Below are 62,118 nucleotides of genomic sequence, written 5' to 3' on the forward strand. Positions count from 1 at the left end.
AAGATACTATGTGACTTGTCTTTTTTTTGGATTGTATGTTGTTTAGTTCATTAGGGCATCAAGTTCGTCAATGACCGTGTTTTGGCAATTCATATGGTACATCAAAAGCAAAAACTTCAATTATATTTCTTATTTGATGTGCTTGCACTTGGATCATTTGGAAGGAAATGAATAGTAAAATTTTCAATAACAAATAATGCTTGACTATTAAGCTTTTAGATAATGTTAAGTTCCTTTCTTTCTGGTGGTTAAAGACAAAATTCACAAACCTTGCTTCTGACTATCATAGGTGGTGGCTTAGCCCTCTACACTGTATGGACATTGACTGATTTCTGTTATTTTTTCTATTCTAACTTTGTTGGATGACTTTGTATCTTTTGTTCTCTTCTCTGGCATGCCTTGTTAGGGGTGTAAGTGGTTCGGATGAAACCGAAAATCCAAACCGAAAAAGTATCTGACCTTGTTTGGTTCGGTTCTCGGTTTTTAATTTTGAGATCTAATGAACCAATGAACCAATCACACACTTATGATTAAGCTCAAAATTAAAGTCCAACATAAAATACTCCTTAATTCATATTCACTTTCTCCCATCATCATCTCATCTCATTACTCACGGTCTATTTCGTTTCTACTAAAAAAGAACACTAGCCGCAGGTCACACCTAACCTATCGTTCCACTTCGCCTCAAGGATCTTCCATATCTTATTAGTTTTTTCATGTTAGTTATACAATGTAGTTTGTAAAACAGAGAACATGGAAAACAAAATTCTATCAAATATTTGAGTACGTTGTATGCATGAAATACAAAATTATGAAAATATAGATTTCTTTTAATTTGTATTTTTAAATAAACCGATCAACTGAACTGATCCAAACCGACTAGTTTGGTTCGGTTTCTTTTTTAAAAAACAGCCGAACCAAACCAAACTGATGAAGATTTCTTTGGTTCGGACATTTTTTTTGACCAAAAACCGATCCAAACTGAACTGTTACACCCCTATGCCTTGTGCTAGGTTGAGCGTAGTTTGGTTATAATATATTTCATTTTGACTTCGTAAAAAAACAATATTTTTATTGATAAATTGGAAATGTTATAAAACTACTTAAGTTGTGGAGAAAAAAAATTAAAGACATGGTAAGAGACCAAATTAATATTTTACTATATCTTTAATTTATTTATTTTTACAAATACATGACTTTAATTTTTTGGTCACAACATAGTAGTATTTTTCAAACTTTTCGAATTTAATAATAAAAAATTATTATTTTATAGTAATAAATAAAATTGGCCTAAAAAAATATTTGGTCTCTTACAAAATCAGCGCTGGATATTATTTATTACATTGTCTTTAATGTTTTGTTAACCACCTAGTAGTAAAAATAATAATAAAAAACTTATTTTACAAATGATATATAAAATTGGTCTCTTTGTATACAACAATAAAATTGTCTCTAACAAAATTAGAGACTTCTTTATTTTATTTTATCTAATTTTCAGTCAATAATTCAACTCTTTCTGGTAATCAATATCAAAAACTTATTCATCCATATGATATTAAGCTCTATACAAACGATATAGAACTAAAAATATAATTTTGCTACTTAGTAATCGATAATATCGTCTTTGGGCAAGGCTTAGCTCAAGTGACAAATATAGTTATTGCTAAACTAGATAATTGAACTAATGACGTCATAGTTGTGCATGTGAGTTTGAGACGGTGATTGTCATCTATAAACAAAACAATACATATTTTCTTTCTCTTTCTGTTGTATATTCGTCTTCACTCATGATGTTGTTTTTTGGATACTCCAACATACTATCCGGTTTAAGATCTATTGTTTTTAGGGATTTTATAGTTTCTTTGTTATACTTCTTTGCTTGTGTTTTGATATTTCTTATTTGTTTCAAGTTTGTAATAGTAAGTGTTTGTTGAAATGCTTAAGAATGACTCGCTTAATTTGTACTATATTTTAAGTAAGAGACTTATGGAAGTTATCCACGATATCATAATCCTTTTAGCCTCATGAAAAATTTGTTAACATGTTGTTTGATTGGCCATCTAAAGAACTATCTATAGTTGATTTAAATGTACCTAAAAATAGCAGTCACTCATCCAATATTTATCGGTTGCACTTGTAACACCTTTCCTAAATTAACAACCTTTTCACTTTTCTCTAGTAATCAACGTGTATGAGTTTAGTGCTATTATTTCTCATTTGCTTTGATGTTGTTTATACATTTAAATTTTGAAGTTAAGTTTATTAGAAGATAAATGAATATGGTTGCTCATATCATGGGTTTATCTTGGTAGCTTTGAGAGTGCTTTTCCTTGTATTCATTCCATTTTTTATTTTTATTTTTGGTCAAATCATTTTAAGTTATTTAATGATATGAATTAAGTTTGTTTTTGTCAAAGAAAATTGCATTTTGTCCTCGTGAGCTTAACTCAGTTGGTTTGGGTAATGCATAATATATGCAAGGTCTGAGGTTCAAACCCCGGCCACCACTAAGAAAAAATTTGCATTTTGAATTTTCTATTAAAATAATTAATTGTGACATAAGTCAACGACAAAATAAATAAAATTTATCTCTAACAAAATCATGGATTATTTTATCTGATTTCAATCTAAAATTCAACTTATTCTTTCCCTAAAAAATAATCAACTCATTCTAAAATTTTAAAATATATAGCATATACAGCTAAAAACCAAATTTAAAATTTATTACTTTTTTTTAATAGACAAAATTTGTTACTTAAATCTAATAAAATAAAGGATTTGACTCGGCTGATAGACTTATTAAATCATGATCAAATACATGTACATAATACATTTATGATAAATGATAAATTATAAAATTACATAAATTAAAAGTAATGACAGTAATATATTAATATATACCAATTTTATAGAATTACTTCAAAAGATTTCATTTACAAATATAACAATTTTTTTTTTCTTTAAATTGGGATACATTTTTTTTGGGAGATCTTAAAAGGGATATCAAGCACATAATTAATACATGAAATATATATTGTTATACCTAATTTATTTTATAAAAATATTTATTTTTATTAATTATGCAAAGAAAAAAACATGTAAAAAGAAAGTAATGATTAGTTTATTCTTTTTGAATTCAAAAGATTGACCCAACCACCATTTAAAAGAAAATATATATTGACCCCCTGATAATATATATATTTTTTAAAAAAACTAATAATATTTAAAGAAAATATATTTGGGCCAAATGCATTTCTTCCACCCTAAATTATTGGTTGGTTTCTCATAGGTTGCATCACTTGGAGGTATCCTATTCAAGTTACCATTGGACACTAAATTTAAACACTTATCTCAATTGATATTCAAAATTAATTTAGTCATCCGTGTTGTGATGAATTCTAACCCTTTCATTACATCAACCATGTTAGTTGTTGGATTAAGTACTGTTCTGGATCAGCAGAAAGCCTAATGGAATTGAAGAATATGTGTATGAACATTAGCTGGCTTGATTGAAGCGAATCATAACCAAGAATAAATATCGTACCAAATTTGTCCAAAAAAACCACAATGCAAGAAAATGTGATCAATATTCTCTTCAAACCCACAACCTCCTAAACAAAGAGATATATTCGGTTGCAAAACCCTTCTTCTGATTAAGTTGTATGTTGTTGGAAGTCGATTACGCAATAAACGGCAAGCGAAAATGTTGACTTTTAGAGGAACCTCCTTATGCCAAATAATTGAAATATGATAATTGTTGAAAGTTTGATCTCTTGATGTTAGGAAGTTGTAAACACTAGCAACATTGTATTTTAAAGAGACATGAAGTTGCCAAGTCCACTTGTCATTCACATTATCCTGCAAAACAATTGTTAGTAAAAGCGCACAACATTCACTCCTCAATTCTTTCTCCTAAGCCAATAACCTACGACATCATTTCCACACCTCTCCGCCCTCCCCCCAGCCCAGAGAAAACATGTCCGTCACAGTTGCCAATTTGTTATTTGAAAGATAAAAAGATGATTAAATCTATCTTTCAAAGTCCCTCCTCCTAACCAAGGATCCCACCAAAATAAAGTTCCTACACCATCCCCCACCTCACGCCCTAAGTAAACCAACCTACAACCCCTTCTCCAGTGTCCCTCTGAATACTAAGCAAATTATTCCACCACACCGACACTGATTTCCCTCCATTGCCTATAGTTCCTCCTTCCTCGCCATACCTCGCAGCTAAGACATTATACCACAAACAATCTTTTTCCTCCCTTAATCTCCAACACCATTTTCCAAGTAATGTCAGGTTGAATTCCCTAATCCTCCTGACCCCAGACTTCCCTCCTTCTTTTTGAGACAAATAGTGTTCCAGTTTATCCAAGATATTTTTCTAAAAGAAATAGATTTAAAAAAAAAAATCCAAAACACGCACTATTAAAAAAATATTTGAAAATCCAATCTGTCAAGACTTATATGATTGCCAATATTATTAAAGTCCAATTCCTTGATAGTAATAATATGAGTTAGTGACCCACATGTATATTGATAAACCAAAGATGAGGTAGAGCCATCCTTTTCAGTCTTCTCTCAAACTTTATCTTTTATCTTTTCCCAATACACAAACTCTTGTCTTGTGACCATGTCTATCACAAAAAAGAATAGGAAAGTATAATTTTAGTTGTACTTCTCTTCTCAATTTGGGATGGAATGATTAAAAATGTTCACACATCTTCCTCTTTTTACCCTTTTTCTTCTTTCCTATTCAAGTGCCTTTTGATTCTTTTTTCTTTTACTTTTCTTATTTTCTGCAAGTCTTACCACTATCTTTATGCTTTTTAGAATAAAATCCATTCTCGTGGAATAGAGTAAAAGACACTCTCGAATCACTTTAAATCTGGTTTGTGGGGTGAATCACTTGTTTTTTCCTCTATCACTTTTATGGTTTTTGTTAATTTTGATTCTACCACTTTATCTCTATTAGGGGAGAAAAACACACATGCATGCATGCCTGTTTTCATCATATTATTACCCCCTCGTGCAATCAATATTTCTTAGTGTTTCCCTACTTATTTAATTCTCTTATATTAGAAAACACTCATTTTGAATATCTTACTTTTTTCCAAAATGACAACATAGTTTACACTAGTAGAAAAAATCAATAAAACTAAGGCGAAAGCTGGCGTGGGAGAGCGGATAAATTTATAAAGAGAAGGTCTCATGTAAGTTTATAAAGCGTGACACCTCTACCTTACAAGTCAATTATATACGAATAAATTAGCAAAATATAAATAGTATCAAAGTCTATCGATTCAGCTCATGACCATCACTTATATCTATAGACAATCAATCACAATAGTATTGATAATAAGAAGTATATTGGAAGAAGAAAAAAAACTTAATTCCTACCCTAGAATAAAAATAAAGGCTTAAAGGAGTCTGCGTTTCTAAAAAAATTTAACCTAATTTTTCGATAACATCCATATTCCAATTGAACTCCTAATTATTATGAGTTTATTTATGTCGAAAGGAAATTACTAATAAATGTTCTTAAAATATTGTTTAAACAATTAAAAGCAGTTATTTTTACATAAAAAATTTATAATTATAACTTTTACATATATTTGACTTGAATTTTCAAGATAAAATTATTTTTTTTCTTTCATTAAACAATGTTTTAAGGTATTTGTTGACATAATTTTAGTCGAAAACACGATGATTAACTTTCTTGTTTTTAACCCAATCTAGTTTGCTTTATATAGTAACTTTAGAAATTTGTAGAAGTAGTACTAGTAGGATGATGAGGATGGTTCCAAATTCCAATTATAGGTGGTAGGAAAGTGGGTGGAGTAGTGTCCAATTGAAATAGAATGCTACAAGAGAACACAAGGTGGGGTAAATAAATACTATAAAATGAAATGGCAGTACTGTACTATTGACTAAATGTAATGTAAGATGTTGTTGGGCATTTAACGTCAGCATGTGGGAAGTAGAGAGAGTGAGACATATCTGATCTGATCAGTAGTCCCACTATGTACAGAAATTGATGGCCTATAATTGTAGCTTTTCCTTAGCTTAAGAACCACGTTCGCTCCAAAACAATGTCACACCCAATTCTGCGACATTACATGAATCAATGAATATCAATATCAATATCATCATCATAAACAGACAACAAACGATATTGCAAAAAAGTACTCATTCATTCATTGAGTATCCAGAAACAAAGATCATAATAATGGCTAGTCACTATCTCACTCTCTTGTGAAATAGCCTTATTAGCCTAGTAGTTAAAAGAGTAAGTGTCTTTGATAAGATCCAAAAAAGAGTTTTTAACTTTTAGCTTATAGCTTATTAGCCCGTTTGATAAAAAAAGTTCTGTTTGATAACACTTTTTCATCATAAGCTTATAGCTTATTTCACGAACTTATAAGCTATTTTTCAAAAACTATTCCAAGTAGCGTTTGAGCTTATAACTTATAGCTTCTCACTTTTTCTTCCAATTTTACCCTTATTATTTTATTTAAATTCCATTTTTATCCATTACAATTTTTATAATAAGCTACGTAATAAATACTACTATCCCTTTATTCCAATTTTTATATATATATATATATATATCAGCTGGCCTTTTTTTTTTTCTTGTTTTGAGAAAATATATACCTTCGTTTTTTTTTTACGAAACAAAATACTATTCCCTTTGGTCCTTTATACAAGAAACAAAAGACATAAAACATCAAGACTAAGGAAATACATTGAAAATAGTTATCTTCAGTTAATACACCTCTACATTTAAAAAAAATTCATGAATACCCCTAAATTAATTACTCTTTATTCCACCAACTTACTTACTTTTAATATTCTCTCTCATAATAAATAAGGGCATAAATGAAATTTAGCTTCAAACATACTTGAAACTTTGTCAATATTTCTTATAAAAAGGACCAAAAAAATTCTCACTTTTGTTTCTAATAAAAAGGACCGGAGGGAGTATTGCTCTAATAGTGTTACTTTTTTTTTTTTGGAGGTAAGTGTTATTTTCTTTATTCTCTGTTATTAGTATTACTCTATTAGTGTTACCTTTTTTTTTGAGGTAAATGTTATTTTCTTTATAAAGTGGAAACACTTAAATGAAAATAAATATAAGATAAAATTTTAGTGAATAAAATTTAATTTAATTTATAATACATAGGATATATTAAATTAATAAATTTAAAGTATTTTTTTAAAGAAAAATTAGTTTACAAAATTACAAATACTTAAATATTAATTGATATAATTTTTATTATGAATTAAGAATATCTTTTATGTCATTTTACATTTATCAGCTAGTTGAACCGCTATTTTTATCAAATACTTCAATTAGCTTATCAACTAAAAGTTATCCGCTATTTTTACCAAACAGAGCCTAAATGGTCACTTTGGTCATGACTCTACACCTCGGTGTCACAAAGGTCCTGACGCATGATTAAATATAAAGTAGTAGTCATTGGATGTGCACTTCCGTTATCAGTTTAGCCCCTGACGTTAAAAACTTATGTTAACTGATGAGGTGTCACATGATGTTAAAAACTTATGTTAACTTCTATAACAGCTCATGCACGTCACCTCATCAGTTAACAGAAGTTTTTTAACGCCAGAGACTAATCTAATAACGCAACATCACATTTATTTAGGGACTACTTTGAATTTAATCATGAGTTTATGACAGCAAGGTGCAAAATCAGAGACGAAAATGACTATTTACTCTAGTTAAAATATCACACTTTTTAAATGTGATTCTAATTACATAATTCTCTTGATATGCTGCAAATCATGAACTGAACTTTGTATAATCATAAGTATTGAATTCTTCACATGTCGCGTATCGCAAACCTGTATTTTTACCACATACCAACGTGAATTGAGAATTACTCTATGACAATGAGTGTGAATAAATGGGGTATGTGTTCTTAAGACACAAATTAACAAAACCCTAGATGTACTTAGGGATTTAATTTGATTTTGAAATGGCAACGCAACATCTTAAGAAATTTGATTTAGGGACACAAATTATCTCTTAAGAAGTGGATGAGTGTTTGGATTGAGGTGGTCCTACTATTGCACAATGAGACCTATTCATCTTTAAGTATTAATTTCTTGTTGAAAAAATAAATCTTGGAGTAATAATAACACTTGGCATATATAGAGTGTGGAAATGGAAAGGCTAGAACAATGAACAAGTGGTTATGGAGAAGAGTGTGGATAAATGGGAAGAGTCAGAAGAGAACGTGAAATGGCAACATCTGAGGACCACGATGCATTGGAAGTTGAAATAGTGAATAAGAAAGGAAGAAAACAAACAAATGGGAAGGAATTAAGATTAGCAGAAAATGTACGTTAGAGTAGTAGTATATTTATATGTCAGTCTCAAGGTTATGAAAGTTAAGTTAGGGTAATCCCAAATATACGTATCATATACTCCTATCTATGTCTATCATAAAGCTATCAATATGGACAAATTTTGTTGAAGGTATTTGTATTTATATGTGCAATTTAATTTTGTATACCATACAAATTATTGACTGAATGCATTAAAAGTATTCGTGCAGTTACCAACTCAAATGTTCACATGAGATCCTCCCCTAAATTTATTTTATCACTTTTGATGGAATTCTAATGAAATTATTTTTTGAAGCTGAAAATTTACTCCTACCTTGGAGTTTGGGTTGTATTTAGCCTTAAAAGTAGAAAGGGCCACGACAGCATACCATGGCAGTGAGTGGGGTTTTTCATCTCATAAACACTCTCAAGTCTCATCTCATCCATCCTACTACCTATTACCAAATCCAAATCTCCAACACTGCAACTTTGTCCCCATTGTCCCCACCATCCATCTTTGTGTTTGTGCTGCTTCTCTCCTTTCCTTGTCCATCACATCACTATCCCACTCAATTAAACATATGTTGTACCACATATTATTAACATTTATAAGAAAGTGGTACTATGGTGTGATGTAATTTTTTTTTTAATAAAGTGGTGATGTAATTTTTAAAAATACGATTATTTTATTTTATTTTTTACTATAAATTATTAGTTATTTTTTAAATGAAAGCTAGAGAAACAAATTAAATATTCAAGTAGTCCTAAATTGATTAAATACCCAATTTGTTTAAAAGAAATTTGTCAAAATATTAGTATATTATGGTACCACATATTATTAACATTAAAATTCATAAATTGTTAAAACCTAAAAAAAATAAAAATTCATAAGTTGTCTTATAAGAACGTGGTACTATGGTGTGATGTAATTTTTTTGAATAGTGTGGTATTATCAACCTCCTCGCCTATATAAGTGCGACTCAGTGTCATGCTCACGGTACAACTCATTCACCATTTTTCACATAAATTCACCTCATTTTAATACTGACTTGAACATTGGAGGGTCAACGTGCATGCAGACATCATTCTCCTCCATCGTATAAGATTGTCTTGCTCCACGTCAAAACATTGCGCACCACCACTACAATAACTATTTCTATCGGAGAATCACCACTACATTTCTCTTATCTTCACTGAACAGATCAACTTTAATATATTATGTTTATATCTATGAATACATAATTGAATGGGCGACAATGGAAGTTCACATGCACCAAATCCATAAAATTTAAATGGAAAAAGAGGGAGAAGAAAACAAAGTCATTGAATGGATTGACCTTAAGGAGCAATCAACATTTTCGCTTTCAACAATGATGAAAGTCAAAGATAATGGAAATGGGACAAGTTTGGGTCACATCTTGCTTTCACTACGTTGGTTCCATTATCTTTCTCTATTTAATTGAGACCCACTACGTTTACTATTTACACCGACACGGCTTCAACATCAACTTTAGTAGAAACATTTTTTTTTTTATATGAAAACTTTAGCAACATTTTGCTAGAAGAAGTTTTAACCACACTATACCACTATTTTATTCGTTTTGAAATATCACTAAACAAAATTGTTCAAATTCTCTAGATAATAGATGGAGATATTGGAGTTTGTGACCGTGTCAACAACGTTCACGAGTGGAGCTATTTGATAACCGTGTTGAAGTTGGAACCAAGGAAATTGAATCACAGTCCAACTATCCTCATAAATTCTTTAAAGCTGCATTGTCGTGAAGTTAGGACCCGATCTACCTTGAAGGACATAACACAAAATATAAGGCTGCATTGTCAATATAAATATTCAACCAAATTCATATATGTTCAAACATAAATTCGACACAGTCGAAATAGTAACACTTTGAATACATTCAACCAAATTCATACACTTTAAAACTCAAACTTATTCAACATTCAACCAAGTTTATGACATAAACACTAATATACATACATACGGAACGTGTTGAAAATAACCAAATTTATGCATAATTTGTGACATAAATGTTGCGGTAATAAAATACTAATGTACAACAAAGTTATTAAAATCGGGTGGAAACATCAAAATACATAAAAAAGAAATAACTATAGAACCGTCCGTCTGTATAATCTGAATACGTCCTCCTCTTCCTCCCACGCCTCACTCAACACTAGATAATCAGATCCATTTCTTCAGCAATCTTATTTACAATACCATATAGATCATCGTAAGTGGTACCAATTTCCATCTCATCCAATGCCAAGAGCCTAATCCTCCTCCATAACTGCAAAGTATCCAGAGTTTCATTGACATTCTCCTACTCTATCATGACCTTCATATTTATCGGCCTAGGCAGGAGCCAATAGCATGGGATGAGAGATCTTGTAGAACCATGAAACCCAAAACAGCTTGTCGCATGTCTTCAGGTACAACATGCAACAAGTAATCTTGTAATGTCTAATATATTTGAAAGGCATTTAGCTCTGGTGCGACTGAGGGGGTGCCTTAGAGTGCTTTGAATATGTCCATATTACTTCATCACAAGCTCTAGCAAGTGGTGATAGTTCATCTTGCGGTCACACTCAATCCATCTAAAGAACTAACTTATATCATCAAACGGACACGTCTGATGATGAAGGTCATATTGGTTGAAGCTAACATCATCTACCTCTACACGATCCAAGAAGGTCATGTAGTTATTCGGTGACTTATGACCCATGGCAAGACTGAATCGGGTTGCGTGTGGCCTGTCTTCAGTATATTTGGGGTCGAATACAAAGAGAATTTCTTAAAAGAATAAAGTATAGTTAGATTAATAAAATGATCGTCTATACGTATATAAGTAAATTTTATTGCATCATTGTATATATTAAATAAATATGTTTTAGCAATTTATTACAGGCACGGATGCAAGTAGAGGGTTTTGGGGTCAGCTGACCCCACTCTTTGTCAATTTTTTTAACCAATAATACCATATTTTTATATGTTTGACCCCACTATAATATTCTTCTTTAAGAAAACCCCACTTTAATTTTTTAGGTTGCTCACACATAACTCAATTTATACACTTGAGACAAACAATATAAACTATTATATTATATTTGTTAAAAATAGTAGTACTACATTTACTTTATACATTGAAAGAAAAGATCAAGATATTGTAAATGCTATGTCATTAGTTAAAGTTTCAAAGAATAGATTGCAAAAGATGAGAGAAGATGGCTGACATAATTTACTATGTGAAGTGTCATTGTTTTGTGAGAAGCAAAATATTGACATTGTAAATATGGATGATGCATTCATGTTACAAGGAAAACCAAGGCGTAAACTTCAAAAGGTTTCAAACTTGTATCACTTTCAAGTTGAGCATGTGATTGATAGACAACTTCAAGAGCTTAATAATCGATTCATCGAGGTGAGTAGTGAATTGCTTATTGTGTAGCAAGCTTAAATCCAAGAGATTCATTTTTTGCATTTGACAAGGAGAAGTTGGTTAATTTGGCTCGATTTTATCCATCAGAATTTTCTTCTTTGGAGCTTACGGGAATAGGCAATCAACTTGAAAATTATATCATGGATGTTCGTTCATGTGAACAGTTTTCTAATTTAGATGGGATTAGTGATCTTTCAAGAAAGATGGTGGAAACTAGAAGACATATTGCTTATCTAATGGTGTATTTACTTTTGAAGTTAGCATTACTTTTACCTGTGGCTACTGCAACTGTTGAAAGGAGTTTCTCTGCTATGAAATTTGTGAAGAATCAATTGCGCAACCGTATGGGAGATGAGTTTTTGAATGGTTGTTTGGTAACATACATTGAGAGTGATATATTTTATAGTGTTGAAAATGAAAAAATCTTGCAACGCTTTCAAAATATGACGTCACGAAGAGGGAAATTGTAATTCTTCGTGTCTTTAGTTTTTTGATATAGTCATATACTTTTTGTAATTTTCACTATTTTGCTTAATGGTAATGACTTCATCATTTTAATGGTTATGGTTTTATATATTTTTGTTTAAATATATAATGATAAACGATCTTGACCCCACTTTCTAAAATTTCTGGATCCGTCCCTGATTTATTATAAAAAAAACAATATTAATGATAGATTTACAAAGATATTTGAATAATATTAATTGTAAGATTTTAAAATATTTAACGAGTATATTAAAAACTGCAAATGTCATCAATATATGTAGTTAGTTAATTAGTTATTGGTTAATGAAAATCGAAAAAAGTAGTATTTCAGTTTAATATCAAGGAATTTATTTTTCACAACAGATTAAACCAAAGACTTTCCCTAAGGAATATGTGCGTACATTTTTTTTTTTTGTAGACCTTACAGGCTTCTACTAAGACATCATTAGAAGATGAAAAAAATAATCTGGAATTTCTTTCAATTGGCTAACATTGTATTATTTCCAAATCACAAACAAACTAGTTTCTCTTTTCAATGTTGCTTTTTCTTCTTTTACTTTCTCTAAAGAGAGTCATCATGAACAAGTTGTTCACCTTAATACAATATCCATGAACCTTAGGTCAAAGATATCAAATTGTAGAACATAAAATAAGTCACATGACACGGTGTTACCACACCTCAGTGAGAAACCCTTTCTACAAGTGATTGTACGAGGTTTTTGATGAACTAACTATTTGCATGTTTGGATTAACAATGTGTTTGACAAAATCACAATGACACCGTGATTTTGTTGAAGCTCCAAAGTGCAGTTTTTGCGAAAGTCACGGAGACATCATGTTGCTGCCACACTCACCGTGATTTTGTTTGAAGCTCAAAAGTGTAGCTTTTGCAAAAATCATGGTAACACATCGTGATTCCGCCAAACTCACCCACAATCCGAACACGCGGTATAAGATGTAGCACAATTTTATTGCATGTAATCTTCATAATAGTTGTCACTTATCACAGACACAAATCTCTCTAGCCATGGAAGTTGATGAAGATCCTTCAAAGGGTCCACAAATGATTCTGTACATTGAGGAGGAGGAGATTGATAGGGATTATGGTCACTGAGACTAAAACCTCCATCAAGGAACCGTTGTATAAGCGCAAGTTGCGACCGTTCTTGATCTGAGTACGCATCCATGATCATAGAAGTCTCCCATGACCATTGTTCTGATTCTTGAAGGGAGTTTGTCAAGCTGTCTTCATCCCAGAATGCACATTGACATGTTTGTTGGCCGTCCCTGTACTCAGCACCACAAGAATAGCAGAACTCATGACCGCACCTGAAAATTTAGACACATGAAATCAAAACTATTGTGACCCATGAAGCAATGACATGGACATGGACATTAAACAGGACATTGACACGACGACACCAATAATAATTTGGGAAAATGAAATATTTGAATACAACCACGACATGTGTTAGACATTAGACATGCCACTTCATAGTGCTACATAGAAGTGTCTGCTTATGTTATACTAAAGAAATTCAACATAGACTTCTAAACTTCTCAACAATCTATCATATCATTATCAAATATACAACATACTTTAAACCTTAGAACAAAGTTATCAACATGCAAATGGCAAGGCTATTTTTTGAATCGTGATCTTGTATCTTATCGTTATCAGTTAATATGGTATCAAAGGGATATAGCTCTAAAAAGGCAATGTAAATAAGTACCAATAAAATGAAGGAAAATATTAGTAGCTCTAACCCAAAGTTAACCATATAAATCTAAATAAAATATGGCACTGGAGTATCTCCTTCCAGTAATACCAATTGATATGTTAGTATGCCGGTTTGATCCACCGTTGAGCATAAAATACATTGTTTTCTAGGGTGTCTACAACGTTTCCATTAAATGAACAAAAAGGTTCAATCCTACATTCAAGGGTTGAGCCTAATTTAAGCGATTTCATTCCATCTTGGATTTGGAAAATGTCCCTTATTCTATTTTCAATTTTTTTTGGTGGTGGCCGGGGTTTGAACCCCGGACCTTGCATATATTATGCATCGTCCCTACCAACTGAGCTAAGCTCACGAGGACTTAATCTATTTTCATTAAATTAACATAAAGGGTCACTTACTCTTATTAAATAACACTAATGAAAATTTACTAGTATACTTGAGCAATTTCAGATAACTGAAAGTATTAATTTGATAGAGAGGAATTAAGTGCATAACAGGCACAAATACGAAGTGTTCTGTGCTTCGCTCCTGTTCATTCTTCGCTGCCAATGAATGCCAGTACTGATCATATTCATTAAACAGTTTCAAACATTATTCTTAAAATGTAAGCTGGTCCTAACTACTCTAAAAAAAAAAGTTGGTCCTAACTCAACCATAGAAAACTAGCTTGTAAGGTAAGAATTGCCCAAGCTTTATAAGCAATACATAGGTCATATCTCTGGTCGACGTGGGAATCTCAACAATCCCCTCACAATCCAGATTAGACATCTCAAGTGTGGATAATGCAGGTGGAATAACATGGATCCCAGTAATTATATTATCTTTTTTACCAGCCCAAGCTAATACAAAATACTTTCAGCTTTGATGCATAGAGTTCACCTTAAACCGGCACATAATCTATCCTACACCAATAAAACTTATTAAAATCAATGTAACCTAAATGGCTGATCATCTCAGGATGACCACTTCTGCAAGTTAGTTGGCAGACTCAGCTTTGCTCTTCTCAAGCCTTAAAATTATTTAGCTTTCCGATCACAAAACTATTTTCAAATCTTACATCCTCTTCTCTCACATCTATCCAATAAAATATCCATGTAATGCCTTTTATATCTCCAACCATAAACAATTTAATAATAGTGAAAGCAATTGAAACAAGCTCTCTTTATCTATCTCTTTCCATACAGCACATTTAGTTTACTCACCTTTGCAACCAAATTAATAAGAACAAGAACAAGAAATGAAAATAGAAAATGTTCACAAGCCCCTAGTTTTTTGCTTTAGTTGTTTCATAAAACTATTCTGCTTTCAGTATTATCAAAACGAAAGAAAATTTGATCATTCTAATAATGCCCTTGTTCAGAAAACATATACTATTATAGAACTCACTACCCAGTCCCAACTAATTACCCAGTAATCTGAATCAATTTGAACCTATACTATTATAGAACTCACTACCCAGTCCCAACTAATTACCCAGTAATCTGAATCAATTTGAACCTGCAGCATTAGGCCATAGATTACATTGAGTGCACTGGGTCGTAGATTTCATTGAGTATAGTAATCTGAAACTGATATTGAGGTCTGAACATTACATATATAACCGAGAAATGATATTTGTATAACCATTTTTGGGACAGCCTTTTTTTCCTCTTCTTTGGAGACAAACAATAGAAAGAGTAAGAACACAATGTTGTCGCAAACCACGTTGATTGTACAAATATCATTTCTCATTTGTATTAAGGTTACTATTGAGAGTCCCGCATTGATTGAGATATGATATGAATATATGTTTATAAGTGGGAGACATGCATCGCCTTACAAACCACTTTTGTGGGATTGAGTTAGGCCCAAGGGCCAAGTACAACCAAAATTCTAAGTTGGTATTAGAGCTCCAAAATTCTCCGTAGCACCACCCACTATCAGACCACTCAAGTCACGCTCTAGGTCCAATCATGGACATGAGAGGGGTGTGGTGGGTGCTTATAAGTAAGAGGCATCTCTCACCTTATAAGCCGGTTTCGTAGGGTTGCGTTTGGCCCAACCCAATTTCTAAGCAACATAAAAATGTCAAGTGGTGTAATTCTCAAACAGAAATTGAAGCAAACCCAAATCCTAAATTAACAAGGCTTATGAGATGAGGCCCAAAAGGAAGGATACGCCTAATCAAAGTATGAAGTGTGATGCACCTGGTCATATTTAGGGGAGAGATGGGGAAGTAGCCAACTGCCTATGTGGCAAGAGTAGTTGTGATGCATGTTCGGGGAAGGTGAGTATATGTATATGGTTAGCAAAATGCATATAAAATGAACCAGCATTTTCTTTTCATTTTCAAATAAAGAGAAGTTGTGTCTTACCGGCATGTCATGTGGTAACAACCTTGAGTAAGCTCAATCATTATACGACACTGCTGACAACGCTTCCACCTTTTATTCTGAGCAAGACGATGCAAGGTAATGTCAGAAGCATCTCTCTCCTCTTCCGGCAAACTCTGAAATTCTTCACAGCTCATGGAAGAATGCCAAGGAACACCACAGCCCACGCAGATAAACCTCTGACAAACAGGACACTCGATACAAGAATTGTCCGACTGACTAGATGAACCGTCCATTGCTGATAAACACTCGCAAGGATCAAGGAGAACAGAACAATTTGGAAATGGACAATAAAATCTTTCTGACTGGGCAATATTTGCTTCTGAAAGGGCTTTCTCGAGAGATTCAAAGGAGATGAATGGAAGAAAAGATTTGCACTCGGGTGTAGAGATACAATATCTGCATCCTGGTTGAGGACATCTTATAGGGACTTGACAACATTGTAGTTTACCGTCAGCATAGGACCTCAAGCAATGTGAACAGAATGTGTGTGAACATTTCAAGGTAATCATCATTGGCACTGGCTTGTCGTCGCAACAAATAGAACAGTTCTCGAGCAATTTTTCGTCATTTACTGGAAAAGTGACGAGCCCCATAGCTACTGTGGCCAACTGCATTGGCTGCTCAAGATCAATGCTTGGTATAAGCTTCAGATCAAAAGTTTCAAAATTATTGGCATGTTCCAAAATCCTTTCTCTCAGTGCCATCAAAAGCGGCATGTCCAAATTTTTCTCAGCCGTTATCTGTCAAAAAAATCCACATTCAAACAAACATAGTTAAAGACAAGGGCATGCTAAAAACACACAGTTAAGAGTTAATAGAGGTTATGTCAAAGCATGGCTTCTAGAACACAAACCTCTTAAAACAATATCATATGCAAACTAAAGAAACTAAACAAGGGGTCCAAAGAGAGGAAAATTCAGATCAAGGAAATCAGAAGTAAATGATATACATTCAAGATACAAATTACAATAAGAAAATATAAAATTTGAAATGAAAATACCATTGCACATTTAAGCACGCCCAAGAATTGACCAAGACTTTAGAGTATGCAACAGAAAATATTATAATGCTTACCTCAGAGTTCATCCACAAAAGTAAAACATGACACTGAGAAGCATACCTAAACAACTGGCGGCAAAAATAACAAGGCAACGCTTTAAACAGACATACACGGTTGTTTGGATTGACTTATTTGAGTTTGTTTATTGCATGTTTGGTAGAGCATATGAAAACAACTTATTACATGGTCATACGCTCCTTTCAGCCTATTTCTATAAGCTTACCATGATAGTTTATTAAAACAACTATCTTATACGAAAACTATTTGACTTTATTTTATCAGTTGCTCTAGAAATAACATTTACATAAGCGCTTATTAGCTTTTGTTATAAGGGCTTAATTAAGGTGTATATCAAAACAGAGTAATGCTAAAAAGTAAATAAATAAAGTACAAGTGATTTTCAATTTAACAATTATAGGGTTTGTCAGAATATTCATCAATATACATAAATTGTAATTGTCACAACAAATAAATCTTAAGTTCAATTACTGAATCACTCACTAACCTTAAATAACAACTCAGAATCTGTGAAAGCATAAACCCTACGGATCTTGTTCTGCAAAGCTTCTAACAACCCATCCATGAGTGCCAAGTAATCAACCATAGGCTCCTCAGCATAAAAATCAAGCCTTTTCTGCACCCTTATAGGAGGAAGATTTGATGATCTTTCCATAAACACTCCAATTCCAGAAAACCCTGAAGTTGAATTTTCAACACCAGTAATTGATAATCCCTTAAAGAACATTCTTACTGAAAATTCATCAAGTTCTTCCTTCAACCCTTCCACCACTTTCTCCTCAGTTTCTTTCCACTCTTCTTGTTCTTCTTCTCTTTCTTCATCATCTCTTTCTTCTGCATCTTCACAGCAACTGCAAAACTCATCTTCTTCTTCCTCCTCCTCATCATTAACAAATGGTTTATAATCTAAAAAAGGTTGATCCTCCATTTCCAAAAATAAAAAAATACCAGAGATTTTCAATTACAACAAAATCTCAAATTTCAGCATGGCCCATCAACAAATTGACCTAAAAAATCAATTTTTTTAGCAACAAGAACAATTCCCAATAAAAAAATTACAAAAATGATGACCCTTTTGGACCCAATTGATGAATCAAAGTAGAAAAATAGAAGTGAATAATTTGAAGAATGGGATTCACAAGAGGGTGTGTGTGATGATACTATAAGACCCAACAATCAAAATCGAATTTTTGGGACAAATCAATATGGACCCTCATTCATAGGTCATTCATTGACTTTGAGAGAGAGAGTGTGTGTGTATGAAGGTACCATTACCATACTCCTTATCTGTAAAGTGGTTGGAATTTGGTACTATTATTCTATTGTTGCTATTATTATCTAGCCTGTGATTCTTATACTATACTCTATTTTTATTTTATGGGAAACGTTAAACATCACTCTTAGGACATTGGTTAAAGGAGCAATAATATAAATATTGTGTGAGGAAGTGGTAAAAAGTGATGAATTCAATTTTTTAAAAGTTTAAAAATTGTAATCTTCAATGTAAAACTACTATTTTTGATTTTCTTAACCATTGCTATGAGAATACTGGTTAACAAGATCCTTATTTTATTAATATAGTATAAGAATAAGATTATGCAAATAATTTAGAATTTTATATATAAATTGATTGTTTTTATATAAATAAAAAAAATTAGTAGATAAAAATTAAACTGTTCAGTGATCACATGGCATCACCTAATTGTTGGTTGGTACAAAATAAGATGTTTGATTCCTCACCTTAGATTGACCTCATTATAATATATATCATTAAAGAAATAATAGGAGATTATTTTGTCCATGTAAGAGGAATAGTTTGTCCATGTAAGAGGAAAGATGTTAATTGAGTGATATTACAAGTTCAAGGTACATAGAGGTAAGAGGAAAGAGATCAACAAAATTTTACAATATGTAAGTGTGATTGGTTGTGGAAAAAAAAAATTAAGAAGAGATAAATATGTAAGGGATATTATGAGAAATGTGAGAAAATAAATGAAAAGTGATGTATTGTTTAGTATAAAGAAGATAGAGATTAGAGTTTGGAACCCATGTTTAAACATGTAACAATGTTAAAAAATTAGTTTAATTGCACTTTTACCTCTCTATCTTTTTAAAAGTTGTGCTTTTGATTTTTAACTAATTAAAATACAAAACAACCCCTATGTATTAGATATTTGGCAATTTTGGCCCCCAAAGCCACTTTTGACTTAGTCTTCGCTGACGTGGCACCTCACTTAAGGGATGTGGGTGCCACGTCAGCGAAGACTAAGTCAAAAGTGGCCTTGGGGGCCAAAACTGCCAAAGATCCAATACATAGGGGCTGTTTTGTATTTTAATTAGTTAGGGGGTCAAAACCGCAACTTTTGAAAAGATAGGGGGCCAAAAGTGCAATTAAGCCTAAAAAATTTAGGGAGTTTTACGTTTATTTGAATTCAACAAGTTAATTATCGAGTCAAATTCCAAACTTTATTCAAGTTGGCTTGGTTCATTGCCAACCCTAGAAGCAACCAAATATTTGGGGTATACATTTGGCTTCTCCCACACGTATCTATCATATGCTAATAAAAAAAAACACCTCATTCATTTACGACTCTGAAAGTGACCTTATTATTTTTACCGATTACATACCGCCACAGTTGCAAATTGTCACTCTTCTCTTCAAGCATCTCATTCATTTGAATGACTTTCTTTCAATTTATCTCCACTCATAATAATCATCATCATGGAGATATGAGATTCATCATTTGATTAGTTCTTTTATTTCCAACTATCAGTTGCTTGATGTTCTTATATCAAGAAATATATCTAATCTAGGAGCACCCATTGCTCGAAAGTGGTAAAGCATTTATTTATGCAACTTTTCTCTTAAAATTGTATTCTTGAACATTTTGACTTGTATTATTTGGTGCTTTCATCCTTGTTCGTCGTGCCTTCCAAACCTGAAATAGTGCATGAATGTATATTCGATGAATGTATGAGTCAAATAAAGGAATTGTTAGCCTATGAAATGACTAAAATTTAAAACCAGAAATCAATGTTGATCTTTCTAGAAGTTCAAACCAATTCTCACTTTGCCTAAAACTTGAAAAAATCCAATCATTACCATTTGATTGGATCCTACGTTCTTGATTGAATTTTCCAAATTAACCAATACTTCATATTAGCACAAATTTCACCAGGACAACGACTCACTTACACCTTTTTTTTCTTCTTACAAGGACCTGCACTTGGTATAACTGGATGCGTGCTAATAATCAACTATCCACTTGGGATGCATTCACCCATTTATTGGAGATGCGTTTCAAGTCTTCATCTTATGAGAATCATCAAGCAACACTCTTCAAATTGTGCCAAAAAGAAAAATATTGAAGTAAAATAAAATCTATCACAAACATATATTGTTTAAAGAACATACCCAAATACTTAATACATGCATAAAAAGTAGGTGACATTTACCATGGGAAGGTTTAATCATTTTTCACCATGGGAAAAGTTATTCTTGATCATTGATATATTAATAAAAATATTGAGTGGTTGAGATGGGTTACTTGCAACCTATTGTTAACTTTTTGGTTTTAAAAATTGAATAAAAATTGCGACCCCACATTATATAGGTTTAATTTTATTTTATTTAATGGGCTATAAACACAATATATGAACAATTGGCCTATTGTTATTGAACTAGTGTGATACCCGTGCGTACGCACGGGTTAATGTATCTATTATTGAACAATGTAATTTAAATAAAACAAAATAAATAATGACATCAAAATTTAAGTTGATATAATCGTTAAAACAACAAAGTAGATAAACATACAACATGCAATAGATATTAAACAAATGACAAACAACTTATGATTACAAATTACATTACGCCAAAGAAATGATATCGACAAAAAGATTCAAAGACTACTAAACAGTATTAAAAATTAGTATAACACCCGTACTCAATTTCTTCTTTGTGACAATACTATCAACCATATTAATGATCCATGAATTTTTTTCCCAAAGGATTTTATGAACAAAATTCATGTTAACACATTTATCATGGATTAATTAGTTTTTAATCATACAAATCACAAGTTTTTAAGCTTAGTCGATATAAAATTTTAACGGTAATTTTAATCCTTCACAAAATTAGAGCTTTTATTAATGCAAAATAATTGATGCTCAAGTGCAGCCGTAAAATGTTGAAAAATCGGGTAGAACATCTCATATTTAGCCTCTTGTAAAAAAAAAAAACTCATATTTAAACTTTTTTTTAAAAAGAAGTACAATGAAAAAAAAACTAACTCAATAAAATGTTCTTGAACTTTTTTTTATGTGAGACACCCCTATAAATTCTATAGGCTCTTCAAATAGGTTTTAATGTGGGACACCCCCTATAAAAATTTTGAGTTGAATTTTATATTCAACTTTAATTCTAGACCATACATTTTATAAAAAAATTAATAAACAATGACATGGAATTTTCTTATAAGCTTATTTTTTACTGGTATATAAGGGTTTTTGATTTTTAATATTGATAAAAAATTGTAAAAATAAAAATAAAAACCCTTGCTTTAAAAAATAAAAGTCAGTAGATAATATTGATGTAGAATTTATACACGTTACTGTAACGCCCTATTTTATTATTTATTTATTTTATTGAGTTTAGATGTCTTTTTATAATTTAGTAGATTTATTTTGATGAGTGATATTTTGTTATGTTATATGTAGGTATTTATTAATAAAATATATATGTTATTTGATGTATAAATATATATGTTATTTGGTGTAGAAATATATATTATAGAAATATATTTGTTATAGAGATATATTTGTTATTTGTTATAGAAATATTTTATATTATATATATATTAGAATAGAATATTGAGACTTTGAGGGTAGGTTTGAAAATAAGAGAAAATAAGTAGGTTAATGATTTATATAAAAGAGAGAGTTAGAATTAGAAAATAAGGATTACGTGAAACCTGTGAGCCTATTTGCTCTATACGTTGGGGGCTTGAAGCCCTGTGAGTATATTTATGCTCTATATGTTGGGGGCTTGATGCCTGGTTGGTACCACATGCATGATTAAGTTGTTGTAGTTGGATTGTCGAGATGATGTCGTCGTTGTTGCATTGTCGAGTGAATGTCGTTGTTGTCGCATTGTCGTTGTTGTTAAGTTGTCATTTATCAATGAGTTGTTAATGAAGAACTATGTGAAGTATTAATATTATTAATTGTTGTTGAATATGATGTTGTTCATTATTGATGAATTATTGTATGAATGTATATGATGTGATGAATATGATGTTATATGATGTTGTTTATGATTGATGAATATGATGTTATCTGATGTTTTCATTATTGATGAATTATCGTATTAATGTATATGGTTGATGAATATGATGTTATATGAAGTTGAATTCTTATATGAATGTACATGTTGATAACTATGATGTGATATGTTGTTATTAATGATTAAATGTATTACTATATGAATATATATGTTGATAAAAATGATATTATGATGCAAAGTCGTTGCTGTTGTCGTTGTCGAAATAATTAATGAGTTGTTATTGAGAAATTATGTGCACCGTTGTTAATGATGATTTGAAGTTAATTGATGATGTATAGTTGGAATTATGTGAAGCATTAACATTGTTTAATTGATTGTTGTTTATGTTGATAAGTTCTCTTACTTAAATGACTGTTTATTAAATATGCTAATGATGAACAGATGTTGTTATGTGTTGTTAAATTCTATTGATGAATTATATGCTTATTATTATTAAATGTGAAATCTCACCCTTTCTGTTTGAATGTTGCCTCTACGTGGGTAACGTGCAGATAATCAGAAATAGCTGTTGAAGTGAGTTGACTCTCTCACGCGCCGTCTTAGGGTCTCTCTGATACGTAACGGGATGGGGATATTGTGTTGTTTTCCATATGTTACGTATTATTATAATTTATGTTGGTGAACCATTTGAAATGTAATTCTTAATAAGTTGTTTATGTTGAGGCCGTTGTGCCATTACGTTGTTTAATGAATGTTTTCCGCTGCCATGAAATTTGAATTGTTGACATGAGATAATTTGAATAAATAGTAATTCTACTCTATTTATCTTTTAAAGTAGCGTGACATCCTGTTTTAGTTGTTTACTCTGATGTTTATGCAAATTTTTTTAAAATTGAGAAAACGAGGTGTTACAGTTACAATTGTCAATCACTAATTTATTTATTTTTGTTACAAAAATTTTAGGGTGAGGGGATGGTGCCCCAGTCCAAGGCAGGGAATACCTTCGGGTTCAAAGAGCACTTACAAAGATAATTACATTTACCTCCCTCTAAAGGCACTAGCGGGGCTCGGACCCGGGTTCTCTCGAATTCAAGACCTGTCTTTTTACCACTAAACCAAGCCTTTGGAGTTAATTACTAATTAATTAAGTAAATTGATTTTCTTATGTATCTTAAAAATTATAATAATAAGAGAATTTTTTTGTCAAATAGCCTAGCGGTTAGATAAATTCACCTTAAAGGTGAATAAGAGAATTTATAATAAAATAATTTGACGCATGATTCGTGTTTTGACGTTTAATACGTACAGACCACAGTCTGTTGCTAGTTTTTTTATAAAACATTTAATCCTAAAAATCATTAAAAAAACCAAATAAAACTAAACGAAAAAAAATCAAAAATAAAAACAAAAAAATATTAAAAATGGTTGTTCCCAAAGCCTATGTAAAAACTAAAACATTAAAAAAAAATGGCCTGTCGCCAAAATTATTTAAGAACACCGTGATTGCTATGAACATATTTCATTTTAAGTAATATTACCTTTGTTTATTTAAGTAATATTGATATTGCTTGCTATAAAGTTTTTAACATATTCTCTACCTTATGCCAGCTCTACGTGAGAGTCATGTATAGAGTCAAGGGGAGTTGGTTTAACGATTTGGTTAAAACGTACCAATATCGTTAATAGAATAAAATTAAAGAAAAACTCATTTAACTTGATGCAATGGTGTTAAGTTGAAATATTGAAGTGTTTTTTTTTCTTCAAAATCTGAGATTCGGTTTATCCTATATCAATTAGGATGAATTAGTTTAGCTTCTCTTAAAAAAAAAATTAAAGGATCAATGTGATGTTTTATTAAGCTAAAGAACAACTTCTTTGACAATAAAACATTCATTGCATTTCATTGAGAATCAGAGTTGTATACAGATTGGATTGAAATAAAGGTTAATATGTCTTTACCCTTTGTAATTTGGGTGAGTTCTGGTTTACCTTCTGTAAAAAAAATATGTTTAGATTCCAACCTTGAAAAATGAAGATTCTCTAAAAAACACCCATGACCCAGCTGACCGTGCATTTTCGCTGATGTGGCACGCTGCGTCACCTTTTTCGGATGACGTGGCACGCTGACTGTATAATTATTTTTATATGGTACACGTGACATTTATGATTCTTAAAAATGAGAAATAATGAAAAAATTAATAAAAAATTCAAAAAATGAAAAAATTAATATATTTCTAGATTTTTTTCAACACCGGAAAAATGAAAAAAAAGGAACTTAAAATATAATAAGAAAATATATTTCAAATTTTTTTTAAAAAAAGTTCAGATTTTTCTTTCAAAATTAAAAAGTTTGATTTTTTATACAAAAAATAAAAATATTGAAGAATAAAATTAAAGACTTTTTATTCAACAGTATAGCATGACTTATACACCGGTGTCAATATCCATTGTATCATGTTATTTGCCTAGATTATATTTTCGAATAAAATAAAATTCTGGAAATTAATTTTCAAAATAAAAAATAGATAACTTTATATTTTTGATTTTTTTATAATTTTAATTTAATTCGGATTTTTTTTATAAATTTTTCGAAAATTAATATATACATTATTTTTTTTCCAGATTTTTTTTAATTTAAAAAAAAATCCAATTTTTTTTTTCTATTTTTTTAATTTTTGAAAAAAAAAACTGATTTTTTTTCCCTTCAGATTATTAAAATTTTTGAAAATTAATTCAGATTTTTTATCTTTTTTTTAAAAAAATCAAATTAATTTTTTAATTAATTACACACATGTCAGGTTAAAAAAAATAAAAACTAAATTAACTACACAGTGGCGTGCCACGTCAGCAAATGGAGTGTGTCAGATGGGATTAGGGATGTTTTTTTTTTGGAGAATTTTCATTTTTTAAGGTTGAAATCTAAACAATTTTTTTTACAGGGGGTAAATCGAAATTCGCCAAATTATAGGGATGGTAAAGACATATTAACCCTTGAAATAAATATAATTTGGAAACTAACATAAGACTATGAACGTTTTTCATTTTAAAAAACTAACAAAACTTAAATTTGTAAAAAAATCTTACTGCAAAATCAAAGAAAACTCAATTACATTCCTAATTTTTCCATCGCTTCCATCTAAATCCTTAAAAATAAGTTAAATGGCTGAAAAAGGTAATTAAGTCATAAGTTAATAATATAAAAAGTAACATGGCATGGTTCATTAATTAAATTGATACTTTGCATATTTTTCTATAAAAAGTCGTTAAATGGGGTGAATTAAAGTAGTATCCAATTAGTAATTTAGTATAGGTGAAGATACCTCTCCCTCATATATAGTCACTCGCGCAAAGGACGCACTAAATGAATGGAGTTGTATGCAACGAGCAAAGGCATCAATCCACAACAAAAATTCAGAGCACGCTTGGATCAAACCACCGGTTGGCATGATCAAATGTAATGTAGATGCAGCTGCTTTCGACAATAACTCTGTTATGGGGTATGGTATGTGTTTCCGTGACTCTATGGGTGTATTATTACTTGGCAAATCAGACTTCTACTACTCATCAGCCACTGTTTTAGAGGCTGAGTCTTTAGGCCTTCTAGATGCTATCAAAGTGGCTATCTCACATGGAATGCGTGACATACTGACATCATGTTTGAGACCGATTCAAAAATCTTATCTGATGCTATTGCCGCCGCCACTATTCCCATCAACGAGTTCGGTGATCTTGTAACTCATTGTAGAAGGTTACTTCTTAGTAGACCCGACTTTGTAGTGTCGTATGTTAGGAGGCAAGCAAATAGAGTTGCTCATAATATTGCTAGAGCATCACTATCTCACCCTAGCCCTCATATCTTTCATCATGTAACACCTACTTTGTATCCGTTAATTTTTAATGAAATGAACTAACTTTGCCTTTGCTCAAAAAAAAAAAAAAAAAAAGATACCATGGTGGATCAAATTTGGTCTTAGCTTTTGTCTGTATTATCTTACCCGACAAGCATTCCTTATGCAGCATCAAATCTCACTATCCCTTTGGAGATTTACTATTTCTTTATTTAGTTAATAAGAGTCCCGGTCACAAGTTAATAAGAGTAGGACACCAAAATTAACCAAATACTAACAAATAAGTTCTTAAAATTGAAAGTTTTATTAACTAAATAAAGAAATAGTAAATATTCATTAAATTGAAAGTTTTTATTCATTAAAAAAAGCTTAAATATGAAAATAGTCTCTGCAAACATCTGACATTTTGGTTTTAGTCCCTGTAAAAATATTTTTTTGGTTTTAATCCCTGCAAATATAAAAAATTTGGTTTTGGTCCTTGGTACTTTGTTTTAGTCCTTGTAAAATTGATTCATATTGGATTTGGTCCTTGTAATATGTAGAATATTTGATTTTAGTTCATCAAAATGAGGACTAAAATGAATATTATAGAGACCAATTTCAATATGAAATGATTTTACAAGGATTAAAACAAAATACCAATGACCAAAACCAAATATTCTATATTTACTGGGACTAAAACCAATTTTTTTTTATAAGGACTAAAATCAAAACGCCAAATATTTGTAGGAATCATTTCCATATTTAAGCCTAACAAAAATATCCGGTTATCTCTAAATCAACAATTTTGAGGAATCTAAATTGTGAAATAGAGATCAATAAATATTCTAAATAAATTGTGGTTAATATGTTTGAAATGAACATGTCATGAACAATATCTCAAATATGGATTTAATTGATTCATGGTCGAGTTTTTTTTTTTTTTTTTTTACCCTAAAGTATCTTCATCCTGAAACCAAGGACATTTGATATAGAGAGATTACTTAAACAATTGATCTCTTCCAACAAAAAGATGTTCTATACATATCAATTACAGATCTAACTTATAATTACATGCTTAAGAAACTTAGTTATCTCTCAACTATATCACACTATGTTAGATTTTTTGACAAGACACTATATGATCGTGTCTTATTGGATACAAACATCATCGAGTTTGATTGGATTTAAGGTTATGTTTGGATCTAAAAATTGACTCCAAACAAATGTTAGAGTTAAGTTTCATGTTGTTAAATGAACTTGGATCTCGTTCTAAAAACTAGTTAAATGAATAAAAATGTCAAAACACATCTATACACTCAATCGTCTAAGAATGAATCTAAACAATATAAGACTCCAAACAAACTACAAATAACTTCAATAAAACTCACAAAAAATTCATCTTAACTCGTCCTTTGTCCACCCTACACCTTGTACAACCCTTATTGGCTCCATTTTATGTTGAGTAGTGATATTTGAACAACCATTTTTGACAACTATCATGACAACTTCCTTTTCCTCTCTTTCTATTGGTCAAAAACAATGGAAAGAGAAAAAGGAAGAGAGAGAATAAAAACATAATGTGAGTATGAAAGAGAGAATTGTCAAAAGATTGTCATAAAATGGTTGTACAAATATCATTTCTCTTTTACGATTCCATTCCATTACACCCCACATTTAATTATAATAACATTATTTTCACACCCTCTTTCTCAAAAATAATAATATCATTATTGATTTAATTCTGAGTTTCATTCCATATGGTTGTTTTGACACTCATCACCCCCACTCTGTTCTGTTCTTCCTCTGCGCTTTTCTCAACCGCTGTTATTCAATTTCAATCACTCATTCATAATTCTCCAGACAAAGGTAAAAATATCAACATGCATGCATAACCTGTTATTACACATTCCTCATTTCAATCTTTTTTTCTTTCTTGTTATTATTATCCTCATATAATCTGCATTTTTTTCTTTCTTGTATTACTTTTTCACAATTCTACATTCTCATATAATAACGAGGTTTGTTTTCAAGATTCATTCACATGCGTGACATTGTTTTGGCTTGTTCTGAATTGGTCTTTCTTTTGGTTTCAAAAATATCTGCATCTGCATGCAACATTTTTTCATTTTTCTTAATCTTTGTTTTACTTTTAATGAAATTGCAATGGCATGAAGTTAACAACATTGAATGTATCGCTACAAATTTGAATAAAAATCCAATCTTTTTCACATTACAAGTCCCTATACTATTCTGGGTCAAGCTGATTCTGTTTTTTTTTTTTTTTTTTTTTTGTGTTGCTGATTAGTACTTTTGGATTACTCTTTCAGATTGTGAAAAGGGCTTCAAAATTTGATTTTGATGTTGTTGATTTTTGTAAGTGATTTATGCTATTGTGTGAGTTCTTAAATTAAAACAAACTTGAAGCTTTTGCATGGAGTGATGGAGGTGTTGTTGAAGTTATTTGGTGGAACTCTGAATATAACTACAAAATGCATGGTTTTGCTTGTTACTGTTTTGATCCTTAGAGTACTTCTTTTCCCTGGCTTTGGTGGAAATGAATGGAGAAATTTCGTCTTTAACGACAACCTAACTTCTCCATCAATGAGTTCTTATGAATTTGAAATTAGGCAATTTAAGTTTTTGGTAGTTCCTCAGCTTGTTTGGGGATTAAACAATCAGAAAATCGCGTTCGCAAGGTCTTGTCTTACTGCTAGAATGTTGAATAGAACCCTTTTGATGCCTAGCTTTAGTGCCTCCCTATTCTACAAAGAAATCGATCAATTGCAACCGATTTTGTTTGAGAAAGTATTCCAATTTGAAAAGTTTAATGCACTTTGTAGTGGTTTTGTTCAGTTAGGCCGGTATAACAATGTCTTGAATAGAACCCGAGTGCTTGAAATGACGAAAGGGAGTGGAAGGAAGTGGACATTGGAGAGAGATTTATCACAATTGAAGGAGTATAGTAAAGGCTCTTATGATGATTACGAGGTAATTGAAATTATAGGGAAAAACCCTTTCTTATGGCATGATCATTGGCCTTTGAAAAACTATGGAAAGGTTTTTGAGTGCTTGCTTTTGATCGATGAAATTCGTAACGAAGCGGAAAGGGTTGTGTCAAGGATTAGGGAAGTTGGAAACACTCAACCAATAGAACTGCAAAAAGGTATCACCATTGGTTGTCTTTAAACAACTGGTTTTTTCTCCAGTTTTGGAGTTTTCAACGTTATATTCTTGTACTTGATCGTGTTCCTTAATTTCTCTAGTTGTTTTTTCCCAACAGATAGGTCTTCCTCTCAGCCTCTTCCATATGTTGCTGTTCATATGAGGATAGAAATTGATTGGATGATTCATTGCAAAAAGTTAGAGCAGAGATTGAACACAAATCAGATATGCAGTAGCAAGAAAGAGATAGTGGAAAGAGTTAGAAACAGTATAATTGGTTTGAAAAAAACACCGATTGCCGTTTATCTTGCAGTAGCCGATAAACTCCTTAACAATTCTTCCATAATGGAAGACTGGGGAGAAGGGTTTCTTCCTTTCGAGAAAAAGAAACTCGGCGTTGAAGGAATTTATAGCAAGTATCCATATCTAATTCAGTCTGCAATTGACTATGAAGTTTGTTTACAAGCCGATATCTTTGTTGGAAACAGTTTCTCCACATTTTCAAGTCTTATAGTTCTTGAAAGAACACAGAAGATGATCGGAATGAGTGTCGCGAGCATGTGCGAAGCTGATGTAAGATGGCCTTCTTATGCATACAATATACAAGGTGAATCAAATGGTGCAATGAGATGGATTACAAATATGTCTGAATCAAGTCTTCAAACAATAAGCTATGGCACCAATCATATCTATGATTGCAAGGGTCATATTTAATTTTCTGCTTCTGACATAAAATTTTGAGTAGTTTAGTTTAACGGCCTGATTATTTTGTCTACACATTTTTCACTTCCAGAGTTTGATTAGCACACTTCATAGATGGTAAAGTAAAGCATATCTACAATCAATGAATATATTTTACATTTTTTGCATTTAAGTCAATTTTAATTTTATTCATTTTTAGTCCTTAAATATGTAAAGACAGTGTGATTGTGGTCTCGTTGACAGTGTCAGGAATGCTGCAGTGTAAATTCCAAATTTAGAAATGACTTTCTGGTCTTTTGAATTTGCATACTCCAGAATGCATCCATCCTTAGTTTTAGGTTTCAAGCAAGTAGAATCATGTACCTATGAATAAATAAATAAATTAATCTAATAGGTGAAATTGAACTGCTTTGAGTTGTAGCCCTAACATGGATTAGGAAGGGGGAGCACGTGGACCTATGATCTGGGTGGGGAATTAAAATAGTGTTAGAGTAAAGTGTAGGGAAAATTATGTTGAATTCTAGCTCTAAGAGGAGACTTAGAGTTAGACACCACGTAAAATTGTTTAAGAGGATGCCTAACTAACTTTTCGGTCGGTTCAAAATGTTTGTTTAATGACAATTCAAGCAAGTCATTTGTTCAATTTTTTATTTGGAAATGTGAGTAAAAGAGCAAGTCGTTGTATTTTCTCATTATACATGTGAATGGAAATGTGATTACGGGTGAGTACTTGCAGAAGAGCATGCATCCAAACTATTTTTATAAAGATAAAATTGCTTATTAAAGCTTAGAATGTGCAAGAATGCCACTTTGTGCAGGTCACAGATGTAACATTTATTTGTTTTGTTTAATGTGTAAAAGGTAAGGGCGCGGGCGGACGTGTCAAAAAGCGGAAGTTCCAAGAAAGATTTGATAACAGATTCCGAATGTTTGGGGTTACAATATCATTAAGTAATAATCAATGTGCACATAGCTTACATGTTATCAATCACAATCTTTACATGAAGTATAATTTTTGTCCAATTTTCTCACTTCCTCCTTTCTGAGATGGTGGTATTTGTGTCTCTAAAAGGCTTCTATGCAAGTTTGAAGATTTACTGTAGATGTCGAAAACTATGATACCAGTGTAACAATGAAACATGATGCTAATTGCTAACACGGCATACCTCAAGGTGCAGGAGGTCCGGGAAGAGAAAGGGAGTGCCTAAAATACGACCTCATTTGGAGATCAAAATATTACTTGAAGATCTAGGCTTTGAGACCAGGTTGATTGGAGCCCGTCAATTTTCGTTGGAATAAAATTCCTCTAAAATGGAAAGGTAAGCTAGAAAACAGACTCATACGCCGTTAGATTCACACACAAACTACTTCACTGTTTTCAGTAGAAAAAACAGAAGGCATATATATGTGAAGACAGGAGTAAGTCATAAGATTTTCCCCCAATTCTGTATGAGTGGATAATAGGCCAACTAGATGAAGAACATAATGTTTTCCAGGTCAGCATGCAGCCTGTAAAATCCCTGTTCAAACGAAGCTGTCGGTGGAATCGATGATGAATCTTTAGAAGACAAATATGTTCTTGACTTCTTAGGTTGCATCCCAGTCTTTGCTTCGTGGTATAATCGTCCTCTATAAGCAGCAAGGTCAGCATAATACACAGGAGGGACTAGAGACACAGGTTTAGTGCACCTTGCAAAGGTGAAGCACATCTCATAAATAAGTTTCTGCAATTCATCAGATGTAAACTTGTGCTCATCCCATAAAACATGATAGTGGGTGGGCTTGCTTGTACCTAGGCTTCCATAGTAACTACAAAGGTAAAAGTCAAACTCAAAGGGGTGAGTAACTTTTGTGTCAACAACCGTTCCCGGTAAAATATTGCCGCTAGAAGACCCATCCCTCCAACTGTCTGGAAAAAATCGAGTTTGATGTCGTTTTTGTGCAACAATAAGAGTGATCGTTGGGAAATAATTTAATCTTTGGAATGCTCTCTTCAAATCAAGTAGCTCTTCATTAAGAACCATGTCAAACTGGAACTCGCTCACCCCATCACGAAAAACAACAATTTTTTCAGGCCTGACTCCATTCTTCTGCCAATAGCAACTAACAAGCTCAACACAAATCTCCCCAAAGTTCAATATTTTCTCACTACGATTGAATTGTGGGCAAACACGTGCCGCATAACGATTTGCAGCAGGCCAGTTAATGGTTGCAACCACAGCAACAATTGATGGACTCTTGTTGTCTCGCGAACCAGGGTGATTGACATCAGCCCCTATAAACATAACATGTTCTTCACCCTCAAAGTAAGGGAGCCTGTTATTGAGCTCTACATTACTGCCTCCGAGCTTGGCATTGATTTTGAGAGCAAGATAAGTATAGAATTTGTCATCCCCTTGATTAGCACTATAAGACAAACAACATTGTGTCACTATACCAACTTTGGTCTCAGAAATCCACTTGAGGTATTTGTAACCTGGACTTTTATTAGCCATCACGCAGAGAAGAAATTGTAAGCGACCTTGGTTATATTTACAAATGTTGTTGATTTTTTCAAGTAATTCAGATAGCAAGTCATGACTCGTAAGTATCTTCATTGAAGATTCTTCATACCAAATGGGCTCCTGCATATAGATACCCAACTTTTTGTATTTACCTATAAGCTTTTCAACGAATTCCTTTCGTCTTAATTTTCTATTATACGGTCCAATACTGGTGAAATCAAGAATGCCCCAACGCTCAACTGGTTTGCCTTCCACCATTGATCTTCCAGAAAGGTTCCAGTGACATTTATCTAGATCCACTGTTATTTTGACATTCTTGCCATTTGGATCACCCAACTTCAATTCCGGAGGGCCAATTACACGTCCGAGAATAGTTGTCATGGTCGTGCTGACTCTCATTCCAAAGTTCTGAATAAGATCACCACTGCCAATGAAGAGATTGTAAGTGAGACGTGTCTCCAACAAATAAGAAAACCAAGATAAAGGACAAATAATATACACAAATATATTCAGACATAAATCCAGTTCTTATTTCTATACAAATATTTCAACCAATAACGTCCAGTATCATGTAAAGAAAGCTGAAGAACTGTTAAGTTGCACTTATAGACTAAGCTGCTATAGCAATTGCTACTTCGAGGATTCATCATGTTTAATTATTCATGACTTGAAAATCAACTGTCAGCACTACATTATTCCAATGCAGAAATCATATTTCATTAGGAGTCCGTATATTTTCATAATTTCATTAGGAATCTTGCAGTGTGATTCTTATTATCTAGCTAGGTATCTAGTTGTAAATTTAGCAATTGTGCTAGGAACTCCATCAAATATTATATTCCCTTCTCATCTTCCCAAGAAAGTTGACTCTCTTGGTTTTCATAGACTTAATAGGTTCAGAGATTGCTGTAAGAGTAAATTGTAGTTCTTTCCTACTAGCAAGTAAGTTTGTTTGCCCTATCATTGAATTCCTTCTGAACGATCTCTTGTTTAGATTATCTAAAGAATTTACCAACTACCTCTTTGCAGTAGGACACCTAGTATGAAGTTTGTGGGGTCATTTGCAACCTTCTTCACACATGGGTCAAAATTGAAGGGTGTATATAACATGCAATTCATCCTTTAGATAAGTACCTAATGATACATATCCATCATTGCCATTTCATGCATCTTGTAACCAATAATCAAGGAAAGTAATAAAAGTACCAAAAGTATTAAAATTTAGAAATAATACAATTGAACCAACATTCGCCTTACCCGCAAGGTCCATCACTAGATTGCACCATCTTCTGTATAGCACCCTGCCGCTCACTTGGGTGAGCTAGAGCCATTGCCGTCAATGTCTTTGCAGAAATACCATCTAAACGCTCCTTGGGATACCTTTGGCCTTCAGCTAAAACACAAAATTCCATCGGTACATAGTTCTTCTTGTTGCCTTTCCCTAAATCTAAACAAGGAATATCTTTGTATACAATGTCCTTGTCATATTTGTCATTAAAAAAGCTAAGAAGACCGACTTCCTTTTCAAGTTTCCAGCCCTTAGTATGGTCAATGGGGAAAGTGACATACCTTGTAACTGTAGGTGTTAATCCTGCAATGATATATTTTTGTTGGGATTTACGGTGTGTCACACTAACTTTCAATCCAATAAGCACTTCCTCAACGTATTTCCTGAATTTTTCAAATTCACCCAAGTTAAAGTTATCAATACGCTCATGCAAGAAATCCACGACTGACATTTGCTTTCGGAAAGGCACCACTGAGTAGTCTACACATAAGGACAGACCCTGAGATGTTGGTTTTAAACTATGATGAAACCCCCCGACTGCGATTATTCCAGGGCGAAGTTCCTTCATTACCAAAGGAGGATTTGTGGGATAGAAGTATCTTCCCACAGAAATTGTGCGCCTAACGGGGTTCTCTTTTATTACCACGTCCATCCCTTGCAAAATATCCCGAGGCAGAGAGAATGAATGCCCACAAAGATAGTCCATTAACTTGTGAAGTCGGAGTTTATTAAGAAGTGTTATAGTAACACTATATGTAGTGATTTTTTCGTCCTCTCCTTCAGAGATCTCCACGGTAATGGTCTCTTCCGGTAACTGCACTGCACTAAAGATATTGTTTGCACCGTCATGTGCAGTCATGTCCAAAGGAAACTTCTCAGGATCATCAGAAAACAATTTCTCTTTAATCATGGAAAGATCATTTTTAGATAACTTCTTAGGCTGGCCAACTTTTGAGGAAAACTTTGGTTTGACAGCAACATTATAATGAAATATTATACTCCTTGGATCGAACTTAACAGGGAAATGATTGACACGGAGTGTGCTTGTATGAACCGCTAATGTGCCACCACTGTCAGGTCTCCGAATTGGTGAAGTTTTATCCTCTTTTTCAAGTGCCGGAGATGATGAAGCTAAATTGTCTGATATCTGCAGTCTTTCCAGTTTTGGAACTGAATAATCTGCTAGGAAAAATGGAAAATGAACAGCTAAAGAAAATTGGCATAATAAGTAAACAAGACTTCTCAAAAATATATATATATCCATCAATGGACAGATGCTTACATAGAAGGTCAACATATGTCAGAATTTCAACAAAGTGAATGACTTAAAAGTTACAAATCCTAGTTTCTTAACAATAAGCCAATGATTAAAAACTAAATAAAAATTGAGACTATTTCCTTCTTGTTTTCATTCACTATTAATAAACTATTGTTTTCGTTAAGAATTACAAAAACTACAAGTTTTCATTTTGTTTCCAACTTTCAAGAGTTTATTGCAATAAAAAAAACAAAGTGAAAACAACAATTTATCAACTAGCATTTCTCAATAGAAGAAGTTTATCCTAGTTCCTAGTCTTATTATAACACAAATAGTTAGTAGTCTTTGGTGTTCAAACAGATTTGAGCAAAATAGATTATTATGACATGCTCTCTTTATTTTCAACACAACCAAAATCTATGGAGCAACAACACTGATGCATATGATTATATTCAATCGCTTCCATTTATCAAATCATTACCGGTGTTGACGTATTAGTGTCAGTGTCGTGTCCACAGTCTGTGTATGCTTCGTTGTTTCATAGACAAAATATACCTTTTAACCAGTATTAGTAACTTGTATTGCAGCACATGTTTTAATTTAAAATAAGGATGTAATAACACATTTAGAGCAAAGCAAAGCTTTCTTATGAATAATTAGGCTCTGTTTGGATAAACAGCTTAAGTAAGCACTTATAGCAAAATCACTTATTTCTATGACAATAGATAAAATAAAGTCACATTGTTTTCATATACTCCCCCCGTCCCTAATTATAAGACCCTTTTGTTAAAATCACAATTTTATCCTTAAGAGAGAGAGAGTTAGTTTATGTTTTCCATATGCTACTTATTGCTGATTGAAGAAAAAAATGTATAATAAATAAGAGCATGTATGTAAAGAAATAATTAATGTAGTTGGAAATAACAAAGGGGTCTTATAAAAAGGGACAAAAAAAAATTCTCAAAAGGTCTTATAATTAGGGACGGAGGGAGTAATCAATAATCATGTTATAGGCGAGAGAATATTGAATATACCTGACGATGGAGCATTTCGCTGCAATTCTTCAACATTTCTATCTCGATGAACACCACCGGAACTTGATCCCACCGTTTTCTTCACACCATAATTTCGATTCCATGGATATGCGGTAGCAGTAGCACTAGTATCAGACCTTGATCGTCTCCATTCCGGTTCCCAAACACTACTTGCATTCACCTTTGAGCTTCTCCATTCCAGTTCCTTTTTCTGCTCCTCTATTTTCTTTTCACCTTCATCGCCGGTACCGGAAGGAGAAGGAGAAGCGGTTGGTTTCCCTCGCCGCCATTCTGGTTGGAGTGTAAGGGTTTGCTCTCTTCCTGTTGAGGCAGTTCGGCGTCGCCATTCTGGTTGCAGACTCACCTCGTCGGACGGTTGCTGAGTTCCTCTTCCGCCGTAACCCTCGCCGGCGGCTTCCATTGGGGGCAATCACTTGATCAGGGTTTGGATCAAAAGCTCTAATAATTTTGAAAAAAAAAATACTACAGTAAAATTTGAAAAAATTGAATTCATTCAATATTTTATTTTACGAAATAAGTATACTTTCGATAAAAAATGGAAATTTTTATTTTACTTTTTTACCAAAATTTATAATAGTTTAAACTTTGAATGATTTTGAGGAAAAAATATCTAATGTAAAATTGTATTGATGTGGTGTCATTTAATTTTGGTTCGATTTTAGAAATACTAAATCGTTCTTATTTGATTAATTATGATAATTTGGATTGGATTAATTCACTCAAGTAGTTTTATTGATATGTAAATATTTATTTATATTGTGTCAAATAATATCAATATAACTCAAGAGTACTTTGTTTCAAAAAAATAAAAAAACTCAAGAGTACTTCTTCAAAAAAAAAAAAAAAACTCAAGAACATTTGTATAAAATGGTACGAGATCTCTCGATTTAACTAAATATTTTAAATTAAATCATCTTAACATGCAACGGTATTAAATCTTTTGAAGAGAAGTACATGATACACAACTAAAAAAATCAACATATATAACATACTAAAAATTCGTATTATTCAATAATTTTTTGACAAATAATATTATACAATAATGTTATTGCCAAAAATATATTATTTTAATAAAAAGTCGATCACATTTAGAACATAGGAAATAGAAAAGAAAAAAAAATATTTATGTATTACCGTTATGTAATTTTGTTTTTGACAAAACAATTTCTATAACATTTCATTGATCAATATATGTTGTATATAATTTGCGATCAACCTCATTTGTTTGCCTCGTAATAAATATAACACTATAGTTACATAAAAAGAAGAAAATACAGTTTTATAATTATGCAACATAACATGAAATTCCTTCAAAATCAAGAGGAACTACATTACGCTCATGGGGGCTCAATTGAGTGCCGACAAAAAGTCAAGAACACCTCGATCTATACACCATTTAGTTCTAGCAAGTATGAATGGATGACTCTCATTTCGAATACAATAATATAGCTTTCAATTAGGGAAATATCTGACTTTTAATTAATAGACAAACAGTAAGACTCTCTTATCTAATAGTTCCTTATGTTGAATCACCATTAACACATTATTGCATATTTCACTTTCTCATCTCCTCTCCTCTCCCGCGTAAGGAACAAAAATTTTGGAATTTGAAAAACCCATATACAGTAGAGATAATGAGCCTTCTAATCTTGACCCCCGATTTTAAATCCAAAGACTATTATTTTCACTTGATATCATTTACGAAAAGTTATACATTGCGCATATATATATATATAGATTACCAAAATGCGTATTTAGATTTTTATTTACATATTTAAGTGAGTTGATATGCATGGTTTGAAATCTACGTAATAATTTTGGGATGCACATATAAGAACCAAAGCGACATGTAAGGTGCAAAGCAAAAAGAAAACAAGAAGAGTTATAATTTTAGACATATGCGTTCTCATTCTTCCACTCAATCCCCGAAACTCACTCTCTTTCCCGTGAGTTCTTTCTTTGACATTCCTCTTTGCAGAAAGAAAGAAAATATTTTACAAACTTCTTATTCAATCAAAATTTAACGTGTGTGTGACATGAAGCAACCCAAAGAACATTACTATTACATTTTTCTTCTCGTTTTGGGTTTCTCTCATGAAAGATCATAGAAAACATAGCAGAGCCATTTCATGGAGCACATTCTTTTGGTTCACTATTGTGGTTGTCTTATCTTCCATTATCTTTACCTCCCTAATTATTTCATCCATCCACCCCTTCTACCTCCCTCGATTTCACATCCCAATTGCAGCTTTGAAATGGCCAACTCCAGTGCCACCCCAAATCACAATTCGGGAAACAGTTTTGCTTCCTGATCATGTTTTAATTTTCTTAAACTACCCTTTATCTTTTCGCTATCACACCAAACGTGACCTTCAATGTGTTTACTCTTCAGATCATGACTCAAAACCTCGTCTCACTCAAGAACCGGTTCAACTTTACTCGATTAGGCTTCACGAACAAATTGTACGTTGTCCAATCCCTCCACGTGGTGAGAATATATCACTTATGATAAAATCCAACGGTCCCATTCAAATAAAAAAGTCGTCAATCCATAATTGGGAACCACTAGTCTACGAAGCTCTCTTCGATCGCGACAACACCACCATCGTATTTGTGAAAGGCCTTAATCTACGACCAGAGAAATTAGGTGAACCCTCTAGATTCCAATGTGTATATGGTTGGGATTTCACGAAGCCGAATTTCTTATTTAAATCTGATGTTCTATCAGTTGCTCAAGAGATAATAAGATGCAAAACACCTATCAGCATATTAACACAAGTCCAATCCCAAAGCCAAGCTTATGTTAAAGTCTCTATTCAAGTTGAAGGCAAGAAAATATTTCCCTCCATAGCAAGGCCTGAGCTTATTTCATCACAGAAACCAGCAAGGCGAAGAAAACCGCACGAGCTGTGCATTTGCACGATGCTCAGAAACCAAGCACGGTTCATCAAAGAATGGGTCATGTACCATGCAAAAATTGGAGTTGAACGTTGGTTTATTTACGATAATAACAGTGACGATGATATAGAAAATGTGATTGGATTCTTACAAACTGCGGGTTACAACGTGACATGGCATCTATGGGCATGGGTAAAAACTCAAGAGGCAGGGTTTGCTCATTGTGCTCTACGGGCCCAGTCCTCGTGCGAGTGGGTTGGGTTTATTGACGTGGATGAGTTCTTCAACGTAAAGATACAAGGAGGCTTGAAACATGTTATTTGGCACTATTCAAAGTCGAGAGACAATAATGTGGCTGAAATAAGAACATCGTGTTATAGTTTTGGGCCTTCAGGCCTAAAGGAAGTGCCACGTGAAGGAGTCATGATGGGGTACACGTGTCGTTTGGCAGAACGCGAGAGACATAAGAGTATTGTGAGACCTGATGCACTTAATCAAACACTCATTAATGTGGTACACCACTTTCATTTAAGAAGACCTTTTATGTTCACTGATGTAGAAAAAGATGTAATGGTCATTAACCATTATAAATATCAAGTATGGAAAGTATTCAAACAAAAGTTTTATAGGAGGGTTGCAACTTATGTCGCAGATTGGAAAAAAGATCAAAATGTCGAGTCTAAGGATAGGGTACCCGGTTTGGGAACCAAACCAGTCGAACCCGCTGATTGGTCAAACCGATTTTGTGAGGTAAGGGATATGGGGTTGCGAAATTGGGTTTTCAACAATTTTATGGATAGACGCACCCATCTTTTTCCATGGCAACCAGAGTTTCAACGTCACATAATTAAAAGGAGACGAAGGCGAAAAGAAAATGTCATTTTATGATGTGATAACTTTAAATTATACAATATTTACATTCTTTTTTCATTGTTTTTCTTACAATACACCGTATTTTGAGGTTTCTCATCCTACATGGATGTAACTTTGTAGATGACCTAGATGATTTGTATATAGTGTAATTACATTATCAACTAGTAGGTTTAGTGTTATTATTTAAACTTAAAAAGCAACATGTATTCAATTAAAATAGTGTGATTCTCTATTTTTTGTTGTTGTTATACATGTTACAAAGTATTAAATTTTTGAAAGCAACAATATTAGAACATATATAATTTATTAAGTACAGAAATTTCTTTCTTTCTGAACCATACTGATATATCTTTAAAACAAATGCATATAATCACTTAGAAGGAAACTGTTTATTCTCAAATACCTATCTGCACCAAGGGTATCAAAAGGTATTAAACTGGTAACTGATTGGCACAAAAGAAGATACTCATGGAGGAATCTAGATTCAAAAATTTTATTACTTTTACTCTCAACTAGTTTACAAAGTCTTAAGACTTTTGTAAAGTTCTGATGAGACAATTTGTTCAAGAACAAAGAGAGTGCATACTTAGGTACTTGAGTTACACTACATAGTTTGAGATATGGTAAAAGTCAAATGCATGGCCGTCCCTAAGAATTTGGAGGCTCAGCTCTGGGAATGAAAAGAGGCCAGTGATAAAATTAAAACGTTTTTTTTTTAAAGAGCAATGTTCTATTTATATTTTTTAAAAGATAAATATAAGGTGCGGTATATATGTGGTACACCCAAAGGTGAAAATGACTACCGTATACATGAGGAACCCCCACCTAACACCAAATGCAAGAGGACCTAATTCTAATAGGCCTAAAAGGCTAAAACAAGGGGACAGAAAATGGCTGAGGGTATTAAAAACAATTGGAGGACAGTAGTACCAGTGGGTATTAAAAAAAAAATTGAGGCCCATGATTGAGGGAAGCCCAGCTCTGTTGAGCTGTTTGCATCCCCTCAGGGCCGGCCCTGGTCAAATGAAATTAAAAATTTACTTGGCTATGATGATAGTTATTAGTTTCAAAATCTTGATATGAAGAGCACTACTACTACTAATGCATTTTCCTTAAGCTTTTGTATGTTACCTTAGATGTCAATGAAATAAGAAAATCTAGTTAAATCCACTACAAAATCGTAATATGTAGCAACATCTATAGCAATAAAGTTATTTGGCTGAAGAAAATTATGTTTTGTTTGTAAATACACGGTTGGGAAGCCATTAAATTTTATAATAATTTATAAATGAAAATGCAAACGTATTTCAAGCTATACAAGAAGTTGTCAAAACACAAGTGAATCTATCAGAAGGAAATATTGAGTATAATAATACATCTAGTGAATTTCCCACAAATATTTATGATCCCGAGCAATGGAAAATATTGTAAGGATCCTAAATTAAAGAGTGAAACCATGTGTTTAGTAACTTATGTGCTTTAAATTTTTATTACGAATGAACATTTGGTACGATATTTTATTTGTTAGGAATGAACTAAATATATGTGAGTCCTAACCACTAGGAATAAAATGTGTGAGCGGGACTCCCGATCACTATGCTACTTAAAAAAAAAAATGAAGTTACATAATTTTGGTTCAACAATTGAACATATGCATATATACTCCATCATTTTCATTCTTTATGAATGACTTCTTTTAATCCTTGGATGAATACAGGATATCAAACGGCATCTTAACTTTGAGTTGAAACTATTAATTATATTCCCATCCGGATGGTCCCTTACATAATAGAAAAAAGATGTAATAGGAAAAGAATCACCTAAAAAAACTAAAAATGTAATGAAGATTACCACGTGATGACGTGCACAGTACATGTAGAGACAAGACGGGACCATACCATGCAGATTATTCATCCACCTCATCTAAGTTTTGAGCTTAGATAGCCGACTTCTCTTGCTCAACTCTTCACTATTAAAAGAAGTTTTTTTCTTCTTCTTTTTTGGTGGTATGCTTCGGCCCATGCATCCCTAAAAAAGTAATTTAATATTGTATGGACCATTGATCCACATATCAGATATTAAACTGATAAGAACATATACTACACTTGATCTTAGTCAAAAGACCGAGAAAAATATTACTATTAAAAGAAGTTGAGTTATCGGCAAAAAAATAATTAACTTTAATATTCTTAACACTTCGCAACATAATTAAAGATAATCCGTAAAAAAACATATAATAAGAGATTGATTTCATCATATTTTATTGTTGCTAATTCAACTTTTTCTAGTACTAATGATCATATTTTATAGAATTTCTTCCATATAAAAGCAATATTAAGTTTTTGTGTGACATTTTCTTTCAAATTTTATCCTCATTAAACTATTCACTTATTTATCAAACGAAGTAATTGAATTTTTTAAATTTATATACATATATCTAAAGTGGGTTTAAGTTTTAGTTTAGCTACTTTTTCTTTCAATTTTATCATTGATTTAAACTATTTTATTCAATCAAAAAACTAAATTTGTATAAATAATCGAATAAAATTGAATTACTTCCATTATTTTTATCTATAAACGTGACAAACCAATACATAAAATCTTGTTTGAAAGAAATAGTCACATTTAATATTTGTCCGATGGAAATAAAAAATTGGACAGCACGCTAGTGCATAGAAGGACAATGAAAGAGCATTGGTGGGGTGGCTAATATTCTCATGTATTAATGGCTGCTACGTGACAATTTATACCAAAATGAACTCTAGTCGCATAACATGTTGCTAGATTGGTGTGTGATCTAAAATAAGATGGTCCAACCACACAACAGTAACTTGCCAAAATGTACTGGGGCCATCTGAATTGGATGAAGCTTGAGGTGTAAGGATGAGGAATTATGATGGAAGGAAAAGAGTGGTACTTGACAATGAAAGCTTGGCTAGAATTTCCTTTATGAGAAGGATATGTCAAGGATAATCACTTTAGCAAAGTGTGAGTGTAAGTCCTTGTTGTCAAAGATATTAACTTGTCCTCCTCACGAGGGCATTGTGTACAGTTCAAGAATGATTGATCACTATTAGACATGATGAGTACACGTTATCATTCTTCCATCTAAAAAAATTACACGAGAGAAGAAGAGCAGTTATTAGGTTTAGTTTTAGTTGAAATGTTGAGTTAAAGTTATTTGACTCAAGTGATTAATGATTGAATTCAAGTGATTAATGAGCTTTATCAGTAGACGAATCGTTCGCTCGTGAGAACTTAAGTTCGATTTTTGGATGAAACAAATCTTGGTCAGACTATACTTAACTCATGGTTGAACTTCGGATTACCAGAGTCCCTTATATAAAAGACATGACTTATATATTAAGTGACTTAATGATTTTGATGTTGAGGGTTTCTCGACTTCATGTTTAAGCGACTTAATGTTTTTGGTGGAGAGATGTGTTGATATCTTGTTAGTCTTGGACTATCGGTTTGTTATTGCTCTCGACGTTCTGATACTCCGGAACATAGAGGACCTAATTATAATTGTGATATTTGGAGAATCAAATGGCCAGATGAAAACAGTTAGGCCATAGTTGTGATACTTGAAGAACTCAACTAATGCAATTGATAACGGAGGGACCAAACTTGTGCAATCGTTTTACTTGAAGGATCTCATTTATACAATTGGTATCTCAAAGACCAAAACTACACAAATACAATATTAGAATCTAAACTACAATTAGAATAAATTATCTACCAAGTTACTCTCTCCGTTTTCCACATTCTAAGTAATTTTGGAAGATTAGTTTTACTTAAGACCGCACATCAATAATTGCTTTAAGTATTTTTGGGTCAACCTACATTATATTAGGGTTAGTTTTTTTTATTGAAGGACATATTAGGGTTAGTTTTAAAAGTATGATAACTATTTAATAATAGTGTAATTAGGCTTCAAAATCCGGCATCACATTATATTTCAAGTTTTCTACCCGAAATGGTTTCTTGTATTAAATAATACTCACAAAAACTATTCAGTTATGTCTTCTATCTTTAACAAAAAATTAAGATTTTTTATCCAAGAGATTCTATTTCTGAATGCTCACCCTGTCACAGTCTATAGCAAACAGTAGCACATGACCAAGAGATAAGTTGTTATACATGTGTAAACAAATAAAAATAAAATAAAAATTGTAAGGTTCTATTTTTGTCCAATTATTTTCTGTTACCCATGTGACCAAGTGCAAACACAGAAACAGTTGTAACATTAGTACAAATTTTGTAGTCTAGGACAAAGATGACACTGAGGTCGAGATGAATCTATGTTAGGCATGTCCTAGCATTCTACTCATCTTTTGAAAGTTCCATTTCTTCCAATTTTGTAATGGTTTCTTTCTTTGGCAAAACAAACTTTTTCATAATTCATATATTTGAAATCATAAGCTTCTACGAATAAAACAAATATTAGGTTTCTCTTGCTGGAAAATATTCCCTACCCTATCAAACTAATCAACTATACAAAATTCAATGATATATGGTTACAATCATACTTATTGAAATGAAATGGAATAATACTAATATTAAGGAAAATACAATCGACTGAGTGCAAGTTTGAATTGACCGGAAGATTATCAGAATCATTATATATCAATGTGATTTTGACGTAAACTCTTCTACAAAATCACAATATCATTGTATTTTTTTCAAACTCAGCGTTCATCGAAACATACAAGGAGAGATATTCAACAAAATCATAATATTATTGTTTTAATTGTATGCTTCTTTTTGAGAATATTGAGATAAGCTCATTTGCAGTCCACGTCACCAGGGAGAGATTTCTGAGATGTGTGAGTGAGTCTTTGTTGAGTGATGGGAAGATAGAGTCACATCCTGCTAGCAATATGACATATTAGTAAAGACAAATGAAAATGAAGAAAAGTTAAACTATATAGGATATAAATTAGCAATTAAATTAAAATTTATAATATTAAGAACATGTTCTGAAACCATATCTTATTGAAAGCATCAATGATGCCAAATCTTTTAATTGTAGACAACATAACTGTGACCACAAATTTTAGTACAAAAGTTAAAGTTTGGCATGGAATGAATACTTAATGTAATTCATTAAAAATTTCAGACAGATTGGTTCCTCAAATTGCCATTTTCCGTTTGGCAGGGACAATCATTGTTATATGTAGGGGTCGGGGTTCGAACTCCGAACACCTCACTTATTCAGCTTAAAAGAAGGTGAATTCTAGCCACTTAACTAATTGACCAAAATTATGTAATACCTATAATTTCGAATTTACTCATTTGACATGACTTAAGAGATGTCAAGAAAATATGTACCAGAATATTTTGTAAGATACAACAATGAATATGAAGATAGAACTCTTTCTTCAACATCATTATCATAATTCAATGATTGTAGTAACTGTGGTGTTAAGATTGAGAAAGCCATTTGTGGCAACTTTGTATCTTCAACTAAGTGAAGGTAGCTACACATCCATGAAATAGTTGTAAGACTTGCACGTGCTAAACTTGGAATGCCATTAGCTATAGAATTTGCAAGTGCAGATAGCAATCTCTTATTTCCACTTTTGAACAAGACACATGCTGCTCTTTTTTGCCAACTCTCACCTTCTTCTTCCTCCTTTAATCAATCATATACAAAAAATAATCAAATAATTTTCGAGTACTAAAAAGGGAATCCACTAATACTAGAAAAATGTCTCTTGTGTGAAGTAAGAAAGACAAACTGAAACACAAGAGATGAAATAAACATGTCATCATATATTGATGTTAACACCCTCGACTTACATAATCGAAATACGTGACATTCAAATATCGATAGTCTAAACTTTTTTTACTTCTTTAAGTCTACGAAGTGTTAGTTCAATGATAAGAATTTGATCTTGTTATCTCAAAGACGGAGTGCGTATCTCATCTAAGACATCTGTAATATGGTAATTAGTGTCTCTTTATTTAATAACAATTTTCATCTTCTCCAATAATTTTTGATAATTATGTATATAATTTTTTATTAGCATCAAACAACATAATAAAAAAATATTTGAACCAAAGCATACCTTGTGAATTGAGTCATAAAGAACAATTTCCTTGCAAGGGGGAAATGAATCTTCTAAGCAAAATTCTTGGAAACCAGCTTTTTGTAAAAGCAAATTTTCCATCAACGATTCCCCTGCATAAGAGAAATGACCTCCTAATAAGAGTAGAGCTTTTGCTGATTGCTGTTGAACTCTATCATCACACATTTTACAATTTAAAGCAGCTACAATTGCCTCAATAGCTTCTTCTCTATATATGCTGCCCTTGAGATGTTTATCTTCCTGCAACACATCTGCTATTGCATTAGTGAACTCTTCAACATATTAAAAAATTCATTCAACCCATAAAGAGTTTCAAGCATGATCGGAGGTTTAGGGTTCGAACCCTAGAAACTAACATAACCACTAACTTACTAACATTTGCGTATAAAATGTAGGAGGTCTAAAAATTATGATTTTTAAATGAATTTGTGTCACAAGATTACATAATTGTGTACAACCAATATTTTCATATATGCAATTATAAGTTGAGTGAATTACCATAAGATCAAGCATCAATAATATCACTGCAACTAAAGGCCTTTCTTCTAGTGGAGCCTTTTGAAGATATATGAAGAAAATGTGCATTGTGTTTAAGCCACTCCATCCATCTTTGAGTCCTCTTAAGAATTTCAAAATCTTGGTTCTTCTGTTGTGTTTTCCAAAACAATATCAATATAAAAAATTAGAACAAAAAAAGAAAAGAAAAAAGAAACACACGATAAGAATAAGTAGTGCATACCTATCAAGGTGAAGCAATTCAAATAGCAAAGACAATGCATAACCACTTGAATTTTGTTTCCTTCCAAGAACAATGAGTTCAAGCAATGAACTCTTGTTAATATTCTCAGCCAAATAGCTTCTACAGCTTCCTTCGGCTCGAAGGCAACACGAAATAATCAAAGCAGAATTCTCCTTCTCATGAATCTCCCCATCATCAATTCTTTTGATGAGAAGTGTCAATCCACCAAGTGAAAGAACTTGTCTTGCATTCTCCAAATTCTTATCTTCATCAAAACCATTGAGAAGTTGGTCCAAAATGTAAAATGCTGCAACTTGAGGACTACATTGCACTGTGAAAAGTGTCTGCAATTTGTCTCCAAATTCCAACACTCTAAGTATCAATGGCACCCATTCTGATGATATCATTTGTTTTGCCATTGGTTTTGATAGATAAAGAAGTACCGAAGCCTTAAGAAAAAGACTAGTGCTTCTTAAAAGTCTCACAAATAGTTCTAGTTGTGGATCAGAATTTAGTATTATTTGTCTAATTGAATCATTCCTTGTAATTAATTCTGCTAAAATTGATATAATCAATTCAAGAATTTCGTCTTCAGTCGAGACGAACAAAACCTCTAAGATACCTTGGACTACAATAGATTGTGTCAATGCTTCTTCAATGAGAGGATCACCCGGAGAGTTCAACCAAGCTTTGGTAACGACACGAATAGCGAATTCACATTCGGTTAGAATATCGGATGAACATATAGTAGTAATAGCTTCAACTAAGTCACTTGAAAGAACACTTGAGGAAGCATTCTTAGATTTAATATAGTTGATTTTTGACATGGTTTCTGTTGGTATGAACCTGCAAGATAAGCACTGAAAATAGTCCAATCTTTGGTGAGCTTTATTCTTATCAATTTGGTTTGATGATCTTCCAAAAGATTTTCTGTCTTCTTTCTGTCACAAGTGAGAAAGGAGATTAGATTTCTGAAATGCAATTCTGTATATAAGTGCTTATGAATAGGCTATTTCTATAACAAAAGGTAACATAAAGTCAAACTGTTCTAATATAAGAGTTATAAGTTGTTTTCACTAGTTATCTTTGAGAGCTTATAGAAACAACTTATAGACATGTCATAGGCTGTTTCCGAAAGCTCTGACAAACAGATAAGTAAATCCAAATTGGCCCTTAACATATATAAATTTGAAGTAACTGAAACTAACCTGAACCGAACTGCATCTATAATCATCTCCATACATTTTTTTATCAATCTCTAATCCCTTTCTTGGTGTCAAAATTCCAGTTTGGTCACGAAGATTAGTAGATTTTTGCTGCTCTTGTTTGAGGCCAAACACTTCCTTGTATCTGTTGCAAAAAAACCAAAATTTTAAAGCACATAATATAACTACTCACTCAATAATGAAATTTAAGGAAAAAAAGTACATGTATCTTGTCCGGTAAATATATTCTTTTGCTTATATTTCGTTCCAGAGGGAGTACTATATACACATATTTTTATATCATAAAAAAATGGTTGTTCACTTACAAATTTGGATTAATGGAAGTATTTGAAATTGAAGAATCTGAAGACATTCTTCTTGATGACCTAAAACTTGGTCTTGATGGCAAGGGAACAATTGGAAGAGGAAGCTCACTAGCACCACTAACTTTAAGCCATTGTTTATAATACATAGCAAAAAGATAAGTTCCACTATCCATTTTTTCATTGTAAACTTTGTTCAAAACTTTGACTTTCTTTTCTTTCTCACCATGAAATTCATTTGAAAGAAACTCAAACTCACTAGTATACCAAATTTTAAGATGAAGAAGATGAGGAAGAAACAAATGGTCCCAAAGATCAGGAAGAAGATAAGTTCTAGCCAAATTTGGTGAATAACAAAACACTTGAAGTAAATGCTTTGAAGAAACTCTATCATTTTTGTGTAGCTTGTAAGCTATTGCTAAGTAAAGATGAGCACAAGATGAGAGATAAGATTTAGAAGAATTCAAAGAAGAAATTTTGGTTAAAAGCTCAATAGAATTTCTTAAACTTTTCATCATTGTAACTTGTTTCTTTGTTCCTTGATCTTCTATCAGTTTATCAATTTTCTTCATACAAAATTCTATGTTCACAAAGATCTCATCATCATCATCACCTAAATCTTTTCTTCTTTTTCTTGTTCTTACTCTATCCAAAAAAGAATTGCATTTCTCTCTTATGATTCTCCTGAAATTATCATCTCTTACATATCTTCCTATGTAACCACTAAGTATACCAATCACTGCTGTAATAATGGAAGATTCATCCATTCTTGAATCTTCTGACACAAGAGACTTTGGATTTGATCTTTCTGAAGTAGAACCTACCCTTTTGAACTGAGATGAAGAAGAAGAAGAAGATCCTTTTGGACCATTACAAATATATGAAGAAAGTGGTTGTGGAAGTTTATGATGTTGTGAAGAAGCCATGTGTTTTTTATGATTGTGTTGAATGATTTTGATTTTGAAGAATGAAGAAGAAGAGTTAGAAAAACTTGAAAAAGAAAAACAAATATAAGATAAAATTTAGAGACAGGTAGATTAAACTTAGCTATATGTGAATATAATAAGAACAAACAATGAAGACAAAGAAATGTGTTGGATTTTGTGGCTGGTGAATCTTTTTAACTATATTTTAAAATTGTTATTTGATTCTGTTGTGTGAATTTGTTCAACTCATGAGTTAAATTGCCGCCACATTTTATTAACAGTTACTTGCAAATTGTATTTGTAAATTTAACTAGACCATACAAAATTACAAATAAGTACTTTTATGTCAATAAATTATTGCAATTAAAAACAGTACTCTTAAATAAGTACTTTTAAGACAGTAACTTTATTATAATTTAATTTAATGTCATGGACAACACAGTACTATTTATTGAACTTTGTTAATTTTATTTTTATATATTCTGGTCTAATACGGTTAGATTAGGTTGATCAACTTGTGCGGTTGTGTTTTGGATTTTACTATGGGTATATATGTTCTTTTTTGTTTTTAAGAATACTATGGGTTTATTTTGTTTGGTTGGTTATTATGTTTTGTTTTCCTATTTTTGACAAAAGGAAAGTAACTCATTTTATTCAATAATAATGTTTTGGATACAATTAGTTATTTATTTAAATGAATAAACGAAAACTATCATAAGATGATGTAGTCGCCCTAGTAAGATTATGAACAATTTTATTGGTTTGTCTCATAATAAATTTTACCTTTACGTTTGTAAAAAAAAGTCGAGAACTTAATCCTACTTTATCAAATAATAGCTCCAAAATCGGTTTCGTTTCTTCTATTACTATGGTAGCTAACTATAGCTATCAACCACTCTCAACTATGAGATTTCGGATTCGAACCCAGGTCGCGACATCCGACCTTACAATTTCAATATTTACCAGTTGAGCTATGACTTTTAGACTTACTAATGACATTGTTATAATTGCAAATATGTAGATATGGCCTTGGTGTCAACTCCCGGGATTTAAGTTTCTAGCATGATAAGGCCAAAATATTTCATATGTCCTCAATACTTTCTCTTCTCCCTTCAATTTAGTCCAACTTATAACTTTTGACTCATGCTTGTCGTATAAAATAGCAAAGCTCTAACTTTCTAATTATTTTAGAGCATTTGTAATTTTTTGTCTCATACTTATCGTATAAAATAACAAATATGTAACAACAATCATTATAATTATTCTTTAAAAAAGTATATAAAGTTTTTTTTTTTTCACTTTACAAAAATGCTTTTTTTATTAGAGTTCTATCTTTACTATGAGAGTCAGATCTTCAATTTTTTAAAGACAACCCTGAATCTAAGGCTTCTCCTTCATCTGCACTTGTCACAAGCGAAACCCACTCAATTTTTTGCAAAACCAAAACTTTTTTTTATTGATGTTTTGTTGTTTGGTTTCATTTTATGTTTTAAGAATTTAATTCATATATAACGTTATTGGAAATATTTTCTACATTGCGACGTCAATCAGTTATAACTGTCATATTTTTAAAATTGTTTGTCTTTTATTCTATCTACTTCTAAAATTACACACATGAATAATGACCGCGATGTGTTTGTATTTTAGACCGACAAGGCATGGAAGTTTAACTTCTTGTTTTTTTTTAGGAGATGGAAGTTTAAATATATGTTTCACTTTGTATTAACTCATGTGATTATTTTTGGGTGTTTCGCTATATACGTCACTTTTTGTTTGTATTCTTAGTTTCATCGGTCTCTGTTCGTCTTGAACAGGGATTAGGTTGTTTAATAAAATAAATTTGCTGATTCAAAAAAAAAAAATCATTATTTACTAACAATTTAATAAGCATTGCATTAGGCTTTGTTTTCCATTTTTTTTCATTGTGCGGGTGGTTTTATATCAATTTTTGATCTGAAATCATTGATATACATCTTTTTTCTCTTTCAATTTTAACAAATAATTTTAACATAGATTTAGTTTTTTTCTTAGTTGTTTCGTAATCTGAGTGTGACGTTGTGTTGTTCGTCAATTTACATGACGCAAAAAGGAACGAGGCAATCTAAAATTTCGGAGCAAGGAAAGTACGGCGTAGGGATGTGATTGCGAGAAATACCACAACCTCGTGATGTGGAAGCTTGAGGCGACAATAAACTGACTTGCTATCATGAGTTTAACTCGGATGTTCACGTAACTTGATTATAGGCTAAGTGGTTGACAAACAAACATCATTAGGAAACTTAACACCAATTTGGATTTTGGTGCCACAAAATGCTTGTAAAGTCTCTCTTATATCTTTCCAAATTCAATTATCTTTACTCCAACTCAAATATACATATTTAGTACATCATTCTTATCGTTGTTACACCAAGTTTATTTTCAATGACCCAACACTATATTTCATACATCATCGATTTTATAGCTTTATTTAATATAAAATAAAATCGAGAGGAACACCGTATTTAAATGCGTTTTTAAGAGATATAGCAAAATGTTTGAGACTGAATATCGAACTTTCTAAGAGTTTTTATCGGAGACAAGCATAGGGTGTACAAGTATAGAGTGTTATTTGATCATTAGGTCATCACAAATTTCTTTGAGAAATATCAGCAACACTTTCTTTTGAACAATCTCTCCAACACTTATTTTTTTATTGGATGAAATTAAACAATTTCTAAACTTAGGTTATAATTTATAACTCGAATAAATGACGAAATGTATTTACAAAATCCGCTCTACTATGAAAGACATTTACACAATTGACCGAATTGCATGATCAAATCATATGTCTTCTTAATCACTTCGTATCACTATTGATCTCTTTAATTTCCAGCAGCTTTCTATCAAAATATATGATTAAGCTACCCAAACTGCTGTCAAAAACCACACACACATACATGCCAAAAAAATAATACACTGAAACACAGAAAAGAAAGCCAAAAACATTGCAGAGAAAGCATTGCAACAAAATCCACAGATCTGCTCTGATTTCACATTGACTCAATCTTTTAACTGCTAGTAGCCACTGAAATGTTTTTCTTGCTTTGTCTTCATAAACCAACCGACACTAATTTTTTTGTACGAGTTAGCATTATTGTAGTGTACTATAGTCCTGCTCCTGGCAAGACTTGCTGTGCTTTATTTATGAGACCTAGTAAATTTCCATAATCAGCCAAGACATTTATTCACGAGGCTCAAATTATGTGCCCATATTAGGAGTTAGTTTATCCAACAAATAAACGGTAAGTCTTCACGCTTGCCCCACCAAAGTAACTGAGTCCCTAAACTCAACTCACTTAAACTTCCACTCGTAAAAAAATGAACAATTATAGTCATTATTAGAAAATTATTTGTTGAAATTATGTGACGATAAATTTTATTTATAATTTAAAAAATGATAATTAAATTAAAAAACACTTTTTCCATATGCTAATGCTTCACATTGATAAAGACAACCATTACAATGTTTTTATTATATCAGTCCATAGGTTGAGTCTAGTAGAAAGGGTTAGACAACCACATTGTGTCAACGTGAAAACCAAAATTTGAATTTCAACTAAAAGAGGTACTGACATTATGTGTCACACGTATCCAAAAGAATTACCTCTAATCGAAGGAACCTATGGAAAACCGCAAAAACTATAACTTTTTTTTACAATACATTTGCTGAAAATTTTGTTTCTATTTATTATTTTCAAAGTTAAATGGAACATTATATTTATTGTTTTATCAGTATTACATTTAGTTATTATTAATTGTAGTGTGTTTCTTGACATAGAACAATACTGCGGAATTAACATATGGTAGATCTTATACTTTTTGTTTTTTCAAGTTTTACAACTTTACACTATATATTTGACAACGAAAATGAAGGGATAGGAAATTATTTTATAGAGAGGAGATTTTACAATTTTACATGAGTTGGCGGGTATTACCCTTTTAAAATTTTGCACTATAAATATGTAAGACATGAACAAAAAGACGCTATGCTTTTTTTTGTTACATTTTTCTAGCCTTATAATATACAGACTCTCTAAGGGATGAAGAGGATGATGAAGAGGAAATCCCAGAGCGACTAAACTCAGCTTTGTCTTTGCTGAAAGCCTTGTTGACATCATCTTTAAGCTCAACGAATCTCGTCCTCTTGACTCTTTGCTCTTCTTGGGTGCCCTTCTCAAGGTAAAACAAGTCAGGTAGGTCATCCTCCATGAACTTGTCGAGCACTTCCGAGCAATGAGGAAAGTAGCGCCGCCCCATCTCGACTGACACCACAATAGAACATAGAAGACAGTAGGACTTAGAATTGTACATAGAAACATGGATAAATAAAGCTAAATCTAATCAAAATTAGCTCAAGACAAAGTTGAAATCAATCAGCAGAGAATCAGATGGCTTCTCTACCCGTATAAACCCAGAGTTAACTGAATCCACATCATTATAGAGAAGTCACCTGCTGCCCTGTGATTCCATTGGAAGTCGCCGTTACCATAAGAGTATACTATTAAATAGCAAAAGATTTTATTAATAAAGACTGCAATTACCTGTTTTCATTAGGGCTTCCATCCTAGAAATAAGTCTCTTGTTTTGCATTATGGGAGTTTCATTGAGATCAACCTCCCTTAAGTTTCCATTGGAACCTTTTGATGCCGAAAGACCAGCAAACTCGGATGTTGTCTCCGCACGTGCAATGTCCATGGCTAGTTTGGCTTCCAAAGGGAAGAATAGTCTTGCAAATGCCACTGCAGTAGACAGCAATACTTGTTATTTGATGGTTTTTGAGAATAAAAAACCAACACAAACATAGTAAATCACTGAATCAGTTGAACATAACAATCAAAAAGAAGACAAACATCATATTTATTAAGAGAATGAAATACCAGCATAAATAAGACAGGCCTGGAACAGAAAATAAAAAAAATAAAAAAAAGATTTTATAGAAACTAGCTCCTGAATTTTTCAGCCATATGAAGGTGGTCTCAGCGCTTCTTCTTTTAAAAAATATCATTTCTTATTTTTTTTTTTTAATTAAAACTGGAGCAAGAAATTCTTAATCGATGCTGGTAGCCTTTGTGAAAGACGTCTAAAAGCATCAAGAAATTCTTCCTCTATAAGATCAGTTGCTCCTAATCCGAGAGCTGTAGCAAGAACAAGGATTGACGAGCTTTCCTAATCCTTTTCACTTGAGTGTTCACTCAAACTCCTTAATCAGTGAATACAGATGGTATGAGTTTGACTTCTTCCTTCTCCCTTTCATGCTCTAAATATTCAGAGTAAAATGCTTGCACTTTTCTACATCTCAACTTTTTATTTTAAACAATATTTTCCCAAGGTGAATCCAATGACCAAGGAGCAAGAACCCTAAAAACTGCAACCTGTTACTATAAAGCTCCTTCCATGGTACATGACGAAGAGGTCACAGGTTTGATCTATTGTGTAAACAATCTTACCTTGCAATTACAAGACGCTAATACCATAACTCAAATCTGTGACCTCTTCGTCATGCAACAGCAAATCCTAATCATTCGCAAGGGAATTAAAAACCTTCAGCAGAAAATTGGCCCTTTGTTCTCGCCTGAATTCCTTTTGCTAGATGAAACTTTAGAATTCTCTACCCTAACGTGGTAACTTGTGAATCCAACCACTTCCAAATTCCAGCCTTACATTTCACAGAACCATCTAAATTCTGAGTTCAAAATTACATAAAGTTGGTGTCAAAACTGTTTAGACCGTGAAAATCAATAAAGCTGGCAAATCCAATGGTCAGTTTTCCGAGGTCTAGTAACACAAGGAGTTAAAGAACACAATCCAAACCCCAAAATTTTATGTGGTTCTTCCGAGTGGCATTTTTCACAAACAAAAAAACTCAAAAATGGGAAGCAAGGATCCTACTGATCAAATACAAAGTAAAATAGAAATATACACAGAAAGAAGTATGAAAACAAAATGACTCAGTTTTGGGAAATTTTCATTCAAAGGCATGGAAACGAAGCATTCAAAATCCTAGAAGCTTGATCCACGACAACAATATCTAGAACATAAGCAACAAGTTGAAGGAATATCACCATACCTCTGTTCTCAAGGTACAAAAGCTTCATGTGGAGATCATCAGCCACTGTGTGGGAAGACACAGAGGGATCTGTAGCCAAAGGATTCCTTCGCATTTCTCTTTCAAGAACATCAATGCATATCCGGTCTTTATTTGTTTCTTTCCCTTGTTCTGTTTTTGTGTGATAATCCTTTGGCCTCGTCAACCTCCTACAAATACTAACAGCACTCTGACCATCAAAAGTCAAATCCGATGCACAAGCCCCTTTCGTAAGAAGCGATACTATAATTGAAGGCTCCTTACGCATGGCAGCAATGTGAAGCACTGTGTACCCTCGAGAATTCCGAAGATTGACATTAGCCAAACCCAATCCAAGGACTTCAGAAACAACCTTAGGGTCACAGTGGGCTACTGCATAGTGGAGAGCACCGGCTTCATCTAAAGTAATGTCTGACTCGTTTAAAAGAAGTTTAACAAGCTCGACGTCGTCCGAGTCCAATGCCTTGTGAATTCTAGTAATTCGTTTTAGGGACAAAGTGTCCACTACAGGAGCATCGTTTTCGTCATTCTGATGAAGGTCGCGGCGGAGCAATTTAACTTTTTCCGAGAGCTCATGGGGAAGCTCTTTCTCAATTGAGATCTGGTCAAGGTCCGATCGTGCCACCCTGTCAACACATTGAGCGGCGAGTTGATTCAATTGACAATGGAAAGAAGCCATAAGGATTGAAATGACATCTTCCACAAGAGCCTTCCCGACAAAGTTAAGAAGACGTCTCTGCAAAATTTGAAGTAATACTTAGTTTCTCAATCCTTAACCTTGATCAGATACAATATGGCTAGTAATTCAGATGTGAAATTAGTTTGCAATTTTCCAAATATGCCCAACATAAGATGCCAATTATGCCTAAAGAAAGCAAGACATATGGCATTTTGATCATAGAGGTTAATTTCAAACCCCTTCAAAATCAACAAAAGTAAAAGTTGTATTTAATCAACAATAATAGGTGTATAGTGAAGATTTTGTTTTGGAAAAGGAAATCATTGATATTGTACTACTAGCAAAAATTTTGATTTGGAAAAGGAAAGCATTTATATTGAAGCACTACTACTTGCTAGATATATGAAACCTCTTCCCATGTTCTGAATCATCATACAAAACATCTTGGCATAGAACATGACAATAGCCTAATAGATAATTAATTATTCCTAAACTTGAACTAAATTTCATAATATAGAGAAACAGAAAGGACATATAGAAAAATGTTCAAAGTGGGGGTCAAGAAGCAGCTATGAATCCCAAATACTTCAAAAATAGAAGAGTACCGACCGACACGCGTATCGGATACTAATAAGCATCTCATACTTCCCGATACGTGTCCAAAAAGTATCTGATAATAATCTATACTATTTAAAAAAATATATATTTTCACCTTTACTTCTCAAATACATCTTCAATGCTTTTTACCAACTAAAGACGCAACTGTCATCCGGGATCCCGGATACGATACGTGTTCCATACGTCTAACTAACTATACACATTGAATTGTATGTTTCTTGTGACAGATTCATAACAACTATCACCATAGATATAATGTTTACCTGGAAAAGTGATACCAACTCTGGTATTTGAAAAATGGAAGAGGCATACATTAACTCCACAGCAAAATTAATTGCAGGTCCGCAAGCATCATGAGCACAAACATTATCAACACATGTAGACACCTCCATTGGAGAGGGTTTAAGTTTACCACTATATACATAGCTCAAGAATATAAGAAAAGCTTCATAACCAACTTTGCCATAAGGCAACAAATCACTCAAACAATACTTCAATCTCCCTTCATTCTTCGACAATCCTTTATCTTTACTCCTCTTAAATATTTCATGGAAAAACTTACTTCTAGAACCTAGAATACACCGATGAATTCTCACCGGAATTCCCTCCACAATGATATCGGCATCACCATAATCATAATCAGAATCAATCAAAAGCTGCTCCAAATTAGAACTCAGCTTATTCAAACTTATAACCTCGAGGTTACGAGCATGATCGGAGCCATTAGGGCATATGTTGTGACTAATGGATCCATTTGACAAGTGTGACGATGATGTATTATTGCTCAAAGACGATGAGGGTTCAGCCGAATTAGCCATTAATTAATTTGAGAATCTATATGAACCTATAACATAATCTTCTTATACCACAAAACTCAAAAACATTAATGTGAGATATGATAACACTAATGATGATACTAAATAAGAGCTTGAATTTTCTAGAAAAGAAGTAAAAACAAAAACAATCTATAAATAGAAAACTTGTATAACACAAATCTGAACAAAAGGTAGCTGCAAAACCTCACATCACATAAGACATGATATGATGCAACAAGTCACAAAATTCCAAGAGAACATAGCTCAAAAGTTGAAAAGAATCAACAACTATCCAAACCAAAGTTGCTTAATAACTTGTTACCAAAAAAAGTTCCTTAATAACATCAAAAAAAGTAACAAAAGAGTACTCAATCTGTTCTCTATATCATTAAAAAGCTAAACTTGATTATTAAGTATGTATGCAGATTCTATAAAACATAAATAAAAAAGATTAAATGATAAGGTACTTGTTTAAATTTCCAGAGCCACCAAAGCAGCATAATCAAACAAAACCCAAAATTGAAGAAAACAAAATCACTATAAAAAAAATGATTTTTTTTCAATTGAGTTAGATTGAGTGAGAAGAAACAACAGTAGCCCAGAAAACAAAAGTGTGAATTTTTGTAATGAGATCCATGGAAATTACAAAAAGGTTGAAACTTTGATACAGAAACAGAAAACCCAGAGGGAGAGAATCACGGGTCAAGAGAGAAAAGTCAAAGGGTAAAAAAAGAGGAAGTTTCTGAAGGGAAAGAAATGGGAAGAAGAAGAGAGAGAGGATGAAAAGAGTAATCAGAGTGAGAAAAGAGGAAGTTTCGTTAATCGTTTTCAAATGGTTGAGAGAGAGAGAGAGAGAGAGAGAGAGAGAGAGAGAGAGAGAGTGACTGTACGCGCGTAATAGATGGATGGTGATGGCGATAAGGAGATGAAGTGGTTTGGATGACGAAAGAGATGGCGTCACCGACCCCAGCTGGGGTTTGATTGCGTTATCAATGGCGTCACTCTCTCCATAGATCAACGTTTGGAAAATGGATAAAGATTCTTTCTTTATTTTAGTCAAGGATACAAGTGTTTTGTGACTCTTGTCTCGACAAGGTTTTCCGACTAGTTTTATGGAAACATTCGAGAATATGATCAAATTCAATGTAGATGTGAGCTCTATAGATAACTCAGGTTGTTTTGGTTATAATGGTCTTTATTAGGAATTCGTTAGAGGGTTGGATTCTTTTTTTAAGAAAGAGGGTTGGATTCAACGTGTTGGTTAAACTCAAGATGATACATATGATTGACTAAAATTATGCATTAAGGTGTGTAAAGTTGGCAAAACAACACTATATTCTTTATTGAATGAAACTGGCTATATATAGTCATTATTTACACTGCCTAGTTATACAAGTAACACTAGACTACTACTTATTCCTTACAAACACTCCCCTAATCTGAAATTCAGTAACACATCAGATTAAAGGAAACAAGGAAATCAGCAAGCAAAATTCTACTAAACATTCTAAACTATCAAAGTGACAAACTCCAAGTCTTGCTCTCAATTTGCTAAAGCTGTCCAACTTCAAAGGCTTAGTAAGAATGTCTGCAATTTGATTTTCAGTACTGCAGTGCACCAATTCAACTACACCATCTTTAGTAAGATCCCTTAAGAAGTGATATCTAACATCAATGTGTTTACATCTCCCATGCATGATTGGATTCTTTGAAAGCTTAATAGAAGAACTATTATCACAGTGCAGCTTAGTGCATTCCTCCTGAGTCTGACCAAGATGTTGAAGGATCCTTCTCAGCCATATGGCTTGACAGGCACATGAAGAAGCAGCAACAAACTCAGCTTCAGTGGTTGATAAGGTAACAATAGGTTGCTTCTTTGATGACCAAGACACAGCTCCAGTTCCCAGCTTGAACACATACCCTGAGGTACTCTTTCTGTCATTTATATCTCCAGCATAATCTGAATCAGTCCATCCTTCAAGTCTGTAGTTCACTCTTTCTTTCTTATACAAAACTCCAAGAGTGATGGTCCCTTTAAGATACCTGAGGATGCGTTTTACACAAGCTTGATGCATCTCAATTGGTCTTTCCATGTATCTAGCTATTAAACAGACTGAATATGCCAAATCAGGTCTTGTTGCAAGAAGGTACATCAAACTCCCTATAATCTGCTTAAACTTGGTTGCATCAATACATTTTCCTGCTTCATCCTTTGAGAGCTTAATTCCTGGCACAATTGGATTGCATACAAAATTGCAGTCTTCCATACCAAATTTAGACAGGATTTCATTTGCATATTTTTGTTGATGAATGAATATACCTTTTGCATTTTGAGTAATTTCTACACTTGAAAGTACCTCATCTTCCCCAAGTCTGACATAGCAAAATTCTTCTTCATGGAGCATTTGAAATCTTCAAAGAACTCTTCACAATTTCCAGTGAAGATCAAGTCATCTACATATAGACTGACAATCAATATTTTCCCTTCAGTATGCTTCACAAATAGTGTATGCTCATGTGGACACTTTTCAAACTTTTGTTGACAGAAGTAAGCTTCAATTTTACTATACCAAGCTCTTGGAGCTTGCTTTAAACCATATAAAGCTTTTTTCAACTTGTAAACTCTGTCATCTCCTTCCTTTTCATAGCCTTCAGGTTGCTCTATATAGACATCTTCAACTAGTTCTCCATGTAAAAAAGCACTTTTTACATCTAGCTGATACACATTCCAACTCTTGCATGCAGCAACTGACAAAATTGTTCTTATAGTGTCCCACCTTGCAACTGGTGCAAATACCTCACTATAATCTATTCCATATTGTTGAGAGTAGCCTTTAGCCACTAGTCTGGCTTTATACTTTTCCACTTTCCCTTTTTCATTCAATTTGGTTTTATAGATCCATTTGACACCAATTTTCTTAGCTCCTGAAGGTAAACAAGTGAGATTCCATGTATTGTTCTTCTCAATGGAATCAATTTCTTGATCCATTGCTTTTCTCCATTCTTCATGCTTAACAGCTTCTTCATATGTAATGGGATCACTATTGGTACTAAAGACAGCTAGATTATGTTGTTCTATCTGCTCATCTATCTCTTCACCTGAAACATAATCATGCAAATATTCAGGCTTCTTTCTTATTCTTCTGTCACTTTGCTCATTATGGTTTTCAGTTTCAGAAACTTCCTCATCAGTGCTATCATCATTGTTGGATGATTCACTATTTTCATTGTTGGATGATTCACTGTTATCATGCTCTTCAATCACATCTTCACTACCAGTTTTTTCATTGTTCACTTCCATCTCTATCATTCCAGTATGTGTTTTTTCATCCCAATTCCAACTTTTTGATTCTTCAAACACAACATCTCTACTCACAATGATCTTCTTTGCAGCTGGATCATAGAGTTTATAGGCTTTGGATTCTTCACTGACACCCAGTAAAACACATTTTGTGCTCCTATTATCCAGCTTCTTTCTATTCACATTAGGGACATGAACAAATGCTAAGCAACCAAAGACCCTGAAGTGTTTCACTGTGGGTTTCACACCACTCCATGCTTCTTCTGGAGTGATATATTTGACTGATAGAGTTGGACTTATGTTCAACATATAAGCTGCCCATTTAACTGCTTCAGGCAAAAACATTTTTGGTACATTTCTTCCATTGAGTAAGCATCTTACCATATTCATCAGAGTCTTATTCTTTCTCTCTGATACACCATTTTGCTGAGGTGTGTAAGCAGTTGTTAACTGTCTTTTGATGCCTTGGTTGCTGCAGAAGTTAGAGAACTCATTAGAAGTGAACTCTCCTCCTCTATCAGTTCTTAGACATTGAATTTTACAACCAGACTCTCCTTCAACAACTGCTTTGAATTTCTTAAAAACATCAAAGATACTGGCTTTATCATGTAGAAAGTAAACCCAGGTTTTCCTGCTGAAATCATCTGTGAAAGTGATAAAGTACCTATTCCCTCCATTGGATTGTGGATTGATTGGTCCACACACATCACTGTGGATTAGTTCAAGCTTCATTGTGGCTCTCCACTTTGCCTTCTTAGGAATTGACTCTCTATGTTGCTTTCCCATCATACAATCAGAGCATACATCAGATTCTTCCTTCAATATTGGTAAATCTCTCACCATTTCATTCTTTACCAAAGTATTCAGACCTTTATAGCTCAAGTGTCCATATCTGTCATGCCACAACTTAGTTTCATCCATGCTTGATGTCTTCAAACACATAGGAAC

At 32.6% G+C, this 62,118-nt stretch overlaps 6 protein-coding genes and 1 pseudogene across 7 annotated transcripts; 2 read left to right on the forward strand and 5 right to left on the reverse strand.

Annotated features, from left to right (window-relative positions):
- Positions 1-12,741: 12,741 nt before the first annotated feature.
- On the reverse strand, positions 12,742-18,807 carry LOC11414406 (E3 ubiquitin-protein ligase dbl4). The gene is made up of 3 exons (XM_003594408.4): positions 17,979-18,807; positions 16,393-17,153; positions 12,742-13,625 (listed from the first exon to the last, which is right to left on the reverse strand). Exons 1-3 carry the CDS (start codon positions 18,417-18,419, stop codon positions 13,265-13,267), a joined length of 1,563 nt encoding a protein of 520 aa, XP_003594456.1. The 5' UTR covers positions 18,420-18,807; the 3' UTR covers positions 12,742-13,264.
- Positions 18,808-28,364: 9,557 nt separating this feature from the next.
- LOC11410166 (O-fucosyltransferase 23) lies at positions 28,365-30,616 on the forward strand. The gene is made up of 3 exons (XM_003594410.3): positions 28,365-28,471; positions 28,933-29,768; positions 29,886-30,616. Exons 2-3 carry the CDS (start codon positions 29,045-29,047, stop codon positions 30,479-30,481), a joined length of 1,320 nt encoding a protein of 439 aa, XP_003594458.1. The 5' UTR covers positions 28,365-28,471; positions 28,933-29,044; the 3' UTR covers positions 30,482-30,616.
- Positions 30,617-31,387: 771 nt separating this feature from the next.
- On the reverse strand, positions 31,388-37,044 carry LOC11413851 (protein argonaute 2). Its single transcript, XM_003594411.4, has 3 exons — positions 36,554-37,044; positions 34,231-35,440; positions 31,388-33,397 (listed from the first exon to the last, which is right to left on the reverse strand). The coding sequence occupies exons 1-3, from the start codon at positions 36,972-36,974 to the stop codon at positions 31,939-31,941; spliced, it is 3,090 nt and encodes a 1,029-aa protein (XP_003594459.2). The 5' UTR covers positions 36,975-37,044; the 3' UTR covers positions 31,388-31,938.
- A 1,313-nt stretch (positions 37,045-38,357) lies between these two features.
- On the forward strand, positions 38,358-40,501 carry LOC11410167 (glycosyltransferase family 92 protein RCOM_0530710). Its single transcript, XM_003594412.2, has one exon. The coding sequence runs from the start codon at positions 38,669-38,671 to the stop codon at positions 40,358-40,360; it is 1,692 nt and encodes a 563-aa protein (XP_003594460.1). The 5' UTR covers positions 38,358-38,668; the 3' UTR covers positions 40,361-40,501.
- Positions 40,502-42,346: 1,845 nt separating this feature from the next.
- On the reverse strand, positions 42,347-42,481 carry LOC112419554 (uncharacterized; annotated as a pseudogene).
- A 2,299-nt stretch (positions 42,482-44,780) lies between these two features.
- On the reverse strand, positions 44,781-49,739 carry LOC11415917 (putative E3 ubiquitin-protein ligase LIN-1). 2 transcript variants are annotated; one of them, XM_039830389.1, is made up of 8 exons: positions 48,711-49,739; positions 48,388-48,529; positions 47,180-48,120; positions 46,939-47,086; positions 46,420-46,680; positions 45,680-45,983; positions 45,072-45,217; positions 44,781-45,001 (listed from the first exon to the last, which is right to left on the reverse strand). In XM_039830389.1, exons 1-7 carry the CDS (start codon positions 49,631-49,633, stop codon positions 45,087-45,089), a joined length of 2,850 nt encoding a protein of 949 aa, XP_039686323.1. In that variant the 5' UTR covers positions 49,634-49,739; the 3' UTR covers positions 44,781-45,001; positions 45,072-45,086. The 2 variants fall into 2 exon arrangements, with proteins under 2 accessions (XP_039686323.1, XP_003594462.1); XM_003594414.4 differs by having other exon boundaries at positions 44,807-45,217.
- Positions 49,740-53,526: 3,787 nt separating this feature from the next.
- Positions 53,527-58,745, reverse strand: LOC11426598 (BTB/POZ domain and ankyrin repeat-containing protein NPR1). Its single transcript, XM_003594416.4, has 4 exons — positions 57,318-58,745; positions 55,740-56,493; positions 54,214-54,411; positions 53,527-53,934 (listed from the first exon to the last, which is right to left on the reverse strand). Exons 1-4 carry the CDS (start codon positions 57,870-57,872, stop codon positions 53,672-53,674), a joined length of 1,770 nt encoding a protein of 589 aa, XP_003594464.1. The 5' UTR covers positions 57,873-58,745; the 3' UTR covers positions 53,527-53,671.
- Positions 58,746-62,118: the final 3,373 nt, after the last annotated feature.

Source organism: Medicago truncatula, chromosome 2 (assembly GCF_003473485.1).
Source record: "Medicago truncatula cultivar Jemalong A17 chromosome 2, MtrunA17r5.0-ANR, whole genome shotgun sequence".
NCBI classification, from domain to species: domain Eukaryota; kingdom Viridiplantae; phylum Streptophyta; class Magnoliopsida; order Fabales; family Fabaceae; genus Medicago; species Medicago truncatula.

Coding starts and splice junctions, on each gene's coding strand:
- LOC11414406 (XM_003594408.4), bottom strand. CDS start 18,419: ATGGAGGATCAACCTTTTTTAGATTATAAACCATTTGTTAATGATGAG. Junction 17,154..17,978: donor ATTCTGAGTTGTTATTTAAG/GTTAGTGAGTGA, acceptor TTTTTTTGACAG/ATAACGGCTGAGAAAAATTT. Junction 13,626..16,392: donor TGTTACCACATGACATGCCG/GTAAGACACAAC, acceptor CTAAATTTTCAG/GTGCGGTCATGAGTTCTGCT.
- LOC11410166 (XM_003594410.3), top strand. CDS start 29,045: ATGGAGGTGTTGTTGAAGTTATTTGGTGGAACTCTGAATATAACTACA. Junction 29,769..29,885: donor ACCAATAGAACTGCAAAAAG/GTATCACCATTG, acceptor TTTTCCCAACAG/ATAGGTCTTCCTCTCAGCCT.
- LOC11413851 (XM_003594411.4), bottom strand. CDS start 36,974: ATGGAAGCCGCCGGCGAGGGTTACGGCGGAAGAGGAACTCAGCAACCG. Junction 35,441..36,553: donor GCGAAATGCTCCATCGTCAG/GTATATTCAATA, acceptor TTTTCCTAGCAG/ATTATTCAGTTCCAAAACTG. Junction 33,398..34,230: donor TCTAGTGATGGACCTTGCGG/GTAAGGCGAATG, acceptor CTTCATTGGCAG/TGGTGATCTTATTCAGAACT.
- LOC11410167 (XM_003594412.2), top strand. CDS start 38,669: ATGAAAGATCATAGAAAACATAGCAGAGCCATTTCATGGAGCACATTC.
- LOC11415917 (XM_039830389.1), bottom strand. CDS start 49,633: ATGGCTTCTTCACAACATCATAAACTTCCACAACCACTTTCTTCATAT. Junction 48,530..48,710: donor ACTTCCATTAATCCAAATTT/GTAAGTGAACAA, acceptor TTTTTGCAACAG/ATACAAGGAAGTGTTTGGCC. Junction 45,984..46,419: donor TTTATGACTCAATTCACAAG/GTATGCTTTGGT, acceptor GATTGATTAAAG/GAGGAAGAAGAAGGTGAGAG.
- LOC11426598 (XM_003594416.4), bottom strand. CDS start 57,872: ATGGCTAATTCGGCTGAACCCTCATCGTCTTTGAGCAATAATACATCA. Junction 56,494..57,317: donor AGTTGGTATCACTTTTCCAG/GTAAACATTATA, acceptor CAAATTTTGCAG/AGACGTCTTCTTAACTTTGT. Junction 53,935..54,213: donor GGAAGCCCTAATGAAAACAG/GTAATTGCAGTC, acceptor TTGTGGTGTCAG/TCGAGATGGGGCGGCGCTAC.